We start from the raw sequence: 60948 nt of genomic DNA on the forward strand, positions 1-60948 counted from the left end.
GTCTTGTGTCTCACACTACCAGGTAGTGTTGAAATTTACCTGAGCAGCTTCAACAGGACTTCAATTTGTTTGCTCAGAGATAGACATGAAGCAAGGTTGCGAAGCTGAAATATGCAGGTTTTTGGTTTTTTACCCAGCAGAGGGAGGAAAACGCTTGGCTTGTATTATTACTCCTGTATTTCTTTTTTTCATAAGCCAGTGTAGTGGATTAGAGACATTATACTTTAATATTAAGAGATAACAAAGGCATCACACTCAACACAGAGGCTTTTAACATCTTCAGGGGTAAATCCCAGTCAACTACAACAGGAAGGAGGCACCTAACCTCAAAATCTCACTGTGCATCTTATTGGATAATGATTCCTATTCACCGCAAGAAGTGATGGCTCCCATCTCTGTTTTTAGGTATTTGATGGCTGTGAAAACTTGACCCTCAATAACTATATATCTAAAGAGTGGCTGCTGGTAGGGAGTACTTCTGAACTTGTGAGGACTGGGTGTGCCTGTCTGTAGTATATAGACATGTCTGGGTAGTAGCTGTATGTGTGTCATTTTCACCCTTTTTCCTTGTTCACATACCCTGATTTCAAGGAAAGGAAATTTGGTTCTGTGAGCAAATAAGGCAGCTGCCATGTGCCTTGGACATGCTACAGATCTGAACAATTCAGGTAGGTAGACAGGGAGGATGCATCTAAACCACTGAAGAGTGCAGGAAATGTTCCTGGGTCAGGCTGTCATTGATCTTGGGTTGGAACAGCCCTGGACACAATCATGGTTGGATAGGCTGGTGATGGTTTGCAACAAGCACAGTGGGTGTAGTCAACCTCTTTTGAAAATCATGAGAGTTTAGCAGTCTGGTTTCAAGCATTGTCCCCAGTGCCACAGAACAGTCCTGAGAGTATTTCACTTTAAAGAGCAGATGCAGCCCAAGGCAGAGGCTCCTGGATATGGGCTAGGCTGCATCAACCACATCAAGCAAAGTGATTTTGTCCTTACTCTGGCAGGTGTCAGTAGGTGAGCATTTAGGTATATTGAAGGGGAGGGGAAATTCTATCTTCTGTTTTGATGATTTTTTTAAAGCACAGTTCTATTTTCTGTGCTAGTCTATGGACTTTTTATAGCATGGTATGAATGATTTGTGTTTGATCCCACAGCTAGAGAGAGCACTTCCAGTCTGTAAGGCAAAGGAGGTCATTTGTGTGTTGCTGTGAAAGGCTGTGGGGGCAAATGCCAATTTTCTCACAGCCACAGCTCACACTTCTCTTTACACTTTGGGGCTGGAGGTAAGGTCAGTGGGCAGCAGGGTGCTGACAAAAGTAGGAGTTCACTGGAACAAATGAGTGTTCACCCAGCTAACACTTATTTCTGTCTTTTCTTTTGCTGTAAGATTACTCAAAGATGGTCTAGTACAACACTGTTCCAACAGCTACTGTAAGCAGAAGATACTCTGGGTATAATCGGACTCTGTACACTGATGACTGATCACACAAATGTGATAATTCTTATGACAGGATCTGTGGCTTTGAGGTTCATTGTAGAAGCCAGATTGTGCCTTATTTGCTGTTAAGGCTTAATAGAATTGCCCATTGATTTCTCTGCAGCCACGTCCCCCAAGGGATTTATTCATTCAGGGATTAAAATTGTTCCACGGTTGTCTGATTTGTTTAAAGATCATGCATTTCTCTTAATTGGAGACAGTGACCTCAAAAATAGCCAAAACCTTCCATTATCCTTATGTGGAAGAGAAAGGTGTACAAAAAAAAAAAGTCATATTCTAATTAATGAAGGCTCCTACATTTCTACTTTTGTACCTTCCTACTTCTGCTTGCTTGAGTCAAAAATGACTTGAAATATCTGTCTGATGAATTTGTTTGGAGTGGAAGGAAGCCAAGAATTATTTTAACAAATGTTTTAGCTTGACACTGAGTATGGAGGCTTAGTTTGCCAAGCTCGAAAAGTTAATAACTAGGCAGTTTTTGTGAGGCTTATATAGGGTGTGGGTCATCTTGAATGTCAGTTCCAATCTGTGTTACATATTTGTAGAGGAGCATATATCGTGGATGAATTGACATGTTCTCATAAGTTCTGTGTTTCTCTGAAACAGCAGATTAGTTTTGAGAAACTGTGGCACATAGTGCAGTCAGCAGAGAAGCTGAAAGGACTTCAGGAAATCGGCTCCTTCTAAGTGCTGGACAAAATTTCTGAGGTACCTGCAAATGTGTCTGGAGGAGCGTCGTGTTGGGTGCCGTGATGGTGCGAAGGGAACGTGTCTGGTAAGCTGGGTGCAGAGTACACTCAGGAGCATTATGGCTCCTGGGAAAGGTGGATGGAGTTCAGCTCCCTCAGAGAAGGGAGCCTGTAAGCACAGGGTCCCATGGTTTAGTGGGCTGTAGAGCTGTTGTCCTGTCTGCAGCCTCTTGGCGGTAGAACAGGCTCTCTTGCTTCTCTTCTGTGCCGGTGTTAATTCTTCCCACAGCTGTGAAAGAAATCAACAAAAGTCAATCTGAAAGTCAATCTGCTGCTGCTCCCACTTTTGCATGGGCATTTGAGATCACAGTGTAGTGTGTATGAAAAGCAATATGTGGGCAAGACAGAACAAGGATCTGCTGCAGATTCACTTGAGATCTGAGGCTGTCAAAACTTAGGTCAAAACCAGGCTTTTAGCTAATGTTAATCTGATGATGAAGCCAGATATAATCCTGGTAATTAAAAACAAAACCCCAAACAAACCTTGGTTCCATGGATGAAATAGAATTCATTGAAGAGGAGGGAGGCTTCTCTGAGCATCACTCCCTACTTTGTTCTGCCCCCAGTGAAGGGTGTTCTATCATTACCCCTTTTTAGGAACTTTTTTTTCAGTAACTATTCTTGCTTTCACTCAGACTTTCTGTAGCCTTTACTCCTGGTTTTTTTTCTGCAGAGTTTCTCCTTCCTTGCTTTATTCTTTTGCACAGAAACATCTCTGCCATACAAATACCTGCATTTGTGATTGCAATCTTAAGGGACACCTCTCTGCCCCAGAATATCAGTTGCTCCTTTGGACCCACCATGCATCTATAGTTGCTTTCATTATGTCCTTGGATAAGGGAGCTCTGTTGCATTTTACTCTTGATTTGAATTGCTTCAGTAATGCTTAAACCAGTTGCAACAAGGGGTTAACTTGAAATTTAACAGTGGAAGATGATAGGAGGAAAAGAAGTATATTTTTTCCTAGAAGCAAGTTGAAATCATGGGTTTGTAATAATATACCACTGCATATCTGATAATCCAGAGTCCCCAGGTGGGCTTCAACCCTTGAACAGGCAAAGTTTTATGACACTGAAGGTCAGTCCATTTCAGAAATACCTGAACTGAGTAAACAGTCTGGTTCCTCTGCCATTTGCATTGAGTCTGCACTATACAGAAGGATAATAGTAGCTGGCCTGCTGTTTTGACAAAATTATGCTCTTTAAACTGGTTACCAACGCTTGTGTAACACAATACTGTTAGCACAAGCATGAGAGTGTTTTTATTTGGACTCTGATGGAGTGCTTTAAGGAAGTGCTGTCTGCTCTAGAGTAAAAAGGTTGTTTCCATGACCTTTCTCACAGTGAGAGGATGTTTTTAGCAATAACTAATCTTATGAATCTGATATGAAATGATTCTGTGAGCAGAGAGCACAGTAAATTGTCATGTATACACAAATGATTTTTGGTCAGTTTTCTTGAAACATTCTCTGCAACTCTTGCAATGAGCCTGGTGTAGCAAGTTCCTTAGTCAAAGCAAAATACTGGCAATTAGAATTTTAAATCAGATTCTCTAGTTTTTACTTACTAGAGTCTGGTTTAATAACCAGCTCAGCTGCTTTGCCTTCTTATTCTGAATGAAAGTCACAAACTGTAGCTGAGTCACAAGATAAGAGGACTGTGTGTGCAGATAGGTACATCTCAACCTCCTGTTGAACTCCTAGGTACTTTGGATCTGTGGATGATGGTGTGAGAATTTCCAGCAAGGGCTTCTTGGTTCCACCTTCTCAAAACAAACTTGCAAATACTGCTGAAAAGTATTTCATTGTTTTTTCAATCACATCTGCTCCCACACAGCACTGCATTTGTCAGCTGTATTTCCATAATATAAAGTCTCATTTCCTCCTATCTTTTTGTATCTGACTAGTTGTTATTTTAATAGCCTCTATTTCGGAAGCATAGGGCAAAATAAAAGTGACCAATCTAGTTTTATTCATTGTATTTATAAGTGATTACACCATTTTGTTTTCTCAGTCCAGTCTTTGATATGGAATGTGGCTGGAATTTACAATAGAACTGAGCATCATCCTAACTGTTTATTTGGCTGTTAGAATTAGACTGAAGCTGAGTGCTTATACTAGCTCAGCCCAAAAGTCTGCTGTGATGTTATTAAAACTTTTTACTCCGTAACTGTCTGTACAGTTTGTAGTGATCTGGAGACAATATCTGCTTTAAAAGTTTAGGGTAAGGAAGCAAAAGCCATTTGCTAGTAAAGGTAATAGTGCTACTGTGATAGGAACATGCAAATGATCTACTTACATGAGAAGGTTCATTATCAAAATGATCTTCAACTTTTAGCTAGTCTGTGTGATGCTTCTTATTACTCAGCCACTTTGCTTACGAAGAGGAAATTGGCAAATACTGGGTGAGATCACTTCACTTTTTAAATGTCTTAATTAATTATATTGGATGTGTAATGCCTGATAAGATGCTGTTTGTTAAACCAGAACACCCTGGCAATTTTGTGCAGACTGCTTGCAAAGAGCATTATTTACTTTGCTGAGTCAAAGCACAAGGCTGAGTGTGTCAGAACCAAAGTTCATTGTGGAGCTGTAACCTGCCTCTTGTGGGGTGGACTCCAGTTACACCATCCCAAGTTATTCATCCTTTTGTCCCCTCACTTGAAGGACCTAAAAGTTACACCACCTGCCAAAGCTATGAGCGACTGAATATAATGAAGGAAATTAATACAAGTATCACTGTTATCTCTAATAAAATATCACTGGCTTACAGTGAAAACCTGAAGGGAAGTTAATAAAGGAATAAAGACATTGTGTGCTGCATAAATCAATGCTGATTTCACGTAGCTGTAAAAGTGAAGATGTAAATTGTTTACATACAACTGTCAATCCTAAGACTTTGAAAACCAGCTAAAACAGAAAATTACCTTTTCCTGGGCTTACATGTCATTGGAAAAAATAAAAGGTACTTAAGTCCCATTTTCTTAAAGGCGTTGTAGAATTTTACATCTTATTCTAGATTAGGAAAGCAGTTTGCTCCGCTGTGTAGTTATCAAATCAAATAATGCAATATTTAGTAACTAGATCACACTCAACTTATTTTAAAACAGATTATTTAAAAACATACCATGTAGTTAGTATAGCTTGAAACAGAAGATATATTTAAAAAGAAGAAGGAACTTTTCTGATTCTCTTTGGATGTTCAGATGACTTTCTGGGTATATAAAGGCTTTGTTTTCCTCAATTTTCTTTCTATTTCCCCTTTCCTTTTGATATCAGTCTTTCTTGCCTCTAGTAAAACCCAAGAAAAACCTGGACATGAAATAAGCTGGAGAATTGGACTCATATATCTAAAACTAAAAATTGTAGCAGGGGTAGGAGAATAAGAAAAGGAGATTATTAAAAGAAACTGTATTTGTAGAAATTTTTCATCCTTTTGCTTCAGAGGTTATGTACAGTAGCATGAAAGAGGGTGCCTATTTCTTCTCTTCTGTCTGACTTCTGCTTGGCAGCTCTTCCTGCAGGCAGCCAGAATCCAGTCCAGGTGGGCTCAGCTCATTGCTGGTGGTAGTACTGCCCTCCTGCTCCAATGATGGCTGTAAGGAAATGGAGATAGATGGCAGTTCTGTGAGTGTTGTTTGAGGAACACAGAGCGCTTGGGAACTCGAGTGGTTGCCCTTTGAATCATTTGAATCATAGTACATGTGTGAGGACACTGGTATCACTCTGTGTTGCATGGAGTTTTGGCTTTTTAATTCTTCTGAAATTGCTTATGCTTCCTCTGGACATTGTCCTTCAATAGTAATAGAACTTTTATGACTAGTCATGAAACAGTAAAAATTGTAAAACCCAGCCTAGAGCTGAAGCAGTTGTGTCATCATAAATGTATTCAGAGCATACTCATACACACAGAGGGAAATGAACTACACTGGTACTTGGCAGTGCTAGATTAGCAGTTGGACTTGATGGCCTCTAAGATGTTTTCCAGCCTAAATGGTTCTGTGATTGGTACCTAAATAGTGTATGCTGAGATTTGCATAGAAGACCATTGTTTCTTACTGTAGTCTTCCCGTCCCTACCAGCCAGTGTATGCCTTGGGTACTGTACTGTATTATATATATTATAATGGGTTGTTTCAGCGGCCAGTGGGTGTGTTTGCATCAACTTCAGCCTAGATGGAACAAGAGCTGTAAGCATGCAGAGACATAGACTGCAGTGCAGGCTAGACAAGCTCTCTGAGGACTGAAGATGCTGTGTTGTTCTCTTTTCCTTGTTGCTCTTGTAATACAGAGGTGCACATGTCCCCAGCCTAAGTCATCTCACTAGATGGTGTGAACTATTTAGCTCTCAAAGGGAAAAGGAATTCTTTGTTCCCCATCTCACAGCTCCTTTTCTCAGGAGATCCTCTCTTAGTTACCATGGATATGTAAACTGGTGGTACAGTCTTCCCATCCTTTATTGGTACACCTACTAACATCTGCATCAGTGCAGCTTTCAAATATAGGCCTGGTTTGTGCTGGATCTGGCTAAATCTGGAGCTGTTTTACACATTTCTTTGACACATTGGTTTTGGCTGGTCGTTCTACCTTTTTGAGCAGATGTAACATTTCATAACTTGTCACTGAATTTTTATCCTTCCATTCATGATGGTGACAACCAGAAATCTAATTGTGAGCCACCAATGTGAAGCATATAAAGCAGCTTGGGAATTTCAAGAAATCTGTTTCTCAGCACCCCTCCCTTGAACATTGGGTGGTGTACGAAGTATGAGGTTACATAGAGACCTGGAGCAGGTGGGTCAATTCCATACAGTTCAGTAGAAAAGGAATTTGCATTGCAAAAGAATTTGTACATCTTATTCTTCAGTGACACTCAAGCCCAATTGCACTTGATTTGACACTAACTGGCTAGTTAAGGAATCTTTCTTTAGGCTTCAGTGGACATTGGATCAGAGCTGCTGAGACCAAGGGCACTGAACCACCTGGTTAGGTTTATTACCTTCATAACTAGGTAGGAAGCTCTGGAAAACTAGGACCAGCTCTGTAGCATCAGCATTTATCTAAACATTAAGAGATAAAGACACTGCAAACGTGACACTGTTCCCACTTACTTCATCATGTAATGCGTGGAGAAGGTGGAGAGTAGACAGGCTACTGGCTGTCAGCTGAGTCACAGGGGAAACAGAAAATGACAAGTGTATTAGCAAATTTAAATATACAGAGAAGCATTGAAGTAGGAGTTCTCAAGCTTTTGTTCGCTTACACTGTTTGGATAAGCTGTTGGTCTTTTGTGGCATTCAGATATGAAATACAGTAAATATTTTTTCATGACATTTTTTCTGTCTTTACATATAAAAGAAAGCCACAATAGTAATGAGAGGATTAGCAAATGTGTTTGTTAAGTGTTGCTGCGGCTGTGATTTTTCCAGAGCCATGTGAGATCTTCTCAAGTATGAATAGCATCAAGGTTTTTACTGCTCTTATTATTTAATTGTATTCTTACAGTATTCAAAGGACTCAACCAGCACAAGAAGCTATTGTGCTTGGAACTGTGCAAACACTCGAGACAGAATAGTCTCTAAAAAATTCTGAGTATAACGCAACAAGACAGGTAAAGCATGCGCATTCAGGCAGCTCCATAATACCTTGCTGCTAGGCATTTAGGTGGGGTCATAACAAGACTTTTTGTCATCTTTCCCTTCCTCTTCCTCTTATGCAGCTTCTGTCCTCCTCCTGACACCATTCCCAGCCAGCTGCTATTGCAGTTTTGCAAGCCCTTGCTCTGGCACTGCTCCTGTAGGGCAGCCCAGGCTGGGCACCCTGCAGGGTGCAGGCATGGTCCCATATCCACATCACTTATTTCACAAGAGTCCTCATACATTTTCACTGCAAAGAGCAAGACAGGTGCTGAAGACTGGAAAATGATTTGAATGTTCCAAGTCAAGTTTTTTCCCACACAGCATTTGTTTCTTTTGGAAGTCTGCACGCAATTCTCTGCACTTTGCTGCTGCAAAGCTTGATGTCTTCTCTTTGTACAAGAACATGCACAGCCAGCTGCTGGGGCTGCAAATCCTGTTTCCAAGAAATAGCTGCAACACAGACTACTTTCCATCATTGAACACGGTTCACAGTTCTTCTTGGTACCTGTCTTTGCTCTGGCTTTGTACTTTGTTCCCTCTTAAAAGCTTTGCTTCTACTCTAATGGCTCTCAAAGGGACAAGGAGAAAATTCCTGTTGGTGGAGCAAGGCATTACCCAGATCTGCCAGTCTGCCTGCCATACTATTTTGGATGCCAAGTTGACAGCAAGAATGAATTTATGCCATGAGATTGAAAAGGAAGTGTATCATTCAGCTGTTTGGACCAGCAGATGGCAAATGTAAAGGAAAAAAAAATCAATCTAAGAGCCAATTCAGAGAACAGACATTAAATAAAACCATCTGGCAAACATTTGAAGGGAGAGAAGATGATGAGACCAAGTTCTGCTTTAAATATCTGCTCACATTGAGAGGAAGTTGGTGGGAACTCACACCATGGGAGAGCAGGCTTTGAGCCTATAAGGAGTCCTGTGTAGTGTCAAAGCCTGTGGCAGTGTTGAGGACTTATAAGGACCCTAAACTATCAAGCCTAAGCAGCAGCATTCCTGCCTGTGTGAGGTCCTGGTGATACTCATCACAGAACAGTGAATACAGAACTGCTTGATCCCCCATGACAGGATTGAAAAGATCACACCTAGGAAACTCATTTGTAGAAAGAGACTAGAAAGATAAGCATGGAAGTAAGCAAAGAGGGTGATCTAATATTAGTTGTGGAAGCTCCATCCTTGGAAGTGTTCAAGGCCAGGTTGGGTGGGGCTTTGAGCAGCCGATCTAGTGGAAGGTGTCCCTGCCCATGGCAGGGGGGATGGAACTAGATGATCTTTAGAGTCCCTTCCAACCCAAATCATTCTACGATTCTATGATATCACAAATTCTGAAAGACACTTATAAATCTATTTTTATGCCAATGCCATGTAATTTTGTTAATTTTCCCTACTACATTTTTTCCTGGAGAAGAAAGACGTTTGTGGCTTTGAACAGCTTTGTAGGCTTTTATGTAAAATTTCAAGAGAAACATTGTCCCTTGAAAAGGGAATTGGTATCTTACATAAGTGCCCAGCCTTTCTTTTGGAAACTTGCTCTCAGGGAATGTGATTTCAGAGCCCAGAAGTCTAGCAGATGTTATTACTATTTCTATTTTACAGGTCAGCGCTTTTGGTTTTTATGCTCTGAGAAATGCCTACAGCTGCTAGCCTGTCTTTTATGTTATAAAAACAAGTCAATTCTGTATCGTATTCTTAATTTATACATGATTTTTTTCTCTTTCTGGTAAAATGGGGATACTGTTGAACATTGCAAAAACATCTAGTAACCAACAGTTTTGTTAGCAGACTGTGTCATCTTATTTCCATGAAGGGCAACAGTGGATAATTGTGCAGTGAATTTTGTCCTTGATATCCAGGCCCGTGGCATTAAACAGAACAAATAACCCCACCACTTAACTGCAGTAAAAGGAAAATATTTCAGTATTGTAACCTAAGTTTTTAATGCCTCTGTTGATAATAAGGTTCACATGAGTGATGATGTCATAGCAATATTTTGTGCATTAACTGTTGTTTTCAGACATTTACATGGGAAAAAGTTGCCAACTCTCACTGAACAAAATTTTCGAATATCTATTTTCTTTCCATTTCATCTGTGTTGTTACTGTTCAGTTGCTGTATCTGAGAAAGTTTTCTTTAGTTTCCCTCAGTGTCTAATAGCCAGACTAACAAAAAGGCAGTATTTCTGTCTCTCTGCTCACATGAATAATTCATTGCCCTGCATTTTCTTGCGCCAAGTAAATTTCAACTCTTGCTTTTGTAAAGATGGTTTACGAGAGGTCCTGGACACACAGAAATTAGTTTTCTGCCTTCAGACACGTCATTATCTTTATTGAGAGGGAAGTAACTGTTTATTTCTGTTAAATTTTGGTTAAAGAATTTACTATGCTGAGTGTTAGAGGGATGGTATCCTTTAATTGAAGTTGGAGTTTGGCAGGTTTTTTCAGTGCTGTTCTGCTGCTATTCCCCCCAGCTCAGCTGAACAATGGGCTGGAGAGATGCTGGCAGTGTTGCTTGGTTACAATTCAGCAGCGTGAATCAGTGCTTCACGCAGCTCCTTCTGCTCTGAACAATGCGGAGACTTCTCGGCACTGTGTCACTGATGTGAGCGGAGATGTGAGCAGATTAGGGACCATCTCAATTACTGTAACACTACACCTTTGCAGAGGGATTTGGACGGCTGTGTTTGAATTTCAGGGGTTGAAGTCAGGCAATTTGGAGCTGTCTGTTTTACATGGCTTTACAAGTACATAGCCAAGTAAAGCGATTTTTTAACAGTGTGTTTTGTTACAAGGTGTATTTGACAAGTTTGGTACTTTGGCATCCTTCTGTATTCATCGGGGAGATTAAATCCTTCATTAAGTATGTTCCTCTGGAATAGACATGCTATTTACTAAAGCCCACCTGCAGGCGAAGTGAAACACCTAAGAGGAACTGCTACCTTCCTCTTATTGCATTTGCCCAAGTCTTAAGGTGGCATAAATTGAAACTGGTGGAGCTATGCCAGTTTAGACAATAGGAAGATGTGACAGGTTATTTTTAACACTATGGAGTGAATTTTCTCTACCCCACTTAAATCCGTTTTACTACCTACCTGTTCCTGCTGTTCAAGGCATGACTGGAGAAAATGTTAGAAGAGAGGGGAGGTGTCCAATTTGTGCTTTCCATGGAATCAGCATTTCCAACAGCATTGTTTCTGTCTACATATTTTTTCTAACTTTTGCATGAATTCTGAAATTATTTTCTTCTTCTTCTCTCTTAGGCTCAGCAGTTCTCCATTTCTTCTCAAATCAACCACTCTTGTGTCTTTTTATTTCTCTTTGCCTCTATTAAGGATCTCACTAGTAAAAGGTTATATTTGCCACATCTTTGATCTTGCCAAGCTTTCTCTGTTTTCTCTAATATCTGCTATTTAATGCAGCTTGTTGCATGGCTGAACATTAAAACCATTTGGAAGAATCTGTAGGAAAAAATGCACTGAGGTGCCATGCACTTCACTTGGTTTGCAAAAGCTGAATCGATAGTAAAAAATTAGTCTAGAACTATCAAAACCACAAATATTTCTATGAGTAGATTCTCTGCACTCCTTTGCCTCCTGGTGATGGTGTCTGTAAGATGGCCTTTCATCAGAAGATTGTTTCAGAGTATCTGCACTGCTTAAAAATCAGTTGCACTGCACAAAGCTGTGATTTCTGATTTGTGCTGTGTTGTTATATGATCAGTTTTTGTTTAGCAGCAGATGAGTATATATTTAATATCTTAAATTTGCAGTATGTTTCCTCCAAATGCGTATTGTTTATCTACAGGGATTTTAATTTTTTGAGTCTATTTAAAACCTAGACTAATTTAACCATGCTGAATTCAGACTGTGGCATTCATAACTATTATGTCTGGAAATTTAAGTTCTTATGGGACAGGACTTAACTCTGACCTCTTCATGTTTCTGCAATAAAATGAGAAAGGAAAATGAATGAAAGAACTATAATTTACCTATCAATATGATGAGCTTCAGCTCCTGATCAGAGCTTGAAGCACCATAATACTCATCTAGTTTTGGGCAGTTATATTTGCTGCAGGGATAAACTGATTCCCTGGATAAATAGAGACGTTTATGGGGAGGTAGAGATCTGAAGCATAGCTAAGAGACTGCTTCCTGACCTCAGGCCTGTGCTGAACACAGATTTATCAGGCCACTGGAGCTGGCTACAGTGAAGGAGAGCCTTTTTGGGGATACACTGCATGCATGAGGAGTGAGCATTAGGTGTGCCATGGCACAGCTGAGCGGGGCTGGCGTTCTGCCATGACACTTGTGTGCCCTTCCCTTCTACCACCTAGAAGGCTATTGTGGAGTAATTCCTTCTAAGGTCATAGCAGGACTTCTCTAGACATCACAGGCCAGTTCTCCTGTCCCTAAGACCCTTCTTTAGGAGAGCAGTTGCCTGAGTGGTGGTTGGATGGTAGGGACATGCATTGCAAACAGAAGTAGGTACACCCGCTGCAAACTCTTGCAGAGATATGGAAGCTACTGCCCTGGCTGAGCTGGAGTATGAGCTGAATATCCTCACAGATAATCCTGTCTGGGACTGGCAGAATCTACTTGAGCAATGAGGGAGTTGCTCACGTGTGAGAATGTGCTCAGATGTGATGGAGAAGCAGCTGGCTGGAATGAAAGGACTTGTTTCTGCACCGATACCCCTCAGCCCTCTCAGCCTCATGGGCCCCTCCAGCCTGTGGGAGCCTTGCCACATGTGGTGTGCACAGCACTGCTTTCATGCCATTTTTGCCAAGAAGTTCCTTGGAGCCAGTAGAAAGCAAACAGGCATCTTTTCCAGATAATTGGGTCTTTGACATTTGTGTTATGCTGCATATGAGGAGGCATTACTTCCTTTTGCTATGCAGGATGATAGGGCCAGGTATGCCCCATCCAAGGACTCAGAGGTACTATAGCTCTTCAGGTCTGGCTCAGCACTTACTTTTCATCTTTTAGAAAAAACGTTCTGAGGAATTCACAAGCTAAATATAGTAATTAATACAATGGCATGGCAATAACTTAAAATACTTACATGGCCAGAAAATGCAGAGTTCTTGTGTCATCATAAACTTCCCCGGTTTGCTGCCTTTCAGTTTTCTATGTTGAGTTTGGCTTTAGATTATTTTTCATAGTGTCGTGTATGGGATAACTTTTTTTTTGTTTTCATATGCTTAATATTCTCTCATTGCATTTGTTAATGTTGAGGCTGTGCACATGGTGGGTGGTTTCTTCTGCTTTATTTAATGACCAGATTTGAAGCAGATCTTATTTTAAGGTTAAAAACTTTCTGGTTTCATTGACATGAAGAGCAGAAAATGTCACCCTCCATTTTTGTGTGTGTGCATCCTATTTTCACAACAGGTACCTTTTTATCATAAAAATATCTCAGCAGCTGTCCCTTTGTCCTGGGTGCTATGCAGTGGCCTTTACAAAGCCAGGAGTAACTTTTGGCATGGCCCTCCCTTTCCAGGAAGGACCCAGCTAAGCTTCCTGAGTAACATCAGCCTCTGCTAAGAATTCAGGTCAGGATCTCCCTGCTTGTTACCTAGCAACTGGGGGATACTGGTGCTTTTTCCTCTGACCGACTCCTTCCGCGTTAGATCCAGGGATCACTTGGGGAAGGATCAGGGCAGTGCTCATAACTCATGCTCTGGGAAGGCAGGGTAGCCCCATGCTGGCTATCTGATGAGGTGTAGGATGTGCTGCCCAAGTCAAACGGAATTGAGACTTTCAGAATTCTCTGCACAAACTTGAAAGTGCCTCTGCTGGTTTTGCTACCACTTAAATGTCTGGCAAGGTGACAGATCCCTTCTGAAACACCAGTAGCCTTTTGTGGTGTGTTGAATCTGACAAACAGGAACCTACGCAGGTAAGCAGCTGAAGAAAGTTTTTGTCTGAGGTACTTGAAGGGTTGTTTTCCTCCAGGTGAAACGTGTTTCTTGGTTACACAGGTGCACAACATTCAGTTCTGGGACTATTGACCTGCCTTTGTACTTATTAAAGTTTCATTGGATGGTAAGTAAAAAAGTTAAGTAGAAAGATGAACTGTCTTCCCTTGTTCTTTGTGGTGTGTGTTTATATATAAATTGCTGAAAGCAACCTTTAAACTTTTCTGGTTAATTTATTGTAGAACTGGCTAATGAAAAATCTTTAAGTGATCAAGAGTTATTGGTTGCCATGCTCTCACTGCAACTCACTGCTGGTAGCATATTTGCAAAATAGAAAGCAGCAAGTCCCTCTGGCTGTGTATTGTTTGCAGAGGCCAGCAATCATTGCCTCTGGTTAGAAACACAATGGAATTTTTTCCCCCTGTGATAGATTACAAGCAGAAACCCTTTGTCAAATGTAAAAATTAGAGTGATGTGCTGTTCTAAGAAAAATACTTACAAACAAAAAAAAGTCTCCCTTGTATTGTAGCTTCTCTTCTCACAAATGGTAGAGATGGTGGGAATCAAACCAGAGTATGTTCATATCTGTTGCTGGTACAGGGCTGGCATGAGAGTTTTCTGAAGGACCACTCTTCAGAGAAAATACAGTTTTTATATTTTGAAAAACATGGAAATTAATGTTTCCAGGTACATACAAGCTGTTTAACTTGCCTTTTTCAGAAGTCTATAAGCAGCATATTCCATGTCTTCAGAAATATGAATTGATACAGCTCAAATTGACTTGAGCAAAGGCATGCCAAGTGACATCAGCCAAAGAACTGGCTGCACATCTCTGGGGCAGGTGCACTGCAAGTATGTTTATATGGTTTTTGCACAGAAGGTTGTAGTGGTGGATTCTGAATAGGGACATAAAAGATCAGATTATTTTTAAGCAATATATTTTCATTATTTCTAATATGGTGCTGTTTTAATTTGAGTGCTGACTCTAAGGTGTTCAGAAGCTGATTTCTTCAGAGAGACTAAGTGCAGCTTCAATTGATATTTTCCACATTTAGTATTCAGAAAAACAATTCCCAGAGTCTCACGTTGCATACCTGATACAGCAGCTGCTTTTTAGGTGTGCATGTCCAATTTGGTATCCCAGACTTTTTGTCTCTATCATACTTCTGGGAGTGCTCATACATTCACTCCTAGGACTCGCAGGGTGTGTGTCCACATTACAAGAGTGAAAAAATATATACCAGGTCAGTATCTTCATGCAGTTCACCATGTCCTTTATTACAAAAAGCTCTCCCAAGTGTGTAACTTCATACTACTGTCTGATTAGGGGATGTAGGACAGAGTAGGAAAAATATCTGTTTGAGGAGGTGCTTCACATTTCATTTAATTGTTCTGGTCTCTAGGTCAACAACTTTCAGGAGGCAGTTAACAGCAGAAACTTCTTCAGTAGCTTTGATCCAGCTCTCAGTAAAATAGCACCCTCAGAGCACAGTGTGGGACACAAGAGATTAAGTCACCCAGCAGCTCCTGATCTTTTCTCTGTTCGCAAAGCCGGGTAGCATCCTCTTAGTAGTGCTCTTCTGGCAGAGCTAGGAGCTCTGCTAGATATCTCATTCCCTACCCATTGCTGTGACTGACAAATATTTTTAAAATGTTTAAAAAAAGGAGGCCCCTAAGCAAAGAGGATCAGAATTTCTTCAGGCTTGAGCTAGTATATTTGCCAACTGCATGTAAAAGGCTAAATATTTTCCCATTTTATCTACACCAGAGACACTCTGTAGATTCACAGATGGCTGGGCCCTTGCAAATTCAGCCAAGGGAGCGTATGCTGGCACTTCAGGGTTTGAAAAGAAGCTGGAATGGGTCCTGTAGGCTTGTATTGGCAGTCAGCAGCAGCATCTGGGTGGTTGGACCTAGGAAAGAGCCAAGTCTGGAAAGGTTATTGCAAGACTAGCCTTGCATGAACAGTATTTTTTTGACAGTAAATAGCTCAAACATGTACTTGGACTCTTCAGTAGTCAAAAGGAGGCAGGTGAATGTTTTCTCTCTATTTGTCTGTCAACATGTGCAAGCCTAATTAGGAGCTGAGAAGCTTAAACCCAAGAGTTATCTTTGTGTCATTTAGCTATAGAGGCTGCCTGGAACCCAGTGTCTGGGCATCTGGCTGCCGGAAGAGGTGAGCTTGGAGTAGGGCAGGTGCAGGGAAGAGTTAGTAAAATGTCAGGATAATAGAGAGCTTCTCTCTGTGAGGAAATGAGGATGCCATGACTTATTTGGCTTTGCAGATGAAGGCTGAAAGAGGAGATGGACATCTTCTCTAAATACCTGTGGCAAAAGAAAAAGGCTCCTTCAAGGAAAGTATTACATTAGCACAAAAGCAAACAGGTATACACTGGTCATTTAGTCTGGGATTTTCTAACCATCAGAGTTACCAAGTTCTGGAATAGCATTTGAATTTGAATAGTTTTTGAAATAAGACTTTAATCAGCCTGTGGAGGGCTTATATTGAGTGTTTGCTTGCAGTGAATGCTCAGGAAATTCGCTCTGATAGTATGTTCCCAAGTTTTATTATGAAACACCTATATGAAGCTCGAAGATATAAATGTATCAAAACGTTCCTCAGGATTTTCTTAAGGAGTTTTCACCACATGACAGAACTGAAAAAGTCCAGGCAATGCATGGAGCTCCTGCAGTGAGAAGGACCTGATAGGTGGGATGCATCTGATAGTGATAGGTCTTGCAAAACCACAGAGCTAAACAGCCTTTGTGAGCAAAATGACTCATCTGACTTTGGACATGCCCAAGGGACCAGCAAAAGGCCAAGAAGTGCCCTTCTAAGATGCCGTGAGACTGATTATTTTGGACTTGAGTTTCTGATTTTTTTCTGTAACTAGCTCCATACACATGGAATTTTCACCTACCTCCCTGGGAAAGCAAGCAAAACACAGCAGTTTGAGGCAGGGAGTTCCCTCCCTGGGAGTGATGGGGTGACCCTGGAGGTCTGTGCCATGCCTGAGAGACAAGTTGTTCCTGACTGAAACCACTTTGATGGTTTCACTCTGCACCACCTGCCTTGGTAGGAATTATTGCAGACCCACAGGAGGTGGGAGAAAAGCCCACACAAGTAGGGTTTTTAAAGCACAGCTTTGCTTTTTGAGCTTTGATTAGGAATACTGCTCTGCCACCCTCTCTCCCAATGGTGTCCCTTTTGCTGCCCATGGGGATATTGTCTGCTTCTCTGTCTCTCTTCCTACATCTAGGCTCTTTCTAGCATATGAATATCAATGGCATTTAATTTATGAATGCTGCAGTACATTTTGTTGTGCTTATTTAAATAAGGCAGAGATCAAGCATTGTACAGTCACATGTAAAGGTGATGGCAGATGAGTGCTCTTTATGTCATGCTGGATTTCTGCTGCACACTTGCATTTATATTTGCCAAATTACAGGCAGGAAATTTTTGAATTAATGACAAATATTTCCCAACAGTAGTTACTTAAGTGCCTGCATATGTTAAATTAACCATAATAATCTTGTCATAGTCATGAATTAATAACCTGCATCTCATTGGGCTTTTGAGAATTGAAGTAAAACATTTGTGGTACATTCAAAGAAGGGAGCCTGGGGATAAGTGGGATGTCTCCAAATGGCTTTACATTTCTGTCCCCACCATCCTATCCCCCTTGCCAAGTAAGCCCCAAAGGCTACACAGGAACCTGAAAATTAGGTTTAGAAGGGCCAGAAAGGAAGAGATCTCCTCTGCAGAGGAGCGTCTCTTTCAGGTGAAGTGATTTACACTTAGTCACTCCTGAAATGTCTTCCTCTCTCCATTGCTGAGAGGGAGATGCTGCCAGAGGCAAGTGTGCACACAAGAGATTTCTGACAGAGATCTTAAGCAGTGAGGAGTTTAACAAGGAAGGTGCTTATCATGTCAGAGGGGGATGGAAAGAGCTTCTGTCCCAGTGGCAGAAAGGAGAAGAGGCTGGGGGCAAGTGGGAAAAGGGAGACATTTCTCACAGTGTATTCCCCATCCATCCATGGAACCCCTTCCAGTGGAGACCTGGGGAGCATGATCAAGTTCCCTTTGCCTCCTGTGTTCCACTACCCCACAAGGTGCCAGGGGGATCTGGGCCCTAGGCCAGAGAGGGCACATCAGTCTATGCCATTGGCTCCAGCTGAGCTGGATGTAGGCACAGGCCTGGAGCTGAGCATCACTTCTGCATGACAGGCTTGCTCTGGTCCCTGCTCTGGGAGTAACAGCTTGAAAAACATCAGGAGAAGCATGTAACCTCTCTTGTGAGGAGAGGCTGCAGGAGCTGGACCTCTTTAGTCTAGAGAAGACTGAGAGGGGATCTTATTAATGGATATAAATATCTGAATGGCAGGTGTCAGGAGGATGGTGCCAGACTCTTTCCAGTGGTGCCCAGTGACAGGATGAGAGCAAAGGCTATAAACTAAAACACAAGAAGATTTACCTCAGCATGAAGAACATCTTTATGTATGAGGATGACAGTACAGTGGAACAGGTTGCCCAGGGAGGCGATGGAATTTCTCTCTCTGGAGACATTCAAAAACCCACGTGGACATGTTCCTATGTCACCTGCTCCAGGTGACCCTACCTTGGCAGGGGGCTTGGGCCAGATGATCTCCAGGGCTCCCTTCCAACCCTAACAATTCTGTGATTCTCTGCTACACTTTCTACTTCCCAGTCCAAGGGAATGAGTGGGCTTGTGCAGGTGGCACACTAGAGACTTGCGTCTGGATTTCTGACAAGGTGGCAGTAAAAACTATTAGGCTGCATTCAGGGTTTTGACTTTCAAAAGTCTGCAAGTCTGAAGCAGCAGCTGGAGGTGATACATACAGAATGGCTCGCCAGAGGTTATATTTGCTGAGATTATTGCTGCAGGGAAGGAGTGAACGAGAAAACAAGAATCTGAGCTAGTGGCAGTTATTTCCATTTGCTCATATCTTTGCTTTGGAGCACAGTGTGGTTTGGAGCATGGACCTGCAAGTAAATGAGATAAGAGCTACAGAAAAACATTTCCTCTCTTTCAAATATAAAGAACAATTATGTCCTGAATAGATAGTAAGTATGAAAAGTTTGCAAGTTCATGTCATGAAGGGAGGAAATGACAAATAATTATGGCTCTTACATTGGTGAAATCCTGATTGTTTTTCTTATAGACTGTGGAGAAGGGTTCCAAACAAAGATGAAAAGACTCAGCCATGATGTTTATTGTGGCACAGAAAGGAACCTTCCAGTCTTTTTGTGTAGGAAATTATTTGGATTATGAAGTCCAGCTTAACTGGACTCCTACCTGAAACCTCTGAGGAAGTAATGTATTACGGTAACCTTGTGTTAAAAATCTCATGCTCTTCCTTCTAAAAGTGATCTGAATGTTACTGGTGCGGAGGAAAGATAAAGGAGCCCGTGGCTCATCTGTCTCCCATCAGGGCTCAAGAAAATAATTATAATTTGAAGGCTGAGAGGGCCTAAATTAGGAAGGGTCAAAAGAAGCTAAATAAGGTCCTTTTCCAATGAAAGCATGCCACTTGTACTACCTCAGAGCAAGCCTCGTACAACAGTTAAACAAGAGGCTGTTCAGCTTTGCATTTGACCTGTGGGGTTTAATGCAACAGGAATGTGGAATGTGTTTACAAGGTAGCAGTTATTGCTGAAATATGTGAATGCTGTTGCCTGGGGAAATTTCAGAGGATTGTGACTGTGCTGACAGTGGCTGTACTTCTTGGACGGACTGTGTGGATGCTGGGGAGGAAACTGCCCCAGAGTCTGCAATCTACAGAGAGAATGCAGGGCATGATGCTCCCCTTCCCCACCTTCAGCTGGATCTCACTCCATTCTTGCTGCTCCTCCGTGCTAGGATGACCCAGGAGTGTGCCCTTGTCCTTGTGCTGGAGACATGGCTTCTTGTTATCCCTGCATCCGAGGGGACTCCAGGTTAGCACGCGGCTGCAGCCGGTTCAGCAGAGTGGGCCGGGCTGGAATGAGGTAGAGCTGGGGATTGAGAGCCCCTGATGGCACCTCTCATGAGCAGGTCCTGAAATCAGCCTGCTTATGTTCTGCCTAGTCTCAGCTGGTAGGCTGGTGTATCTCTGCCTGGAAGGACTCAGGCTTCTCCTAGAAATATCTACTTCGTTCTCTTTGCATTTTCCAACTTTCTCTTTTTTTCCCTCTCTATTTTAAATGTCCAGCATTAAGACTATTCTGCACATGGTGATTTCAATAATTCTTTTATCCTTCCAGCATAGGAATTCCCAAGGAAGCTAGTAAAGCCCAGCTCAGCCTCTTTATTTCATTCACTTTCCTTCTTACTTAAGTTTGCCTAATTTTCATCGTACTAATGGCAAAATATTTGGAAGTAGGCATAGGATATAACTATATTCTGTATTCAGTTGAACCCAACATTTTAAAAGATTTGTCATTAACTTTTAAAGAAACTTCATAAAACTGTTGAAATTATGCTGTTGACTATACCACACATTATGGAGCTGTGAAATTTGGGCCAAATTCAGCTCTAGATGTTGTCTGGTTAACTTGGCCCACTGAGTCTCCTTCAGAATAGCAGATAAAGCTGAACAAGGATCTCATTCCAGGTACTGCTAAACACTTTCTGCATCTTAAACTCCCATTAACCTCTGCACTGTACAAGAACATCCTTACATTAGGCTAATTGATGGGGCAGCAGGTGTCAGTGAGCCATGGTTCAGGGCTTGCTGTGCTTACAGGGGAGACTTACTCTTCCTTCACCACAAAGCAAGTGTGTGTGTGTGTGTGCAGGTGAATAGACAATTTATTGTATTCATGGTTCCAAAAAAACAAGCATCAATGAAAGCCCTGTTATATTTCCATGAATTTAAAAGCGCTGAGACCTTATAACACTGTTGGTATTTCTACTCATTCTGAATACCAAAAGACCTGGTATAATTATTTTTGTGAAATAGCTTCAGGAATGTTCCCATCGCTGAGTTCAACAGTAATTGCAATTGCAATATGTAGAATCAAATGTAATTTTGTTCTAACTAAAGAAAGGCCTTTTACTTTATTTTCCCTTTTGCTTTTCAAGGAAAGGCACAGTGAATTTTTAATACTTCACTGACACTTGACTCTGAGTGTTGTTAGCCTACTATTGTAAAAAAGTATGACCTTCTTCAGAACATTATTAGCAAAATATTCTATGTGAACACTCAGTATTATTTAAGTTAAAAATATAGATTGTGCTTCTACCAGTAAAAATGGCTGGTACAGACCTAAAAGTCTGGTAGTATACTGAGCTGCTTGTGCTCATAAATATAGCAGAGGATCTCTGGTAGGCAGCTAGCTAGGGGAGATCTGGTGTCTTTGCATAGAACAGCTATTGCCTTTATTATCCCTAAATGCTGAGGAAGAAGGAGATCCAATGTGGCTTTTTTACTTTAACAGTTCTATTTATAATCATGCCTTCCATGTTGGTGGAATAAATCTCCTGGCCCCTCTATTAAATCACAAAACCGAAAAGACTGAAAACAAGAAAGAAGGATTAATGCATAGGAATAAGACATTTCACATGAGTTTGCTTTATTCTTTTGCCCATGCAGACTCCTCCCCCCGCCCCCCTTCCTGTAATTCTTTTATATGGTTGCTTTGCTTTGGTTTTGGTTTGTTGGGGTTTTTGGTTTGTTTAAAGAAAGCATGCAAGTCAAACTAAGGCTTTTCCCATGAACAAGTGTGGGCTTGTGAAGGTTTATACCCTCAAGTTACTGGGTTCTATAAGGGAAGGAAGTTCCCTTCACCCTTCTGGAACACCTTATTCCCTGCACTATCCAGGACAGCAGACTGGGCAGTCCTAGTAAGGCCTTCTGGCTACTTTTTTTGTGTGTTCTGCTGCAATGCACTGTATTAAAAAATAAAAATCTCATTCCTCACAAACTGCTCGGGAGGAAAGTTTATTTTATGAAGTGTTTCTCAGCTCTCTCAAAAATGCTGAGAGAAGGACGGACTATTAATTCTTGGGAGGGAAAAAAAAGGTAGAAAATGAAGGTTTTTACCTCTCCCTCCCATCCCTTGGAAATGTACTGTGCTTGTAATAGAGAAAGGAATGTGCCCTTGGCAGGGGCATGGCAGAAGGGCTGATGAGGATCTGATGAGAATCTGCACAGCCTTTGGGATAGCAGGGGCAGATGCATCAGAGGGTAATTTGGACTGGTTAGGCAAAGGAAAATACACACTGCCCAACAGCAGTGGAAGACTGAAAACAACTGAATGCCCAGAAAACCCTTCAAGGACTGGGAAGAGTTCTCTGTTGTAGCCCCTAAAATCTCACCTGTGGTTCATGGCAGGTCTTGCTGTTTGCACAAAGGCTCAGGCTTGAAGCCCATGCAGCAAACTCTGTCCTATCTCCCCTGTCCAGTCTTCCTTCTAGCAAGTGTTTTATTACATGACATCCCTTGATGTCATGTCTCTTCTCAGTGATTACAGGAAAGTTTACATCGTATGCAACAGGAATTTGAGGGATAAATGCAAGAACTGCAAAGGCAAGGGCTGATGCAAAGGGGCAGCAGTGTGCCTATAGTTACACATTGCTGCTCCTTGTGGCACAGCTTGGTATTCTTCCACCTCCACCTGTGCTGAGCAAACTCTGGTGCAAAGAACAGCATTGGAAGAGATATGTGCTGGTGCAACTGACTTTTATTAGTTATTTCTGAGAGAAAAGGCAAATCACTCACAGCCAGCTCTATTCATTATGACAGTGAGTGGGAGGAGGATTAGAGGATCCTGAACTGGCAGAGTTTTAAAAGAGAAGGACATTGACTTATGTTCAGGATGTGTGTTGTCACCTGGATGCTGGCCTAGGACTCATGCAGCCATGGAGAGGATGCTGGCAGCAAAGACACTTGAGCCAGCCTTGCTCTGAGCACAAGGAGTGGCTCGTAGGCTCCCACCACACAATGTGCTCGTGCAATATGCAAATTGTCTTTTAACGTAAGAGCACACTGCACACATTGCATTAGCTGGAGATAAATGTTAGCCGCAAGCAAGGAAACAAAGCCTTTTATTAGCCAATAATGCAGATAAGAAAAGATGGGTAAAGTGTACCAGCTTCAGTGAGAGACAGATGAAAATGGATAGCAAACTACCATTTAGACAGCCAACCATTTGTGCAAATACCACATTTTTGTTGGTGTTCTCATGGACATCAGTGTAAAGTGCTAACAGCAAAGAACACAAGAAGAAGTCATAGACTTAGCAAAGCATTACTTTTTGTTTACTGACACACACCATTTGAACAAAATGGAAGGAAATGATTGTCTGCCAAATTTTGAAAACAAAAGGCAAAATTGTATACAAAAAATGAAAGGGTGTTTTTTTTCCTGGTTTGGCATGAAGTTTATTTTTGATATTTTATTTAGACTTGGTAGTAAAAACCAGTGCAGAAAATGTCTTCTTTTCTCAGAAAACGTCTTCTCTGAGTTAAATTATTTTTAATAATTCACAAATGATGAGGACACAGCTAGAATATATACTGTGGAAGTGCTGACATATTGTAGAAAGGCAGAATGACCATTCAGTCCCCATGCTGGCGTTCTGGATAAAGCTGCTAGGATGGCTGTGTGTATATAAGCATGCACTCAGGTGAATTTATTCCCTTGATTTAAAAATTGGAAGCCAAATAAAAAATGAAAAGTGGAACTCCTTTGGCCTAATGAGAGGTCTGAAGCGGGAAAATGTATGGCTTTGGAAATAGTGTTAGTTGTTATGAAATTCTCCTGTCCTTTTTATGAGCTTTTTGGATGTGTTTATACAGACTAATGAGATTCCCAGAGACCTGCTCCTCACTCATGTGGACACTCCTAATACCTGGGCTCATATGTGCTGTGCTAGCTCAGGGGGAGCACTTCACTATGCTTTTTAGACCTCCTCTTGCAAGTGATTCATCTTAGAAAGAAAAGTTCAAGATGATGGCTGCCCTTTGGAAATGACTTTATAATTGGACATACTGTGGGAGATTTAGTTTTGGCTAGGCTCTGAGCCCGACAGACTGCTTGAGCCTGGGGTTCTGGGCTGATGTGTGCTGTGTGGGACCTAAAGCCAGCATTGATATGGTGACCCTGGGGTAGGTCGCCTGAATGAGGCACGAACCGGCCGAGGTCAGAAATGGAGTTTGGGTCGAGCTCCTTTCATAAAACTGTTCTTGCAGCTAGTTCACCTTATTTCTGTGATGAGGTTCTCCTGAAAAACAGGAGACAAATAGTCCTGCCTGATGTGATGAATCCCAGAGTATTTGAAAACATTCTTCTATCTACCTATACAGGCCGGCTGGTAATGCCTGTGCCAGAAATTGTTAGTTATCTGACAGCAGCAAGTTTCCTTCAGATGTGGCCCGTAGTGGATGAGTGCATGGAAGTGCTTGAGGGAAACCCAACAGTTCTGTGTCAGAAGATGAATCATGGCAGTGACCATCAGTACCCAAGCAGTAGTAGCTACAATGACCTTATTGAAACCTTTGAACTTGGCTCTGGAGGACAGACAGAATTCCACAAAGTGCAGGAACTAAGAGACGGCGAAAATGAAGAAGAGAGCTCTAAAGATGAACTGTCGTGTCAGCTGACAGAACATGAGTACCTTCCCAGTAATTCTTCAACAGAACATGATAGACTTTGCACTGGAATGACCAGTCAGGATGGGGAAGAGGGAACTAGCTCATGTATGGAAGAATTTTTCAGTGAAAGGGCAGATGGGAATTTAAGAGCTTACAGACAGGATCTTATGATGGCAGCAGGCTATGGTGAAAGCATTGATATGGCTGCTGGGATTAAAGAAGAAAAGTCTCTCACTGGATTCTCCCATGCCGATAAGCTCTATCTTTGTCAGTGTGGAAAAAGCTTTACTTACAAAAGTCAGAGAGATCGGCATATGAGTATGCACCGTGGTCTTCGACCTTATGGGTGTGGTGTCTGTGATAAGAAATTCAAAATGAAACACCATCTTGTAGGCCATATGAAAATTCATATGCGCAGAAAACCGTGTAAGTGTAACATCTGTGGGAAAAGATTTATGTGGTGGGACAGTTTTCGTTGGCATGTGACCTCTTGTACCAAATCCTATCAGCTTCTAAAGGTGAGCAGAGTACTACTGAGGTAAACTTCTGAATCTTGGTAACAGCTCCACAGAATACCGACCACATGGTCTCAGTGTCCTTTTAAGCTCGGGAGGAGGGGCAGGTGAAGGGGTAGGTATGCCACCCACCAGGTAGGAAGCGGGGAAGGCTCAGGGGACAAATGACACTTGGCTAGGCCAATGACCCCAGGGCTGAGGGGCATCTTTTGAACTTCACCAATCATACGACGCCCTCGCTGGAATGTTAAGCTTGACGGACATCACCCAGCAAGGGGCAGGGGGAGGGGAAGGGAGAAGGTATTGGCACACCTGGGAGGGACTGGGATAGCTGAAAGAGGAAATTGCATCACACTGCAACAAGGCTCAAGCCTTGTCGGTTGGGAGCACTGAAAGTTGTTTGAGAGTGTGAAAGGAGGGGACAATGATCTCTGTTAGCAGCAGGAGGTCTGAGCAGAGAGGTGTGATGACCAGCAGAGTTTCTTGGGCTGCGTGAATACCTGCCTGCTGTCCTACACTTCCTTCTGCCACACCCTGCGCAATGTTTTCAGCACAAGATCTCCCCTGGCTGCAGAGACAAAGCTTTGTGTGGGAGCAGGAGATCACAACATGCTTTTGAACCTGTGCTATGCTGAGCCATGACACCCTGGGGCAGTGTCCAGGTGGTGCCCTTGCTGATGCACATGCCAGAGAGCTGGAGTGCTTCCAGGGTTGTGAAAACACTGCTGATGTGCCTGGGGTAGCAGAGGACCATGGCAGGCACTCTGGGCTTGCTCCCTGTCGAAACTGTGACCTGTCCCGTTTCTGCAGTCCAAGTGATAGGAGAAGAGGCTATGTGGCTCTGGATGGTGCCTTCATTTCAGGTCTGAGTCCTCAGAGGGAGGGAGGACGAGAAAAGGCTGCCTCAGTCTTTGCTCCTGGCACTTAGGATGGTTTTGGGTTGGTTACTTTCTGAGCTAGAGGAGTACCTCTGAGTATTTGGGTTTTCTTTATATCCCCAGAATCCCTGCTCTACTTTCTTCTTTCCCCACCCCCCCAAATCTTCAAGGTTGTGTAATTCCAGTGAGAATGTAAGTGTATATTCTGATGTTCTGAGAAAAGGGCAGCTCTTAGTCTCATGTGAAATAATTTCCCTCAAATTCAGATTTTTTAACTCCTCGTGTTTCTACTAGAAAAGGGATATACAAAAGAAAAATGAAAGGTGTAAATTGCTGTTGGTTTTTGGATACACACTTTTGAGAGTACTGGCATTTGGAAGGGATAAAAAGGGAAATAAAAACTTGTGCTGCTATATTCCATCTCTATTCGCTACAGTGGCGTAGTCTCAGATGTATTTCTTGTATCTCAGCTTATCTAGAAAGGACCTAGGAAGGATGAAGGAAAGTAAAAAAAGGCTCTGCTGGGAAAAGTCCAATATAGCAAAGATACTGTTATAAACAGGTAATATTTAGCAATTTGTCATCAGACATTATATTTGGCTTATAAAAACTCATAATAAATTGATAAACCAAGTATCTCTAGTATTCCACCGTGAAAAGAACCACACATACAATGTGGAAAAAGAAAAAGGAAAAGAGTGTGACTGCCAGTGGTGTGGTAAATCTTGCCCTTGTTAACAAGGGAGAACCAGTGCAGCTTGCTTATTTAGGGTGAAAATCCTGCTGAGTTTTCAGATCACAGGATGATTTAATTAAGTGATGGACTTCAGTAAATTCTTGGGGAAACTGGAAATGAGAAAGCTCAGCAGCCGAGCCTCTAGATCCAAGCATAAATGCACAATGAATGCCATCCATCCCAGTGGGTGCCAAATTCAAAGCTGCTCGATTTTGTCAGTATTTCTCTGCACAGCTCTTAAGCTTGTAGACCATCATAGATTTTAAACAAAGCTTAAAGGGTGAAAAACCTTGGCTCCAGAGCAAAAACTGCAATCTCTGTTTACATCAGGGAAATGACAAGCAGTTACAGTCATATCAAGGGTAAACTCTGGATTTTTTTGTTTCTCTTCTTAAGTATCATGTTTTATCAAATCTTTCCTATAATGATGTATTAATACTGGAGGGCTTGTTGCAGGTGTTGAGGAAAAGGCTTGAAAGTTTGAAAATCTGCCTAAAGATACCGTTAAAATACATTATACTGAAAGAAAAAAGGGAAGATATAGATAGTATGGTTCTCTGAGTTTATATATTTGGGAAAAAAATAGGATTATCTCCTGGTGGTGGAAACCAGTGTTTTCACCAAAGGAAGCATTTAAAAGGAAGCCCAGCTTCCCCTATGTTAATAAAAACAACACAGTAAATTTTAAGGTAGAAATGAATGTGATTGTCTACAGCTAGGTTTGGTGAGACACTAAGGCAGGCAGTGCTTGGCTTGCAGAGGGATCACAAAGGGATCTCTGGCAGCTGCTGGATGCTCAGCAAGGACCAGTATTGCTTCACACTGTCTTGGGATATTGCTCCAACGCAAGCAATCAGTTGGCAAAGTACTCAAGTAAGTGGCTAAGTGTCAGCTTCAGTGTTTGCTCAAAACCAGGGTTTTGAGCAGGGTTGTGAGTTCCTGCAGTCTTCTCTGCTGCCTGCTGATTCCCCCATACCCTGTGCCCTTCTCAGTTAAGGAAGCATGTGTCCATTCATCCCTTGATGCAAACAAACAAATCTCCCTTTGGTAACAGAAGGCACAAAACTCTCCCTGCATCCTCAGTATGGGGCGGGTGGCTGCACCTCGCTGCCCTTGTCATGGTGTATGTTTGCACAACATAGTGACTGCTGCAAGGGCTGCTGTCACGTCCTCGTCTGTGTCAGCCACCACTGGCCTGGGACAGTCACGCCCAACCCTGGGTTCAGGCTGGAAACTTGTCTTTTGAACTGAAAACCAAATCCTTATAATGGCATGATGAATTGAGAGGCAGTTTTTATTAAATGCCTTGCAGTCACCCCACTGAAAACCCAGTACTGCTTACCCAACCCAAACTTACAGGATTTATTTACCATAATTTGCAATAACCATTTCCTTTCTGAGGGTAAAGGAGTCTCTGGGCTCCTGCACAGGATGCTGAGGCCACTGGTATTTGTGCCTGGTGTCTCCGGCACTCAGGTGCCTCTGACCCACACCTTGGGTTGTTTTCTACCTCATTCCAGAGTTATCTCACCTGCACAACCTTCCTCCCTGAACACAGCCCAGGTCTCTTGGGCAGCTCTCCCACAGCAAAGCAGCCAGGTTTTTCCCCAGGTGACACTGAGCTGTCTAGAGATGACTCTGGCAGCAGTGGTGGGACCTGGGTGTTATGGAAATTACACATGCCAACCATAATAACTGGGTTCAATTAGGCTTCTGCTCAATCAATAAGCTGAAAGACAGATTCCTCTGTAAACGTATTTTAAAAGTACTTTTTATTAATAGCATTACAACCTGAGTTGGGCATCTCTCAAGAAGGTCCTTAAACAAAGAAATCCCTGGATAAAGCAGTACATGGAAAAATAGTATCTTTAAACCAAAATTTGTGTGTTTTTCTGGCAAGTAACAAATAATTTACATATTGGACAAATTTAGAACCCCCAGGTAATATAATATCTTTCTGATTTTCTCTTTGTCACTCTGACATGTGATCCTTAAAATAGTTGCAGATATCAGAGGCATCTGGGTCCACAAATACACTTGCTACTATATTTTATTATAATAAATAATAAAAATATTATTAAGATTCTGGGGAGTCATTCCCCTGTAGCTCAACAGTACCCATTACAATCTTTTGTAGTAGTTATTGTATGTTACTCTGGTCTCTGTCTACATTCCTGTACTTTAGTTCAATTTACTTGTCTCCTCACAAGCTCTAATCACACTTTGGGAGTTATCTCTCTCTGATTATAACAATCCCAAACAGGATCAATGTGAGGCCAGACAGCTCAACTTCTCCTTGCCAGTAGGTCAACTCCACATGTTTTTTTAAATTGTTTTATCTTGCTCTTGAGGATGGAACACCTCCTTCAGCAACAGGCCAGCATTGGCCCAGGATGGGTCATATCCAGAACAAATATAAAATAGTGATGCACATTGAGCCGCATCTTCCCTTAACCTAGGAATTCGATTTCCCCACATAACCCAATCCCCAGGACTCCAGGGGTGATGGAATATGAGGACCACATACATATGCACAGATAGTGGCCAAGCACTTCCTTCCTTCTCACAAGCCCGGACTCCAGCCCTGTACTCCTGCAAGAGTCACAGTAGTGGAGGGCTGCCTTCCTCTGGGTAAGACACACATTGTTAAATCCTGTTAGAAAACAGCAAAAATGTGGTGGGCCTGAAGAATTGCTGCATGAGGAAAGAAAGGGAGTGAGGATCTTGCTTCAAAATGCTCAACTGGCAAGAAGAGAGCCTGTTCAAGGTTCAATGTCCTTCTGTTTCCTCTAAGTGAGGAGATTTATGCTGCACCCCTGGTCACATATTAGTGTCCCTCAATGTTTGAAGCATCCAGTGGAAACACTTTTTGTGACCTCAGATGTCACAAAATAAATCACACTAATCTTTGCATGCATTATGGTGGAGCTAACTTTTTTTTTTAATTGGTTTTATTCTCTAGAAATTTGGCTGCCAAGGTTTGAGACAGGAACATAGTTCTGGTTCGTCAGGAGTATAATATATTATCTGATTGAATTTTGCCAGAGGGAACATGTTTATACTTGCCTGCATGTTTCCAACAAACACTGTCACTGTGTGGGAGTTTATCTCCCAGTGGCTTTGCTATTGAGAACTAGTGAAGTATGGCATGCAAACATTTGGATAAAAAATAATATACCCTCACCTGAGTGCAGCTGAATGCAGCAGGCTGATGCCTATGAACCACAGATGGGGATGTGAGTTATGTCATCCACAATTTATACAGAGACTGTAGAATCCCACTTCTGGATGTGTGTACCTTATAGATGCTACAGGGCATGCATATAACAGCTGAAGATTTAAAGATACTGATTTACATTCCTGCCATTGCCACTGCAACGTGACAGCAAGAATCTGAGACACCCTGTTTAACAATTGACTGGGTATGACACAGCCCACAATACATATTTATCTGTCACCTCCCAGTGGACATTTACTTTAAAAATAAAGGTATCCTAGGTCACAGAATTGTTTGTGTTGAAATGGACCTTAAAGAGCACCTAGTTCCAACCTCCCTGCCAAGGCAGAGACACCTTCTGCTAGACTGGGTTGCTCAAAGCCCCATCCAGCCTGACCTTGAACACTTCCAGGGGTGGGGTATCCACAGCTTCTCTGGGCAACCTGTTCCAGTCCCTCACCACCCTCATCCATTTGTTTTTTTCTAGGGTAAGTGCCTTATTAATTCTCCATACTTCGGGCAGGTGCCCTTGATCAAAAGTTGCTCACCCTCATGTTTGTGTTAATTCTGATTTGGTACCTGGTGGGTGGTGGCAGGGGGTGTTTCACACCCAAGCTGTGGGTCTGGCTGGGGCAGCAGCCCTGGAACTGCCAGCTAGTAGAGGTGCCTTTGCTGTGGCTGTCCTGCAGCCCTGCACTGTGGCCCAGCCCAGGTGGCTGCAGATGGCTCAGGTGATGTGTTGTGTGTTTTAGATTTGAGTAATAAAGGTTTCATTTCCATTTCACTGGCTTGTTGGACTTACAAGCCTTATTTCTTAAGTCTCCTGGTACTTCAGTGGATCAAAACAGCCACAGTCTACTCACCCTCCCATGCAGGTTGTGGCATGAACATCTGCCTCTGTTACAGCCCGAGGAGTGACTCCAGAGCATTTTACTCACTATCCAATCAATGGCATCCATGACTTTCTTCTCCCTTGACCATGAAATTATGGCTCTCCAGATGAAGAAAGGAGAACACAAACAGACTACTGCACCAGAAATATAATTTAAATTACAGATCTAATGTCTTCAGGCTTTGGACATGTGCAGTTTTGCAATTATTTTTTAGTTTAGGAACCTTAATAAGCAAAGTAATATTTTGCTTCTGAAAAGTAAAGAAGAGATAAGAAAATAAGAAAATCAGTTGTTTGATTTTTACTTGTATATCTCTGTTACTTATTCTCCCTAACTCTGTTATCTATACAAAAAGAAAGGAATGGAAAGAATCACTACCTTTCCCCAAGTTTCTTTAGAAGGAAGAAAAACCACAATCTGTAGAATACTTCAAATTTGATATAAATAAGGGGAAAATACATGGGACTGTACTATTGTTACTTGTACACTTGCTCAAATGCTGTAATTTTGTCTCTGGACCTGAATGGGCTGAGAAAGGGAGAATCAAATAAGCCCACCTCCCCTGGTACATATTTTTAGAAGCATTCAAGAATTCACCAAATTCAGTCTTGAGACAGGAGGGGCTGGTTGACTAAACTGTCATGTACTTTTGTCTTCTGAAAGTGGAAATAGTCTGTATAATCTATTTTACCTCTCTATAGCCTAATAAGTACCATATGGGATATTTTTATATATTATATATATTTATATATAATATATATACACATATGTTTAGACATGTATGGAGATATATATTATGTAAGCATACACATAATATTCTATTCTTTATATTTTAGCAACTTGCCTTATGTCTGTGTACACATATATAGTGAAGTACTGTTATTTTGTGGATACAGCTAACAGTTTTTATTCCTCCTTTAGTGACTGCCACATGAGTTCCTCAAGGACAATGGACCCTAAGATGAGAGAGGCTGAAGGAGATGGAGAGGACAATTCAGGTATCATTTCTCCCTTCCCTGGTGAAGGAAAAGTGCTGTGACTTCTTGAGCTTCTATGCCTTAGCTCTCTCATAGAAGTGAACTTGTTTGTTTAGAGAAGGCATTCTGCCTTTCTCTTCATCTTTTCCCAAGACCTGTTACATGTTTCCAGCATTTTCAGAGGCTTGAAATAAGATTTTTATAGCATCTTGTGACCAAGCTAACTTTTTTACCCAACAAGATCCAAGAGGGAATGAAATGCTGACGGGGATGCTTCGCGGTACTGTCATGTCAACTTAAACAGGCCAGGCACAAGTTGTTGGAATTCTTGTGAAAAACACTGATTTAATTTGAAATAGTTTCCTTCACAGAGCTGCAACTGATCCTAATTTAGGTCTTTCCTCACTGAGCAGACTAGAATTGCTTTTCAAGGTTATTGCTTAATTCCTAGATGAATACTTTGTGATCCATTGAATCTTGTAATCAGCATTAAAAATATTCTTGATGTATTATAAACCCAACATTTTAACAGCATTAGCCTCTCAGCACTGTGCATTCACCTATGTATGCCTTTTCTACATTTAAATTGGTTTTGGTAGCATTACTCTTATCATCACTATTTATCTTGCTGAACAAAGGCAGTGGGTTTACAAGTAATAATTTCTTTTTCATATCCCAGGCAGTTAAGACAAATTTTTTTCCTTCAGTTTAATTACCTCAAGAGGCAAGTAAAACTCTACTAGAAATGATTCTACACCATTGGTTATTTCTTATGTCTCATAAACATTGTAATCCATTCTCCAAGATAACAGTAATTTCATACTATCTGTACACTCCTGAAAGACATTAATGCAACAGTGGATCGTGTTACATTTTCCAGGAAAAAATCCACTTATGCAAAAAATTATAAAGAAATGTTATTGTTCAAAACTTTGCACATGCTGCTGGTTGCATCTTCTTTATGTTTCTTCACTTAGGAAAGAAAAAATCAAAGTTCAAATCCTTCAAAAAGTTTTTTGGTAAAAAGAAAAGGAAAGAGACATCATCTTCTGTGAGCAGCAGTCTGAAGCTGTACCAGTCAACAAATGATGTCGCAGACTCTCATGACACACGCACTAGTTATGATTCTGAAGATGAACTTGAGTAAGTATTTGGGCTCTGTTTGGTAAACAAATACAAAATTGCTACAACGTCTGTAGATTAAAGACACCCCAAAATTGCCTCCTCCCCTTGCTCATAATGCTATATTTTCAAATAGTTGCTTTTCCCAGGAAAGTACAAGTTAAAATGGTTGATGCAAGGCAAATCAGAAGGGAATTGAGTGGAGTGTAGCAAGAAATATTAATGAAAAAAGGTTTCATTTAATCATAAATAAGCCTTGGGTTATAATTTCAAAAGAATGTAATTCCCATCTTCAAAAATGAATTAGATAATCGGTTTATATCCTACCAGGATTGTGTTATGCCCCTAAAATGTAACTACTAAGGATTGTTAGAGAAGGTTAGATGACTAACCATTAATGCCAGGGTTTGAAAGCAATGAAGGAGCAATGGGATGACTGCAACTGAAATCAGCAGGATCCAGAGGCTCTGAAGCCTTCTTTTCCTCTGTAGACATGGGATTCATCTGACCAAAGTAAAAATGTCTGCATTTGAGTTCTAGAACCACAGATTCATAGAATGGTATGACTTGGAAGGGTCTTTAGAGATCATCCAGTTCCAACCTCTCTGCCATGGACAGGGATAGTTATTTACCAGCTGCCTTTTATAGTCAGAGAGAAGTCAGCATTACTAACGAAGATTGTTATCTTCCTTATGCACGAAATAAGCTCTGGAAGTGCCTATATCTCCCCACTGAATGTAAACAGGAGCCTGGGATAGCCACTCCCAATGTAAATAGGTGCAATTTGATGTCTGAAGTTAGACCAGATGAGTCCCATACTGTGTTCCTCTTTGCCTCTGAAAACCCTGTTTTCATGTTACCCACTGTGAAAAGTGACCATGAGAAATCTGGTGCAAACATTCAGCTATGTCTCTGGACAGACAGGTGAACTGAAGAGCCCCTTCGATAATCAAAAAGCAAGTCTTTGCCTTGGTGGATGTTGTGCTCTTCAGAACAATCCTCCTGGTCCTCAAGCAAGAGGTGTTGCTGTGCCCAGGAATGGGAAAGGAAACCATCCCGGCCATTTAAAACTACATTATTCTATGTGGCCACCAGGCAGCGCCAAACAACCAAAAGAAATTATTAACAATCTTTTTTTTTTTTTTTTTCTCTTTGATTGTTTGGTTTTCTTTTTTTTCTTTTTGCTTTCATGGCATTGGCAATAGTAATGTTAGTTAGTCCAGCTTGAAGCCCTCGGAGTTCTGGGCTGGCAGCACCAGGTGGTGTGAAGTGCTGTTGTTTGTGCCTTAACAAGGTCATGTCTGAGTGGGTGCTGTCTCTGGCTGTTCTGGCCATATTCCTGTGCTGTAACCTGAAGCGTTGGTACATGATTGTTTCTTAGTATTTATGTAGACAGACAAAGACCAGGAAATTATTTCAAAGGAAGGAAAATTAATTTTGACACTCTTAATCTGAGGAGACATGCAGGGTACTTCCATTATGTGTCTGGGAGGGATGCACCTGCTAGAAAGAGGAAATGAGGGTGGAATGCTGGGATAAATGTGCCCACGCAGTGACACTGCCTGTGTGGCTGCCACCCTTGTTGAGTGCTGGTGCAGGGGGCACCACTGCAGCCCTGGCTGGCACCTACTCTGCAAATTGCTACAGATCTGTCTGACCTTGGATGCTTTGCAGGGATCACATTTGCTCTCAGATAAATTGTTCTTCTAATGTCTCTAATGCATTAAGCAGACATAGCACGCTTTCCTTCCTTCTGCAGCAAGAATGTGAATCAACTCTTTCCTGCTATTGTTTTATCAAACATATTTATAGCAGCCACTATGGGGAAAATGTTACTGTCTGCCATGATTGTTTATGTTTGTCTTCAATATCCCTATGACAGTATCTAGGATCCAGAAATACAGTTCTTTTTTCTATTCTGCTCAATTCACTTGATAGTTACATAAACCCAAACAATTATCTATTCCGCACTCATTTACCATTTCATAGCTCCCTGATTAAAAAAATTAGAAAAAGGTACTCTTAAATGCTGTGTGCACACATCTCTTGTCCCTTCTCAGTCAGGGTACAAACTAAGCTGAGGAAAATGAGCACAAGGAACCTCCTAGCAGCTAGCTGTCTGTCTGTGGGCCTCCTCTACCATTCCCGTAAAGGAGCATGGTGCTCATACCCAACGTGCACCATTTGCAAAAGAAGTTACATAACACATGCATCAGAAGTAGGAAACAGAATATGAGAGAAACTGCCCACAAAGCATCTCCTACTTCCCCCAACTAAGCCACAAAGATTGTCAATGAAAAAACGTGTCCCACAGGCTCATAAGAGAAAATCTGAGGGACCTTGATATAGAGCACAGCACCTTTTAAGGAGTTATGCAAAGGATTCCATGTAAGGACTACATTGCCTGAAATGTTTTTGCTAATGATCTGTATGGCAGAGATATATTAAATGCTGTACCACATTTAGATTGTAAAAGGTACTTATTCTTTCTATGGTCACTCATTTGCAAGACATAATCTCACATTAGCTAGAAGTCTCAGGACAGACTTGTTCATGTGAGCTCCATTTTGCACCTGGGCTTGCCTGTGGCACTGTGACACCACCCAGCTGCTGGCTTCCACCCAAGGAGCAGTAGCTTTTTTCATAAGACATAACTCATCTTCGGAGGTTAAACTGTCTTTAACCTTGATTCAGTTTGTTAATGTGACAGATAACAGCATTTACAAATTTTTTTGGTTTTTAAAGGTGTTACTTAGATTACCCTGAATGGCTGTATTTATGGGAAGGCTGGAATCTTGTTTGTGATGTATGCTGTGCATCCCTGTATCCCATTCCACCTTCAATAGACCCCTTGAGTTAAGAGAAATGGCAGAAAGTTTGCATGTTTTCACTCATTTGTTATATTATTCTAGGACACATAAAGGCATTATGGGAAGCAGAGCTTTGTCACATGATAGCATTTTCATCCTTGAGACTGGGCAAGAGCCTGCAAGGCCAGTAAGAGTGTTTTCTCAAGAAAACATTTCTGATCGGATTAGAGCTTTACAGGTAATTTATACAATATCATTTTTTTTTTCAAATGCAAGAGATGGAGTGTCTTTCCAGGCTTGATTTTTTTTTTATAGTATTTGTAGTTGAATATTTGATTAGTAAGTAATATCTGGCTGCAGTTTACATCAAACATTGCATTTGTTAATTAGACAGCAGTATCCTGTCTTGGTTCTATATAAATGATAGCTGAAAAATGGGTAGTTTATTTGGCTCCCTAAGAGAATGTGTAAAGTCAGATGTCCTGCGCCCTGGATCATTCAGTTGTGAAGTTAAAATAATGGTAACTCATTGACCTCAGCTAAGCAATGTTCTGGGGCAACCTCCATCACTATCATAAGCTAATGTATTTTATGCCACGCTGAAGCTGAAACTCCAGCCTACCATGAAATTGGGACCCCCGCCTCCATTTGGACTTAATGCAAAGAGAACAGAGGATGCTGGGACCAGTTCTGAAGATGATGGATTACCCAGGAGCCCTCCAGAGATGTCTTTGCTTCATGAAAGCCTAAGCTCAGGCCTGAGAACAAGAGTGAGTAGTTCCAGTGTTGGCAAAAATGGGTGTTTAATGACTTGTTTTACCTATATGTGGATGGTAGAATAAAGTATTTGGTTTTACATATCCCTATTTTACCTCTGAGCAATTCAGAAATACCTTACTCAAATTGGGAAAACACTCTCTCTCTGTAAACAGCTACTTAGGATTGGTATTCCTATTAAAACATAAATATCACACCTGAAAATGCAGAACTAGGAAGAAGAGTATGTGATTGTGTACACACATGGGAATGTTATGTTTTTTATAGAGACTACAAAGAGCTTCCAGGCATAAAAAAATAAGGCTGAAAAATCTGTATTCTCTCTTGAGTGTGTTGATAAGAGAACTCTCTAATGTTCTTTTAGGTTGTCATTGGAAAAAGAAACATTAAAAAATCTGATTTTTTTAAATGATAGTTTTGTTAGACATTATTTCATTCTTTATCTGCGTGTCTTACACTTTATGTTTGCAGTGTCCTTGCTAATCCTTAAGACTGTAGAGAAGAACAACTTACATTGTCAGTACCTTTGTGCACTTTGTGTAGATGATTTCTGTGATTATATCCACCTTGTTTGTCATCTTTTACTGAATCTCTTCCTCATTCCATCCCACAGTTCTCTGACTCTCACAAGCACCTTAGCTCTTTGAGTTTAGCTGGAACAGGCAGTGAAGAAGAAGAACAGGTAACTTCTGCCAAATGTATTAAGGGACAAGTAATTACCCACAGTGGTTTTTAAAAGAAATATTAAAAAAATATTATTTTGTTTCCTGTCTGCTGCAAAAAGCAACTTTGTATGCATGTAATTGCCTGCCTGTCTGTTTGCTGTTTTAATGTCTGTCTGTCTGTCTAACATAAAAAACTATGATTATTTATCAACATAATTCTGATGCAAAGTCATCCCATTATTATCCCATTGATAATAATTAATGTCTCTAGAAAAGCTCATATCCTTTAGCAAAGACATGATTTAATCTCCAAGTACAACCAAACAGATTTAGACACTGAAGCAGTGTCCATTTTTTCAAAGATGGGAAATTGCAGTAAAGGCTGCTTGAGTTACATGCGCAGGATAAGGGAGAAAGCTTATTGAAGAGAAAGGAACAGCTCTAGATCCTCTGAAATCTGCCCAGACCCTGCTTTAAGTACAAAGTTACCTCACACTGACACAGAAAGTGTTTGCCTGATGACAGTGGCTGACATTGCTGCTCAGGAGTCTGAGTTCAGCCTTCAGTCAGATTCTGGCTGTGAATTTTGCTGAAGTGATCTTTTTCAGAGCTCAAGTATAGGCGCATGGTTGGCTTTCTTCAATCAGAAGCCAGCCCTTCTGGCTGATTAAAGGGCTGTTTTGGAAAGCTCTGAAGAGTCCCTTTTAGCTGTCCGCAGCTGGAGTCCTGGTGGAAACAACACGGGGTAGAGGGAAGAGCATTTTCTAGGAATAGGAGGAGGGGTGGAAGGAAATTGCAGAAATGAAATAGAGAAACTAGTCCTGAGCTGACCATTTCTTGGTAATTATGCAAAATGTATTTCAGAACCAGCTGCAGCAGGGCTCAGCAAAGATTTCTGGCCTTACTTCTTAGATTCCACATGAAGCTGTTTGAAAAAACTGCTTATATGCAGTGCAATATTATTATTCTTAAAATAAAAACAACAGAACTCATGAAGGAAGTATTTCTTGAAAGCTGTTATGGGCTCACTGTAATTGTGCCCAGTCCAGATGCATGTTTGCTGAAAGAGGATTTATGTCTCCCTGTTGATCCATTAACATTACCTTCTGACTCACTTGCTGACTCCTGAGTCGTGGTGATGACTACACAGCTGTTTAGCTTTTTCCACATGCCCTATCATTTAGCTCAGAGTTCTCTTCAACCCATGCCAGTTTGAGACAGCAGCCAGAATGCAGTTCTAAAGGCTTTCCTCCCAAACCACAGGATCTACTACCTGGCATTTCAGAGAAATTAGCCCTGCTTCTGGAAGTCAGAGGAGACCAGTTCACAGGGCTGAGGAATTTTGCACAACCCAGTCCTGAGGTTTTGGGCAGCAGTGACACCTTGCTGTGTCTTGGCAGCTTTTCTGGATTGAATAAAGGAATCACAACTCTCCTGTCTGGGCTTTGGGGATGAGGTTTCCTCCTGGCCCCCCACCTTGTGCCACCCAGCACGACCAGCTGAAGGATGACTGAGCCATGTGCACATGACATTTGGAGAAAGCGGTCTGCCAGCTCTTTCCTTCTCCAGCAGACTTTGTCAAAGCCAAACTTTGTGGGACAAACAACTTCTGCAGCAAACTCAGAGCTGGCATTCACTAAGGCTGCTGAAATTTAAGCAAGAAACCAGATTTTGGATTTTCCGGTGTAATGGCCAACACTGAGCACTGCCAAGGAGAAGACATGCAAAGTTCTCGAGGAAAAGCAGGAGCCAGAAGAAAGGCAGGCAAATAATGACGTGCTTTGAAAGAGAACATGTGCTGTGTTTTTATCATGGAGCTGAAATATCAATGTATTCACTGTTAGCTACTAATGTATAATGCAGCCACCTATCATTTGTTGTACATTAGTCATGTCTGACTACTAGACTGCAGATATTGTAGAGTTAAAATTAATGAGAGCATCCATTATCCACTATTCAGCATGTCTGAGCTACCTTCTTTTTCTTAAGTAGAAAGTATGATTAGAAGGTGTGGATGCAGCCTCTGCTAAAATCAATGGGAGTTTTCCCCTGGCCATTGAGCAAGCTGTAGTAGGCCCTTGCTACACTACAGAGTTTCTTTGAGCTGCAGTGCATATTGCAGAATTCTACTTGCAGATATTGCTGCTGCTTCTTCCCTTCCGAAATAAAATGAACACCAACCTGCCCTGCTCTTCTCCCAACCAACTTCCTTAGTAAAATACCACTTCCAGAAAAAAAGAAGAATAAGAAAGAAGAATACCCACAGAAGAAAGTGTGACAAAGGAGGAAATGCCCTCCAAAGAAGTGAACCAGAATTTCAAGCCTACAAAGGGAGTGCTGTAATGAGTTGCCAGAGCTGATGTTAATGCTGTGACAGATAGTTTGGAAATACAATTTTGCCTATTTGCAAAATTGATTCTGAGAGGAAGGAGGAACCCTTTTTAGAGTTTATTTTTAATAAATTTTCCAATGTTCTTGTTGCATCATCCCTGGAACTAGGGTAGTTTTTGGTGAAGCTCACAGGCAAGCTGAATTCCAGCTTTGTGAGAGTGTGACACCCCTTGCAGCATTCAGGAGCTGTTTCTGGATGGGCTATTGGCCTCCAGTAGGAATTATCCATTGCTTCCTTCCCCAGAATAGTTTACTAATGAAACTTTACATTTCCGGTAAATGCAGATACAAATGTTTTTACATGATGCAAAAACACAAGCTGATTTAAGTGTCAATGCCACTAATTCTTTTTTTTTTTTTTTGTCTTTGGGAGGGTATTGTAGAGTTGGAAGGGACCTGTTGACATATAAGAAGCTAAAGATGCTCAGCACAAAACAACTGTGGATAGGAGCCTAGACAAAGATGCTAGAGGACAGACCCAGAAAGGAAAATGGCCCTTTAGGTTCTGTAACTGAGTACTCTTCATAAATCTGTCTTCTAAAACATGCTGGCCATGTATTTGTGTGCTTTAGATCTTCCAGTTAGATGGGATTTGCTCCTTCCCACTGGACAGTATATCATAATATTCTAGCAGCTAAAAATGCAGAATTGCTAACACCAGTACATCACATGCAACATTAGGAACTGCAATGTATTTTAAAGAAAAGTCAAAAAGAAAAAGAGGCAAACTTAAAATGGCAATAAATATGGCTACTTATTTGTAGAATTTTTATTTTTGTGTCTTTGTTTCTTTGTTTGATTCTCCATTTGGGGATATTTTTTTTTTCAGATTACATTGGGTTCTTCTAGATCTCGCTCTACAGACAGTCAGCTGCTCCTTAGGCATGGAAGTAGCAAAGCTGGGTCTCCCCGGACATCTGACAGTACCATCTCCCCTACAGCCAATTTTGACACTCCACCTGAACTTTCTGCTTTCTTGGATAATTCTGCTGCCAAGCATAAACTTTTAATAAAACCCCGGAACCAGAGATCCAGTAGAATGAGAAAATTTTCTCAGGTACATGTGAAAATAAACAGTGTCACTTTTGATAAAAACCCAGAAAGTTCTTACTGGACTTTTTACTTCAAACTCAGATATGATACATGAAAGTGCATACTATTTTTAAAAAGGCTATTAAAAAGTGTATAATATTTTTTTTTAAACCACGTCTTTTTTCTAAACCATCCTAAACACAATTTATCTGATCCCTTGTCATATTTTGTGAAGGGCATAGCTTAGTTTTTCTTCTTGCTTTCTTTCCTTCTGCTCTTTTAGCACTGAAGCTTTCAACTTTTACTACAGTATTTATACTTTATTCTTCATGGTTTTTTTCCAGTATTTTAAATACAGTAACACCATTAATTTGGCATGCTTACTACCAGAAATATTATTCCCTTTGTCTCAAAATATTACTAGCTGATATTCTGTATTTCCCCAAATCTGTGAATGACCTTCCAGCTCGGTAGAGCACCGCTGTGAGCAGCACAATGATGAGGCCAGTTATTTAGAAAAACACATAAAGCAATAATTCAACGATCAATCCTTCTTTTCCATTCTAACATTGTTACTAAAATATGATTGCTTTGTCCAGACTGCCTATAACTGCCAGCTGACTGAGCCCTTCTGGATTCCCACAGAGAGTGTTCACATGTTTTGATAAAACAATTTTTCATATTTTCTTGCCCAACTCTGCCTGTGCTCCTTGCTTCTGGGTAACTGATATCTTGTGCTTTTATGTTCTTGTGTATATGGATTGTGGATGCAGGTGGCATTGCAACTGGGGTTTTTTTGCTGTTGCATTTGCAGAATGAGAAGTCATAAGCACCCTAAAATATCTTTAAAGTGTAGGTTTTGTGTTCTTAGTGTTAGAGCCTACATCCAAAGTATATATTTACCCAACAAACTATGGGGAAACAGTGAGCTAATACAGGCACCATATGAAAAGGCATATTCAGCAGCTCACTACTGTGCTTTCAAATAATCCTGTGTACTTAGCCAGTCCTCACATCAAGTTTAATCACAAGACTTCACAGATAACTACATATGAATTTGTTAACTTTTAAACTAAATATGAATTTATAAACTTCTATCAAATAGTTTAACTCTTGAAAGAAAAAGAAAACTTTCACACAAAGGAAGCAAGGCTGTAAGGCTGTATGACTATGGGATTAGAAACAAGACTGCCATATGGGGCAGATACTCAGCTGGAATGGAGTGTCATAACAGGATGGATTTGTTAGGCTTTTGCTCTTGCTTCTATCTACCCTTTCCTCTTCAGAGTCATGCTTAAGGAAGAATGGGTTGTTTTATTTTTAATGCTAGTATGGAGTAGGAAAATACAGAGACAGATTTTTCTCTTTCAAGTGTTGCTTTTTGCCCGAGAGCAGCACAACATAGGCAGTATGCTCTGGAGAATCAATTGCCAAGGACAGTCCAGTGGCCATTGTTCTGATGGACTTCCTATCTACAAGGACATGAAAGCACTAGTTGTGCAGAAGGCAATGTCACACATTGCTTTTATATTGGTTAAATGCATTATTCCAGGATCTGCTTCATTAAAAAAGCATCCAGTCTGTAGGTTAAGAAAACTGCAAGCTCAGCACTGGAGGCAAGTATTGCCTTCCTCTAAGATCTCAGCTGTAAATGTAATGATGAACAAGAAAAAAAGTGAAGCTGTACATGGTGACAGGGCTTTCTGTATTTCTTTTTTACAGAGGACCCAGTCTGAATCTCTGACTGATTTGAGCTGTACCCCAGAGGAAGAAGAAGAGGATGATGCTGTATTCAAGCCCAGCAATCAAGAACTGCCATGCAGCACAGCTGCAACGCAGGATGTGGCTTTCTGGCCAAAGCCCAGAGTGCCTGAGGACCTCCCCCCTGCTCTGAGACCAGCAGTGACTCAGCCTGCTTCTGAGCCTGCTGATAGACAGGAAACCCTGCTACCAGAGAATCAGCCAGAGGACTGCCAACCAGCACTGGAAATTATGTGTGAGGACTCTGAGTCTTCTCTGCCATCAGAAGGCAAAGACTCTGCAACTTCTTCCTATTCCAGTTCAGACAGAGGAGTACAAAAGCAAGAAGATTCCTCAGAAACACTGGTTCTGTTGTCTGGAGATGGGTCAATCAAGATTGTAAATCACGAAAATAAGGAGCTTCCTACTGTGTTTCCATTAAATAAATTACCTTCCGATGAAAATATTTCAATTAGTGGGAATAGTATTGTTTGCTTGGGAAAGTCAGAAGAAAATAACCAGAAGGATGATCAGGTACATGTGGAAATGCCCTGTAATAAAGGGACAGACAAAGAGTTTACTCTATTGTCAGAGTCCAGCAAGGAGTGTTTCATGGGTTCTTCCCAGCCCACAGACTCATTGCATGTTTCACATCCTGCTTCCTCAATGCAGATGGGATCATCTACTTTCTGCTCTCTAGAGAAAATAAAGACTGCACAGGAGGCAGCTGCTTCTGAGAAGGAGAACAAGGAGGAACAGCTGGGGAAGAAAGCTGAAAAAGCAGTCAATGAACTCAATGCCTTCAAAAAGTTTTCTGTTTCCTCTGCACGGGAGAGACCAAGCACCAGAAGCCTGTATTTCCCAGAAAGATCAGAGTTGGAAAGCCCATTAAATACTGGATTCTTCCTGTCCAAAGCAAAGGTCTCCTCAAGAAATGAGAAGTGGCAAGATGACTTCCAGAAGGGATCAGACCTGGACAAGGAAAAAAGTAGCAGCAAAAAGCAGACTTTGCTGCCAGAATCCTACTCTGAGAACACAAGCCAACCTACAGAAAGTTTGGCTGGTTCTATTTCCCCAGCTGTTGATGAAGTACCAATGCCAAACAATTCTTCAGTGGTATCTCAGAATCAGTCAAGTTTTAAAGATAAAAGTCCTTTTCAAGTGAAACTGAGATCCACCTCACTGTCCTTGAAATATGAAGACAACTCACCACCAGAATCAAAAGGGATTAAAAGATACAGTGCAGAATTTAATTTAGAAAATGAGGGATTGCCTTCTTTTCTAAGAGGTGATAAGGCAGAGATGAGAAAAACAGGCAATACAAACACTGGTGATTCTTTAAATGAAAAGATCAAACCCAAAGCAAAGTCCTCTGAGCAGCTTAGTTGCAAACCTCCATTGCCCAAAAAGCCAGTGTTGCAAAGCATAACCATTCCAAACACTACTGCGAGCAAGGATAAGCAGGACAAAGCTATTCACTCTCCTGAATCCAGAAATGAAGACAGAGACTCGGAGAAACAGTCAACTGCTTGTAAAGTGCCTGGTAAGACTCCCAAAACTTTATGAAGTTACCTTCACTTGCAAAGAATGATCTTACCTGTGGAGAGCATGAGGCAGCACTGTTGTGTCTGCCTGTGAGCATGAGCTGATTGCTCTGCCTTCAGTGATGTTGCTCCCTTATTTTCCCTTGCTGAAGAGATTATGAAAAAGACAGCAGGGAAGAAACAGCAGCAGAATAAGATATTTATTTTTACCTCTGATTTTTGAATTTCAGGGTATTGTTTAAAGGATGTTCAAAGTGACACTCAAAAAATAAAGTACATTAGCACATATTGGAAAACAGGAATGGCAAGCTACTAAGTGTCCCCATTTAGAGCTGCTGCATGGCAATTCAAAATCCAAGAGCCCATATTAAGTGTAGTGCCCTGTATGGGACAAGTGACTCAGACCTCTAGACCTTTTTCACCATAGCATTGAGGCAGAAATGCAATGAGGCTCTGCCACTGCCTGCCATGGTAAACACACCACTTATTTATTGCCTCCTGTGAGGTTTTCTTATTAATTTATCTATCTTTATCATTACTCATTCCTTGTTTAAAACAAAAATTAACAACCCTGCAGCTTTCTGGAGTTCAAAGGCAGAAGAGACCATAAGGTCGTGTCTACTGCAGATTGTTATATTTTACCCTGTTGTCTGTATTATATAACTGGGTTGGAGATCAAAAAAAATCAGACCTCTGGAGACTAATTATACACTGTGGACTGCAGGCAGAGAACAGAAAAGACTGGAAGTGGCACCACTGTCTGGGGTCTTTGCAATGACAATAAGTAAGTTAGGTGAAGCACACTCAAGCAGCTCTAGCAGGAGACCTCTGCTCTTCACTTCAGAGAACAGCTGAGATGGGAAAAAGTAAATCTTTAGGTCTTCTGATATGTGGAAGAAAATTCTTCCCTGTCCTGGACCTGTATGGGCATGGTTTTGACGTTATGAATGTGAGAAGATGCTGGCCAAGTAAATAATAGGCTGTCTCTGTGCCATTGCAGAGCTTCCTCCCATCTGGTTGCTCTTCTCTGATTGGAATCTGTCTCTGAGCTTTGGAGTAGGGAAACACCAAAACAGAAGATTTCAGGGCACAGGACTCCACTTGTCTCCTCTAGGGCGAGTAGGTTGCCTCCTGGCTCCAGAGGCAACTTACTGATGCCCTGAGTGATATCTGATTCCAGTTGTCTTCTGCTGCAGCATCACAGACATTTTTGCAGGACTGTGACCATGTTCACAGTTTCCTGCTCTCCCAGCCATCATAAAGGAGGAGATTATTAAGATCCACAGCTGGATGAGGTCCCCACAGCCATCCAGCCAGAGCTTCCCCACACCCTGCAGGCAAGGCAGGAGATATATATATATATATATATATATATATATATATATATATATATATATATATATATATATATTGTGTGTGTGTGTGTGTGTGTGTGTGTATGTAATCTCAACACTCCCTTTAAAGGCATTTCCCCCTCTGTGTTGCCCTGAGCAGTTGATTATTTGTAGTGATGCCCGTATCTCTGATGGAGTGAGATTTTGGGGAGGGTCATACTGGGACAAGAGAGGAGATCTAGTAGCAGGGTTGTTCTGGCAGGGTATGGAGGAGGGCAGTAGGAGTAGCAGTGCTCCCTCTCACAGCCCTTTATCACATCCCTCTTGCTGAGTCCCAGAGTGCCTGCTGATGGACTGGAATGTCTACCTGCAGTGGAAGACAATGAGTGATGGAGAAGAAAGAAGGGGAAGAAATGAAGCCAGAGAGCACATTTCTCCTCCAGGCTTCTCCTGTGTCTCCTCAGCCCTAGGATGAAGGAGATTCTGCCCTGAGATGCAGGACTGCCCTCTGCAAAACAGGATCTGTGGGTGGGAGTTGTGCTTTGTCTCCCTGATAGAGATGCATGCACCCGGAGTTAGAAACAGGGTTAAGAAGTCCTGCTGTGATCCCCTCCCCCTGAGAGTATTACACCAAATCTGTATGGTCTGGGGTTGTTTAAAATGATGGTTCAGATTGGTCTGTGATGGCAATTAGTTTTCTTCCTTATCTACTGCCTTCTTTAAACACCTGACCAAGCAACTCCCTGTGCTGTTGCCACATCAGCCTGACCTGGCCACCTGAAGTCATGGGTGCATGAGGTGTGCCCACCTCCTCTGAGTGCCCTGGAACCACACCAGGCAAAAGTTATTTGGGAAAAGTTGCACAGTGACCTCCAAAATTATGTCTCTCTGTGAGGCATAGGAGAGTCATGAGATGCAATGAGGCCTTGGCAGGAGAATAGCCCTGCCCAAACTTAATTTTAAGCTCTTTGAAAAGTTTCCCTCAGCCCAGTGATTCAGGACCATGTCTTTGCAACTGCAAACAGGAGAAATCCAACAAATACAATCAACACAGCCCCTCATAGATCACATGTGTCTTATCACGCCTCTCTGGCCTCTAGACCTGCTTGGACTCCTTTTTTTTTTACTTTACGCCCACCCAGCCCTCTCCTAGCCCTTGAGTTTATCAGCCTTTTCAAAGAGCTGTGCTCACCATCAAGAGATGCTGTTTATTTATGCTGTCAGGGAGTTTCTACTGCACGTGAGGAAATCTGTGTGCTCAACAAGAAGACAAGCTGTGAAATGGTGATACAAGGGGATGCAGTTCCCGTCTCATGCACACTCGTTTCAAAAAAGTCATTTTGCTGTGTCATTGAGGTCAGCAGGAACAATGTGGTTCATTCAGTTCACATTTTAGCTTTTCAGCACTTTTGGTACCAAAGGAGCAGGAGAGCTGATGGGATGCTGGCTTACCACACCAGGTGAAAGCAGCACTCCTGCTCCCCGGGGCTTTCTGGGGAACTTATGAGGGATTGCTTTACCTCTCTGAGGCTGCAAGGAAGCCCTTTTATGTCTGTGTGAAATTAGTCACCCCAGGAGGAGTAATTTTTAAGTTTCTGGAGCTAAAGGCACAAGTCCTTGCAAGATTTAAAAGGTTAAGCTGTGTTGTTTGGAGTTGATACACTTTGCTATAAATCCTGTAAAGGGCAGAAACAATTACCATATGCTAAGAGGTTATTACAACAGTGAAACCATAAGCAGTACTTGTCTGAATCTGCATATTAGGATAAACAAAAATCAGCAACTGAGGAGCTGTAATGGGCAGACATCCTCTGAAAAGAGCAAAAGAGCTCAGGGAAGAACGATGGATGTTATGGTGAATGAAATTGGTGTGCATTGCCTGGAAAATAGAGGCTCTGGAATGACAAGAGAAGTGTTTTTCTCTACATCAAAAAGACATTGCTTTAATGCTGTCCAGGCTACAGCTGAAAAACAAGCTGTCTGGTTTTTTTCCCCCAAAAGAAGTTGCTTTCTCTGTTGTGTCAGGCTATTTTGCAACATGGCTGTTTTCCAGCAGTGAAATAGACTTTGATGCAAACAGCAGTTTCTTGTGTAAAAAAGACTCTTCTGGCATCAGTGGTATAGATCCAATCAAAAGTCAAATACCTCTCAGAGCAGCTTAGGGAAGAAAGAAATGTCAGAAATACTTAATCAAATCTTTAGAATAGCTTTGTCTGAAAATAAGGAATTGGGCGTGTATACTGACATGAATGCATGTAGTACTTTAACAAACAAAGGGAAATATGTAGGCCAGGATATTCTAAATGCTATATGCATTTGCAAAGCCCTTCTTAAAATAACTGGAGTTTTATAAATGAGCAAAGATACAACAGTGTGGAATTAAATATGCATGCATAAGCAGTGTTATAAAACAATGACACTTACATACAGAGGGTGTTATCTCCCTGTGTAAAGTTGTTTAGATTAGATTTGAGTATGTTTGCTTTTAAAACACTCAGGGAATCCACAAGCTAGCTTTGCTTGCTGTTAGTGGTTTGACTTTCAAAAGACTCTAAATTCTGGTTCTGACCTTTCACCTGCACACATGTAGGGCAAGACAAACCACTTTGCAGTCCATGCAGGCATAAGATGTTCTTTTCCAAGTATAAGAATTATATGTCATAAAGAACCTCTTCTACAATTTGTGTGCACAGAGGCTTTTAGATATAAAGAAAGCAGATCTCAGATTTAAAGAAATCTGAGGCTATCTCTAAGAAAGACAAAGTTAATCCCTAAATCTCAGGGTAATGGTTAAATATGTTTTTGCTGTGTTTATCCGTATAAGCAGCACACACAGGGAGATACATGTGAATACATGAAGTATATCTATCTGTTAATAGACAGAAGTAGGTTTGTGTTTTTCTTTCACTTCCTGCGTGTGTGTATAAACCCATGCACAATAACAAGTCAATCATAGATCCTTTTGTACATTAATGTATTATCTTCATCTTATTGTTCATACAACCAGTCTGACACACATTACAGGATAATATCCAAATATCAGTGAGAAGTGTACACATTTATTTCCACAATATTTAGGCAGAAGACATTTCATCTATAAGATCAGAGCTTTAGTCTGAGGAAAAAAAGGAAGTTGTTTTAGTAAGACACTAAGAGAAACAGATATCTGTATTAAATGGGGTTGCAGAAGGGGAGTTTCCCCCCTCCAGAGGACCACTGAGGCAGCCAGCCCTGATGCTTTCAGACTCAGTGGAGGCGAGCTCAGGGGATTCTGACCTGCAGGAGAGAATTGAGAAGGTGGCTATGGTTCGCTTGGCTTCACAGCTATCCTCAGTGGTTGGTCTGGAAGCTGTGGAAGCAGTGAAGAATGCAGCAAGAATAGCTGACCTTGTGACTGTCCCATGTGTGTTTATTGGCTGTGGGGAGGACATGAAGGGAAGGCTTCAGCAGCCTCTGGGTGTGGTTTCAAGAGGCAGCACAAGATCTCAGCTTACATTAATTGCTGGCTTTAATACATGGTGACATTATGCACAGACTAGCTTGACAAGTTCTGACCTGGTATCTTTCCACTGTTGGTGGCTTATCCCAAGGGGAAGAAGGGGCTCCTCTCTTTCAAAAAAGCCTGAGGCCAAGCCAGCTCCAAGGAAACCAGGGAAAGATGCAATCACGAGGTTAAAGCTGTGAATGAATGAAAGAAAAATTGCTGCCAGCAATATCCTTTATTAGCTTATGAAGTTATTAAGGAATGAGTTGAATAGCACATTGTTTAAAACAACATGTTGTAATATGAAATGAAGAATATTATTTAGATTTTAGTTTTGTTCTGAAAATCTCTCAAGTGCCAACACAGAAAGAAGAGGCTCAGCCCTGCTTCAACAAAGAAATGAAACACAGGGCATTTGTGGAGGCTGTGATCTGTCAAAACTGACACAGCTTTGGATGGAGAATACCACTGCTTGCATTTTGTACTTCTTTGTTATCTCCCTAAGAGTGGCATTTAGCAGCTGGGAGTTTCTGTGTCAGTTATTGTGCATGTGACGTGCAGCAGAAGCAGGAATTAAAATCGTCCTTTTGAGTACTTTTGGTTCCACTCTGGCTACCCAGTTCCTTAAATGCTGTGCCTTGCCACAGGGTGAACCATAAAAGCACATGAACTATCCCATGACTAAATAAGACAGAGCTTGTTCAAGGTAATCATACAGTCATGAACCCAGAAAGATGTGTGAGCAGCACTTCCCTTGAGAACAGTCACTTCCTGAGAAAGTTTTTTGCTTCTTTGTGTCCCTTAGGGTACCAAGAGCTTCATAGGACAGTCTCAGGTCACCTTTAGCTGCCAGCTCTCTTTACCACACTATCTCCTGGATTACTTCACCACCTTTCATCCTTCTGGCTGGAACAATGGTGCATATATACTGCCAAGAAACCTTATCTAATTTGAGGTGGGAGGATGTAAAGGACCTCTGGGCAACGGGATAGATAATAAATAGTGAATATGCTCTTCTACCTCTTACAGTAATTCTGGCTGATGGATGAGGTAGAAAATCCTGCGTGGGTTGCATCTGATGGGGTTTTTTTCTGAAGATAAGGCACTTCCCCTGCCTTGTCTGCCTGTCTGGCTTTCTGCAGCAAAGACTCTCAAAGGAACAAGGGCAGAATGTAATTGCTTAAAGGTACAAGAAAGCCTCTCCCAGCAGCAGATCAGTTCTCCTCTGTAGGTGATACTACTCTGCTGTCCTAAGTTGGCCTGTACTATATATATATATATATATAATCTTCAAGATTATGATGAAGAGCTTTTGTTCCCTACTATCAAAGGGACATTTGGATACCAACTCCTATGGAATGATACCTGGTTCTAATTTGGCTGCCTTCTAATTGGCATGACTAGGATGCCTGGCATTTCATCAGGGAGAACTGCCTGAAGATTAAGGGTGCTTGATGCCTTCATTAGAGCGTCTGCCTTATGAAAAACATTGCTATAATAGCAGCCTCCAGACATATCACTGCAGGACTGGGAACCCAGGGAACTGGGAACCTGTCATCTCAGGCAGTGCACAGTGAAATAACAGCAGGATGAATCCTAAGCTCATGAGGATGACAGAGAAACGGAAGCACAAGTAGCAATAAGACCATTACATGTAGTAAATAGAGCCTGGGCATAGCATTCATCTTGTCAGTGTGGATTGTGTGGTGGAAGCAGAGAAGGAACAACCTTGATGTTTACATAAAGCTCCTGTGGTGTGACAGGGAAAATGGGACAAAACACAAAGGGAGATTTGGAGTCACAGCAACTAAGATGTACATCACTAGCAGCATCAAGGCAGAAGCCAGGTTCCCAGTCTCATCAAAAAGTGTGGGTGGATTGAAAAGGACCTTCAGCATAAAGACATTAGAGTTTTTGAGTACCAAGACATTACAGACAGTGAAGGAAGGTAAAGAGGTGGTGGAAGAGGATGCATGTGGTGGTGTGTCTGCAGCTGTACAGCCAGAGAGCTGCTCCTCAGCTCTGAGGAACATGGGACATCACCTTCAGTCGTGGCTCCTCCATGTGCTGCAGGAGCACTTTGGGAGCTGAGGAAGCACAGCACCTGGTTTTTCTGGGCAGTGCACTAATAAGCCCTGCCCAAAGTGCCCACCACCTGAAAAGGTGCAGAAGGCTGCAGGTGGGCTTAAGGGCATGGCTGCAAGCAAAGGAGGGAATGTGATGGCAGATGCATTAGCAGACCTCAATCCTTTCAACTGTGTGGCTTTACTTAAGATCCCTGTGAGGTTTGTCCTAAGACGCTGAGAGAAGATGGCTGGCAGACTTTGCCTTGCTAGTGGTTATCTTGGAGAGCTGTGGGAGTTAAGGGGCACTGACTGACCTGTACAGAAAACCATTCCAGGTGAAGTGGTGCAGTCCTTCCATGTCAGCTGATGCTAACACTGTTTCATCTCAAGTTTCATCTCATTTCACTTCTCACCATCATATTTGGAGGAGATTGACCAAACTAGGACAATTCCTACAAAAGAAAGAGTGATCTAGAGAATAAGATTAATCAGAAAAGTAGGGGGAAAAAAGTAGGGAAAATGTGGTCTAAGTCTTCAAATGCATAACAGGCTGTTGCAAGGAGACTATGAGTAATCTGCTCGTGTCCATAGTGTGTAGGAGAAGTAGCTACGGATTTAAATTAGAGCAAGGAAGATTTAACTCACCCAACTGGCAAAAAAAAAAGTAGGAAAAAAGACTAAAAAGTGTTGTGCCATAGGATAGGTTGCTTAGGGAGACTCTGAGACCTGTCCTGTTTCTGGAGAGTTAGATACATATTTGCGAGGAAACAGTTTCTTTGAAACTGATCTTTCAGCTGATCTTGCCTTGCAGTTGAAGGATAAACTACATGACATATTGAGATTTCTTCCATCCTTATTCTTTAGCATCCGTAAAAGAAGATAAAAATGAAGTGAGGAGAGCCAGTGGAAGGCTGATTGGAAAAAAAAAGGACAGTGATTGGAAAAAGATTATGGGAGGAAGAGCTGTTGTCATGCAAAGATGGGGGTTAGGTGGGATGCAGAGAATTAGAGTAACATGCTGCGCAAGAGGGAGAGAAGATCCTTCAGTGTTCAGGGACCCTGTTTTATCTGTGCTGCATTTGCACAGCTGGACTTCTGAGTTGTTTCTTCCAGAGGTTTTCCTGCAAGATTGTATGAGGTGAATGTGAAGGGAAATGCAGGCATCAGCTGGCAAAACATCTTGCTTTGGCATTAAAGCATGGGGTTTTTTTCTCTTTTTCATTTTTTAGCTGACATAGGCTTTACAATGTTTTCTTGTTCAAATAACTACTCTCTCTCTGGTGAGGTATAAAAATGACTTGAGAAAATCCCTGAGCAAAGCAAGTTTGTGGGCTTTCATAATATGCCTGTGTTGGTAGACTCCAGCTCTTGGGAGTGCATCATCCCTTTTATCTTCCATGCCTTCATGATGCCTCTCAAATGTGCCTTCAGAGACATTTGCATGCTTTCCTGATCAGGGCCAAATTCCACCAAACTAGACCATAGTGCTCCAGAAATGTGTCTGACAGCTCCACAGAGTCCTGTGGCTGGCTCTACTGTCAGCAGAGCAGCTGAGCCCCCAAGGGACCCTAGGGCAGTAATCCTTTCTGGCTGGGTCTGCCTCCTCCCAGGCCCCTGAACAGGATGCTGACTAAGAAATAAACTTTTCCAAAGAGTGGGACCACACGTGATTTGAGGATCAGAAGCTTGACTTCTGCTCTGCAAGAGTCTTCTGTAAATTTTGATACATCAGTGACCAGAACTGGCTGGGAAAGGTGAAATCAGCCTTCTTGGGTCTGAGGTTGTTATTCTTGTTCCTCATTTAAACTACAGAGAAGATCTACCATTCATTGGGAAACTCAATTTTGTGTTCAGTGTGAGTCAAAAAATGGAGAACCAGGGGGATGGAGCCAATGGAGGTGCCGTGGCTCTTCTCTTGACCAAGTTCTGTTGAGTGACTAGACAGGATTACTTTCTCAGAATATTTGAATACAGGGTATTTCTCTTTCCCATAACCCTGGATTCTGCACATCCTTTGGTAGCAGTTGTGAGGTCAGCAGCGTAGTAGTTTTGACTTTCTTCTCCAGAAATTGTCTTTTTTCTTTTTGTGTCACTCAAGTCTCATTTCTGGTCAAGCACAATGGAATTACTGGCCCCAGTGAAGACCATGGTCATCATCAGCAGGGATAAGTCAATGTAAACCTCAAATCAAAAGACTGGAAAGTCCCTCTATGGTTTTAGCAGCTTCTGTGCGCTCAGTCACCACAGACTGCTGTGCACAGGCACCCATGGCACCTGCAGGCTCCACAGAGCTGGGGAGGAGGCTGCTCCTAAAGAGGTGAAAGAAAAGCAGGAAACAGTTAAGGCATAGGCTGCTGCTGCATGTGGGGAAGCTGCTCCTAAAGGGGTGGAAGGAAGGCAAGAAGCAGACTCAGGCATGGGCTGCTGCTGCAGGGGCATCAGAAGAGCGGGAGCCGAGGGCAGCCGCAGTGGGGAGAAGTTTGCCTTTGAAACACCACAGTCCCTCTGTGTCCACCTTTGAATTGTCTGCTGCTTGTCTCCAAGATACTGTGGGAGAGGGAGCAGAAGGAGCAGACCTTGGGAAATGGGTAGATTAGAGAAGTTTGATTTATGTTTCTGCATCTCCCTCACGTGAGGGCAGTGACACTCCAGCTGAACAAAGATGCAAAGCATTTCTCACCAGTAGAATGATAACTTAAACCTGTGAGCACGGGAAAATTGCTCTCTGGAGACCAAACTAAACAGAATTCCTATTTATCCAGGCTGGTTTCATATCCTGGGACCGATCAGTACATTGAGAAAGTATGAGCTGAAGCTGATTACAACTCTTTTTCTTCTAACCATGTACATAAATAATCTGTCAACAGAGAAAAGCGTGCCTTCCCCCATGGCTGCAGGAGACTCTGGAAAAGATCCTGACACTCCTACCGAGCCAGCCTGGATTTCCATTGCAAGGCAAAAGCAGAGGGGCATGCATCAGGAGAAGGAACTCGACAGAGAAAAACTCATGGCTCCAGATAATAAGTCAAATACAGAGAAACAGAATAAAGGAAAGGAACAAACAGAGGTACTTGCAGTACAAATTTGTGATGCTTTTGTATCACCAGCTGTATTGTTTGGATCTACTGCTATGTTACCAGTCATGCCATAATGATTACAGATACTCAATGAGTGTAACTGTAACTGAAAAAGACACTGTTCTCATAAATGTGTTATAGATTCAAAGTTCTCTGATTGTTCAGATATGTAATTTTGTGTCTCCAAGAAATCAAAATCCTGGAACTATGCGAAGTGTAAAATTTCTTGGCATATCTACCAGATCTAACACACGTACTGCATGCTGAAATATCCAAAAGGAAGTGTTAAATTGTAGTCTTTGATCCTCCTCAATGCAGAGGAAATGTGTTCTCTTTTAACTATCCTTCTAAGCACAGCCTTTCATTGAACTTCTTATACCTCCTGACTCAGTTAACACTGAATGAGCAGCTTGGTCCCAGAAGCTCCTGGGTAACAATTTTTAGAGCCCTGAGAAGTGAAATAGGATAAAAATAACTTTTGCATTTGCAGAGAGTGCCAAGATATACATTCTGGTTCCCTGTATATGGATAATTCAGAAGCCCATGTGGTGCCATGGAATATGGGCTGACACTGCCTCTTCAGAGATCCCATGGAAAACAGGGTGATTCCTGTAGCTAATGATCTTCCCAGAAGACACAGCTGTGCCAGTGGAAGTGCTTGGCATGGATCCAGAACACTCACCTGCTGCCTGTTTTGCATCCTGCACAAATAAGAACCCTGTTCTGATGCAGGAGCATGTGTGTCCTACACCAGTATGGCATACCCAGTGCAAATGACCTACTTTCTTGCTTCAGGTGGCACTGTTAGCACCCCAGACAGGTGTATTATATCCTGGAATAAGAGATGGTTTCTAGGTGATGAAAAATAGCCATGGTTAGATTAACAAGAAATAATACCTAATAAGATGTCTAGGCCAACTTCTGAACTGCAGCAATGCCCAACACAATCCCAAAATACAGTTTCTATGTCAGAACAGGAAACTCCAGATTTTAGCTGGCAATGATCCTTGAAATTCATGCCATGCATTTTATTTCCCTGTAGCAGCTAGCAGAGAAACATGCCAAGATGCTTCTGACTGCAGCATGTGAGGCTTGGTGCCACTGTACTACTCCCACTTTCTCCCACATGGCACCAGGCACTATCACTTCAGAGTAGTTTTTGATACTGGCAAGAAAATCTGTTGGAGGATATGTTTGACTTCTTTTTTATGAAAAATCCATTTACCACCAACTGTCCAAAAATACAGTGCCCTAGCCCTCAAAATTTGGAAGATGGAAGGAGAACATGAGAGAATGAGGCTGTTTCCAAATCCTGTGAGTGCTTGTAGAGATGTGCAAAGGACTTGGAATACATTTTGCAGTGAAGATTATAATTATCTACTCATACCATTATGGATAAGAGATACTGAGGGATAGTTTCAATTAGTAAAACTGAGTTCCATGGATGTTACATGAAAACACTGTAACTTTCTGAACAGGTGTCAGCTCAAGGTAAAGGAGTGGGACCAATGTCTGCTGAACTGTGGCAGGCTCCCCATCCACTGCTTTGCTTGTATTCTTCCAAACTGAACTAATTTTCCTTGAATCACTTGGATTTTGTCCCTCTCTGTGTCTAGGGGCTAGTGAAACAACAATGGAGTAAACCTTCACACTTGGCACCTAAAACGACCTCTGAAGAGCAGAGGAAAGACATAAAGTCTGAAGCAAAGTCCCTGCTGAGAACCAATTCATTGTCACATTGTGTCCCTGGTAAGAAACAAAATTCTTAAAATGTAGGCTGTTACCTCTCAACCTTGTCAGAAGAAATCCTGCTTGAGTGTCTTGCAAAAGGAGTAGGGGCTAGATCCTAATCTCTTCCTCAGCCCCACATCAGCCAGGACAAACAGTTTGCTCAGCATTCATGTCTGGGATTTTATTTGGTGTTTTATTTATTTATTATTTTATTTGAGGTTTTATTTGTTTATATTCTTCTGACCAGCTTGATTACAAACAAAAGAGTAAAAAGGGGTAGCCAAAAACTTGTGTTGAAAGAAATAGGAATCAAAAACTCCAGGCCCTTTTACAGGACAGAGGCCCAAATGTACTATCCCAGTGTAAAATGTAAACAAAAATATTTACAATAGCACTCAATTTAAACGTGACTTCCTCAGCAAGCTGAGGAATGCTGCAATCACAAACTGTCTGACCATCAGTCCTCCCACAAGGAGTTTGTTGTAAATCTCTTTGGTAAATTCAAATTTGAAAGAAGGACAGAAGTTTTGAAGTAATAAAATTCCTGTGAATTGGGGGCTGAGTAAAGGAGGAATTCACACGTGAATACTTTAGCTAATGGAAAGACTCTCTCTTCTTTGACATGGGTGTTAACATAGAGCACAACAAGGAATCCAGGTCATCATGGTAAGTTTTGGTAAATTTAAGGATCAAAATATTATAGTGATGAGAAAAACATTGTATTATTTAGAGCACAGAATGGTAATTTTCTCAATAACTTATTGCACAAGAAGCTTCCATGTGAAATGTAAAGATTTTCTACCACAGGGCAAGGCATGGAAAGTATTTAATAAAAGAGGGTGCTTAGTTGCACAGCAGGTAAGTGTAAAATGTCCATGTGCTTTATTCCCAACAGCTCCATCACCTGCACTGGTGGATAAGGAGGAAATAAGCCATTTGAAGAAAGCCAGTAATGCTGCTCCCAGTCAGCCATCCTGGATGGAGCTGGCCAAAAAGAAGTCTCAAGCTTGGAGTGATATGCCACAGATTATAAAATAGAACCATGCAAACAAGGAGCATCTTTCAGAACTACTTGACTGAACTCCTACAGACCAGCAAATCACAGTGAAGAATCTCTTGATACAGAAGGGTTTTATTATACAGCTGTGGAGAAAGTGTGCAATAGGTGCAGTCAAAAAGTTTACCTTCAATTTTGTAGCAATCAGAATTGCAATGGCAATGAATTACTTAAATTATGCTAAGGACATACTTACACTTTGGAAAATAAAACTTTTTCCTTATGTATTTCCTGCATTTTCTGCTTTTACTGATGTTTGTATCCAAACAGGATCTTTGCTAAACTTCTGGTGTTGCTGGAAAATTCTATTTGTTACGGTTTTCTCTGTTTACAGTTATAAATTGTGCACTTACATCCTGATTCTTTTGATGTGTTTCACTGGAATCACGGGACACACTTTCTACCAAAGCTGTTAGGCCCATGGAGATATTCCTGAATAGCTGCTAGTGAGTACTCCATTAAAATGTGTTGCTTGAACTTCAGGTTCGCCTAGCTAAGCCACTGGTACAGTTTCTGGGGTTAGGTTGCATTTTGGGAGGCACAAATATGCACAGTTATGTGTGACCATGAAAAAATTCTCCTTTCTTTCTGTGAGCAGCCTGGGTTGTACAGTGTTTTCAAGCAGGCAAAACAGTAAGGAAATGGAACTGCAGTTGGAAGCTCATCAATATCTTCACAGTTACTTTCCTACCTGGATTCATCTGGCTGCAACTGGCTTTCCTTCCTGTGGAACATCATACCCAGTCAGGAGGATGGTATTAGTAACAATGGTCAATATGAATTTAATTAAAAATTAAGAACTGAAAATACTGGAGCTAAAGTTCAAACTGAAATGCTGGGGAAAACTGTGAATTTCATCACAGTGCCAGCTTCACATATCACCCCCCACATAATCTTAATTCCTCTCATTAAAAACCAGTAACATACAGATGGCCTGTCTGTACTTGACTACCTTTATGTAACATCCTCGTGCTCATTGGCCTGAGCCTCCCCCACCAGTCTGTGACTCCCACTCATGAAGTCTCCTCGGCTCTTCACCTTCACTTGTTTAACAAGATTGACAAGACTAATCATTTACTGCTGATTGACTGAAACTACTCTGAACATATTTTAAGACTTCCCTATGAGTTACAGAAGCAAATGACAAACCCTGTGATGCCCCACTGCTAAGACAAGCATTTCATTTTGTGTACGCATGGGTGAAGTACTACCTTAGCACTGCAATCCCTAGGTTTATTTATGTTTATATTAATGGTTTTGTTTTTATTATCACATTACATTCTCTTTGGAAAAATGTGGGGACACTTTAGGAAACGTAGGATTTTCTAGCACCTGTGTTTGCAATTTTGAAATCTTGTTTTCTCTACAGAGGCAAGAAGGAAAACCCGAGCCCTCTTGGTAATGACAACTGAATTTAATAATGAACCAAGAAATAGAGTTGAGCACGCGAACATCCAAGATGCTGTTAAAGGCTTTCAGTCAGGCTGTCTTTCATTGTTAATTACAAGAGGAGGAAAAGCTAGTTTTATATTTGCAGAGCCCTAGGACAGAGGCAGTGAGCCTGCACTGCTGTTGGGCTCAGCCTGCATGGCTCCTGGGGTCCTGGATGGGCCCAGACCTGCTGCAGCCCATCACAGAGCTGTCAGCAGCCCCGACCCAAACGGGGTTCTGCTGCTGTCCCAGGGTTTTCTCCTTCCTGCAGATGGCAAAAGGCAGTGTGAGATGCCTGCTGAAATCACAAGTGGCAAGACAGCTCTCTGTCAAACAGATCCACAGCAAAAATGGTAACTTAATTACAGGACATGCATCCTTGGGCTCAATTGCCCAAAGGTTGGTTGTGCAAAAATCTTTCACACTTCTCCCCCATAAGCAAGCATGCACAGTCCTTAATTTCAAGTGATTTTTTTTGTTTTGCTATTAATATTCTAGGACCTACACTAGAAATATACACATTTTTGAGATACATTAAAATAATCTTAACTCCCCCTCTTTTCAAAACACCTTTTCTGAAATAAATAACTAATTAGCAAAAAGCGTAATGTTAAGATATGCTATTACCTTTTGTAGCAATCTTGAAAAAACCCCAGTTTCTCTATTTAAGGAACACAGCATTTAAAAAAAGACCAAATTTGTACCTTCTAATTATTGCTGCCCTATGAAAAGGTTTTCAAGAAATGTAGTTAAAGGTACATTCTGTCTTCTTACAATTCCCTCCCTGTTTGAAACAATTAAAACTGCAAGAACTTTTGCAATCAGTGGTCTTCATATTCTCTCACCACTGCAATGGCCTTGGCCTTTATGCAAGAGAAGCCACTTGGCTACTTGAGCCTCTGATATGACAGCCAGGGGAATTTTTATTTTCTCATAGTGTTGCTCTGTCTCCAGATTTCTAAGACAAAGGGTCATGCAAGTAGGACTTGCTACAGGTATCCTGCAGCAGGTAAGCAGAAAATAGTTTTAGAACTCATGTATTTTTCTTTTGTGAAATGGCTCATTTGTGGAAATAGAAAGATGCAAATAAAAATATAGTTCTCTCCCCTGTATGAACAGTGAGTTATGTTTCACACTCAATGCCACCAGAAAAGCCTTTCAGATCTGATCAGCTTTCCTCAGGACATCATTATACTTTTCCAGCTGAGAGGCAATATGACTAACTCAGGCTGATCCATTTTGTTCAGGCAGCTGCAATATATATTGTTGGAATATAACATCTAACCGGGAAATTAAATGTAAAAATTCACTTTTTGTTCATGACTCATGCACATAAACTAACAGAGTTGGAATTACAGTCAAAGAGCAAAAACAAAATGGACTTGAAAAATAGAAGTTTCCTCTTCCAGAAATGCTGCATGAGACATCTTTGTATTTCTGTTTAATGAGCAAGGGGCCTTCCCAGCAGTAAAAGGCCTCACATAATGCAGATGAAATCATCTATCAGGCATCTTTCAGCACAAAAGCTAAATTTGATGATTTATGCAGTTTACTAGTTGGATTACCCTAATCAGCTACCTCCCAATGTTTAGTAATTTTATGTAAAAAAAATGCACCTAAATAATTTTAAATCAACAGTGAAGTGCAAGTTTTTAAGGTCAAAATATCCCCTCAGTCTTTACTTTGATATGGTGCTTTGCACTGTGCTGCCTTTGACAATAAAAACTGTTGCATTTGTTTTCAAGATGAAGAGGGACATAAAATCTTGTTCCTGTGAAAAAATCCAGCAGCAGTGTAGCAAGCAGCTTGCTGTAATTTTGCAATGCTATTAATTCTGTCTTAGTCTCAAGGAGCACAATAAACTTGCCAAAATGTTTGCTTTGTATACATGATAAGCCCTTTGCTGTGGGTAACAAAGGTTTAATTATAGGATTTTGTGTTTGTGGTTAGAAGATAACTTTTGTACTGTTATAGAGTAAAAAAAACCCAAAAAAACAACCCAATGTGAACACTGGGCAGTGCTGTGTGTCTGTAAAAACCTCAGAGGGGGAGGTAACCCTGTGTGATCCTGCACCATGGGGCTCCCTGGGATTAACTCTTGTAGGAGAAGGCATTTCAGCTCCAGTGCGGCACAGGTCTCACTCAGGCTCACATACTCCCAGTGTTTGACAAGATGCTCAGCAAGTGACAGAAAACACTTTTTGTATCATGAGATCTTTTATTGTCTGACTTCACAAAATAAGAACCACATATAGATTTTTTAATGGATTATTACTCCCAGATAATGCTCTGCATCATGTTTCACTTTGAAGCTGGGGACTGATGGGACATGTACTCACACACCATTCAGATCTTCCTCCTTTGCAGTATCTTGCAGCACCTTTGCTGCAAATTCTAACTCTCTATGTACACTGGCTGTATTCCCAGAAGAAAATCACCCTAGCTTACTTAAGGCAACTTAAATGGAGATCATTCTGGAAAATGCTGAACTATCTCTCTCTCCAGGATCCCAAATCTCTCTCTTAAGAATTGTTAGGAATGCAGCTAAGAGCATATCAATATTACTGAAGCAAAGGGATTGAAGACAATTTTCCTTCCTTCCATCTCACTCACCATCACACTGAATACTTTCACTGTTGATTTCTTTTTGCTTTGTTCATTTACCTATGCAAATAAGTATGAAATGATGTATTTTGCAGGTTCAAAATTCCATGGAATTGGATTCAAGGTTGCTGAGCAAAGTACTGTGGTATCTTAACTCATTGTAACCAGCAGTCTCCACTTTTTCCCAAATATGGCTTGATTTCTCAAATTTAGAATTGACATGTAAATTATTACCCTGCCTTTGAGAGTCAGTTCTTCTTGAGAAACCTCTAATTAAAAAAAAAAAAGGAAAAAGAAAGAATTCTCTGTTCACTATCTACTAAAAAATGACACTTTGCACCAGTGGGTCCTGCAACAATTACAGCACGTGGCTTTTACACTGGCACTTGTCACCCATGCTGGCAGCTCTGGGGCAGGGCAGATGGCCATCCATGCTGCTTTTAGCCAAGCAGCAGAAAACCATGGCC

At 41.5% G+C, this 60948-nt stretch overlaps 1 protein-coding gene across 1 annotated transcript; it reads left to right on the forward strand.

Annotated features, from left to right (window-relative positions):
- The first annotated feature begins 2139 nt into the window (after nucleotides 1-2139).
- On the forward strand, nucleotides 2140-56471 carry KIAA1211L (KIAA1211 like). The gene is made up of 11 exons (XM_030953712.1): nucleotides 2140-2273; nucleotides 31561-31637; nucleotides 32594-32759; nucleotides 35651-35786; nucleotides 36154-36318; nucleotides 36939-37007; nucleotides 40211-40438; nucleotides 42136-43696; nucleotides 53449-53648; nucleotides 55275-55407; nucleotides 56285-56471. Exons 1-11 carry the CDS (start codon nucleotides 2251-2253, stop codon nucleotides 56425-56427), a joined length of 2901 nt encoding a protein of 966 aa, XP_030809572.1. The 5' UTR covers nucleotides 2140-2250; the 3' UTR covers nucleotides 56428-56471.
- Nucleotides 56472-60948: the final 4477 nt, after the last annotated feature.

The sequence above is a fragment of the Camarhynchus parvulus genome, chromosome 1, assembly GCF_901933205.1.
Source record: "Camarhynchus parvulus chromosome 1, STF_HiC, whole genome shotgun sequence".
In the NCBI taxonomy this organism is placed as follows: domain Eukaryota; kingdom Metazoa; phylum Chordata; class Aves; order Passeriformes; family Thraupidae; genus Camarhynchus; species Camarhynchus parvulus.

Bases quoted from the DNA above. Each gene is read 5' to 3' on its own strand.
- KIAA1211L (XM_030953712.1), top strand. From the start codon at position 2,251: ATGGTGCGAAGGGAACGTGTCTG. The intron at 40,439-42,135 runs GTACATGTGAAA...TCTTTTTTACAG, and splicing joins GAATGAGAAAATTTTCTCAG to AGGACCCAGTCTGAATCTCT. The intron at 53,649-55,274 runs GTACTTGCAGTA...CTCTGTGTCTAG, and splicing joins AAGGAAAGGAACAAACAGAG to GGGCTAGTGAAACAACAATG.